General features: G+C 34.5%; 1 protein-coding gene across 1 annotated transcript; it reads right to left on the bottom strand.

Annotated features, from left to right (window-relative positions):
• Positions 1 to 18,783: 18,783 nt before the first annotated feature.
• On the bottom strand, positions 18,784 to 70,148 carry LOC110996569 (LIM domain only protein 3). Its single transcript, XM_022264308.2, has 7 exons — positions 69,950 to 70,148; positions 36,177 to 36,257; positions 23,979 to 24,216; positions 22,857 to 22,982; positions 22,073 to 22,214; positions 19,337 to 19,519; positions 18,784 to 18,838 (listed from the first exon to the last, which is right to left on the bottom strand). Exons 2-6 carry the CDS (start codon positions 36,220 to 36,222, stop codon positions 19,367 to 19,369), a joined length of 705 nt encoding a protein of 234 aa, XP_022120000.1. The 5' UTR covers positions 36,223 to 36,257; positions 69,950 to 70,148; the 3' UTR covers positions 18,784 to 18,838; positions 19,337 to 19,366.
• Positions 70,149 to 72,089: the final 1,941 nt, after the last annotated feature.

Below are 72,089 nucleotides of genomic sequence, written 5' to 3'. Positions count from 1 at the left end.
TATGTAAATCTATGTATCAATGACATACATATAAGACTGGCGTAGTCAAATAAATTTAGAAATAAAAGATATATGGACTGGCAAGAAACTCTCCGCCACTCTTTTCAATCGCCATGTTTTCTGGAAGATCATTTAAATAATCGTCAAATTTATAAAAAAGCTTTTCTCGATTGAAAAATGCCTCAACAAAAGAATCAGCTTAGAAAGTTTAACACAAACTTAATTTAAAGTCGGCTTCAGAGCTTTAGATTAAGTATTTTATTTAAGTTTCCTAATCGAAAAAATTACTGGTCGTCCGATGGCGTCCATTCATCTCCCTCGCATTTATACATTACTCACGGCTCAAGTACACGATTATATAACACGCAAAATTTCAATTACAACTTGTAATTAGTTTTTGAGAGTTTTTCTTTCGAGGGTGAGGCGTGGAGGTACTGGTGTGCGAGAGGGAGATGAGATGAGCGCCTCCTTTTTTCACACGCCGCACGACTTATTTGATTATTTTTATGCAATCTGCACGAAAATGATTCACTGCAACCGAAGTTAATTAATTTCGGAATGTATTACGTAGTTATTTTAAAGGTATAACGCAACATCAAAGTTGGCTAACAACAAAAATCGTTTAGTTTTAGGGTAAAATTCAGAACGAGATTGGCAGACTTCAAAATATGTATATTTTGACATAGCCTTATAGTCTGTGCGGAAAAACCGAACTATTAAGGAAACTATTTTTTTATAGAAAAAGCAGTGTTGGCCTAGTGGCTCCAGCGTGCGACTCTCATACCGTAGGTTCGATCCCCGTCTGTGCACCAATGGACTTTCTTTCTATGTGCGCATTTAACATTTGCTCGAACGGTGAAGGAAAACATCGTGAGGAAACCGACATCTCTTAGACCCAAAAAGTCGACGACGTGTGTCTGGCACTGGAGGCTGATCACCTACTTGCTTATTAGATTAAAAAATTGATCATGAAACAGATTCAGAAATCTGAGGTCAAGACCTAAAGAGGTTGTAGTGCCACTGATAGATATGGAAAATACTCAATGCAAGAGGGCCTGTCGCCTTTTGAGAATTGGTATGCTCTTCTTGATGGACCCTTAAACGAATTAAAATTAAATAATTTAGACTAGTTACGTGGCGTATAAGTGATAACGCTTCTAGACACTGCCAGAAACTCGCAAGTGCGTTGCCAGCTTTTTTAAAATTGGTACGCTCTTTTCTTGAAGGACCCTAAATAAAATTGGTGTAAGTGTTGTAATCATGACGGAAAAATATCTTGCTTAGTTACATGTAGTATATTATAATACTACAAAGATTGGACTGTATGTGATATTGAAGATCAGATTCCAAAGCTTCCATCAGTGTAATATACGTATGTGAGATACCGAGATCCAGTATTTTCTAAGGTAGTGAACCGTCCAATTTCCGTAAAATTTGATTTATTAGTCTTCGATATATAAATACAACGCATTTCCGTAGATTTTTATTATGTATTTTTTGTAGCAATGAGCCTAAAAGAACAAGAGCAAAATGAACACCCATTTTAGGTGCCAGGCTCGTTCAAAGCAACTAGGGAACACCCTGGGACGCGTTTCCAGTTCTCCAGTTCCCTAGAAGACCACAGAAGCCATCAATGACAACCATGAGCATGCATTTATTTAATGATCGTTAATAGTTAAACGTAAAAATCTGGCACGAAAAATACTTATGATGATGTATTAGATGTTATTTATTCAGAGTGTGGTATTGTTCGTGACCCCTTAGATTGGCAGACTTGCCCGCTAATGCACGGAAGCCGGGCCATGCGAATTAATGGCAAGAATAATGGCGATCCCATTATGGATTGCCGCCAACATACTTTAGCCATGAAAAGAACCGAAAGTTACATTTGCGATACTCTGAATACTGAGAGCTTGGACGTCTCCCTTCCATGCGGGTGGCACAGGAATTGTTATGGAGTCGCGTTCATATTAAAATATATTTTATGTTATCGCAGTACTCTACGAAATAACAATATGGTTTAATTATACAACTGTTGTGCAATTGTTTTATAAAAGCTAAGCATTTATGTAATACTAATCAATCGATTTACGTGATTTCGCAAATAAATATCAATGCATCTCCACATCATCTCTGTCCATTGTCACAACATTCCATGTAGAAGTTTTAGAATAGGAAACTCTTTTGAAACAGCTTTTAAGAAAATTATAGCATTAATAGCTTGCTACAATGATTGTATACTTTACGAAAGGACGTAAACAGCAAAATAATTCCCTTCCTTTTAGAGGCGAGAGTTGTTTTAGGATGTTTTGTAGACGTAACGTGATGCTGTATCTCGCTGTATATATGTCGTAGATTATTTTTATTTATGACAAAAATACATACATTATCCTTACAGACTATGCATATACGATAATGCCGAGAAACATTTAATATAATATAATGGATTGTATATATATATCCTTCAAGAAAAGAGCTTACCGCAGGCCGGCAACGCACTCGCGAGCCCTCTGGCATTGACAGTGTCCATGGGCGTATCACTTAACATCACGTGAGCCTTCTGCCCGTTTGCCCCCTGTTCATTAAAAAAAATATTAAACACATAATATACACAATATAGATACTGTGAATTCACTCTGCGTACATACAAATATCGATAGTGTCGGAGACAGCATTCAGTAGGCGTAACTTTCTGGATAACGGGGATCTTCGCAACAGACTGGTTCTTGCCCTTGATATTGCAAATAACCTAGGCCTTCGCCTAAGAAACTCAGTACTTGGACTTTTAACTAAACAACGCCGTTTAACTAACGGCCTGAAATATTTTTAGCCAGTTGATAAAAAAGCTAGGCAGATGCCTCGTATTGATGACATTTCATAACTTTGCTAGCCTGTTGACTGTTAATTTAAATTTAGTGCCACTTACTTGGCTAGGCGTCGAAACTCTTTAAACTGGCAATATGGCGTCGGCAAACCACAACTTTATGGTGTTTTCCAAAGTTCAATAAAAATACAAGTACAATGGAAGATTGTAGTGACAATTATGTGAATTTAGCTGTGACTGACTTGAACAATTTTATTTTAAAAGAAATTATGTCAGATGTTTCATCTTGTTTTGTGTTTCGCCAAAATAGCCTTAGCCAGCCAGTTTATTAAATACAAACACTATGGTAAAATATCTTTCAGGCCAAGGAAAAAATGATTCAAAAGTAAAAGGGTATATGTATATGTCTATACCAAGTCCATTAGCGTATCTCTGCAAAGTTTTTGTAAGTCGAAGCAAGTTGTAAGTGCGCACTATATCCCTATGTATTATTTAGTTATTACATTACATTATCCTTTCAGACTATGCCAACACGATAATGTCGAGAAAAAATGAAATAGAATATAATAATGTATAAAACATCATACACAATATCGCTACTGTGAATTCAATCTGCGAACATATATGTCGATAGCGTCGGAGACAGCATTCACTTATATATTTAGGCCTTCGCTATATATCCCATAGGTCCAAAAAAACCTAGTACTTGGAGCACAGTTTGGTTCTGTACAAGAATTTCATGGTAGACCACCTGTAAGTCTCATCTGGTTTTCAATATACAAACAGATAATATATGATAAATACTAATATTTATTTATTTACTGTCACATAATTATTCTACAGGTGCTACTAATGCGATAATAACTACAAAAGGATACATCAATAGTCCTAAAATAAAATAAAAATATACCTACTTAAATATAGCTACACCTAGAATCTATACCTAACTAATATTATTGTAAGGAACTTTTGTGAACTCAGGCAGCGTACAAACAAATATTCGAATAGAAATTCTGCGAGGGTATCTTAATACCAGAAGACTGTATCCGCTTGTTCTAACGTCATATAGATACCAGTAAAGGAAAATTATTAAAACATTGCCTTTCCCTTTCCAGTTAATAACAAAGTTAAACCGATCATAACCTTATTTACAATGTAAATTCTGTATAAAAAATTTCTCCATTATACATTAGAACATCTGTTCTGAGAAAGGTTGGCACGCACTACAATTTATTTACACTACATCTACAGATATTACTGCTTACAAAATTATCTCTTTCAATATCACGGCCTCCTATGATTTGGAAGGACCACGGCACAGCAAGGACCATACTGATATCGTCCGATTCACCCTAGTTTGTAAAGCAGTGGGAGGTTAGCTGCAATGCTTGCATAAATGTGATGTCCCTTTTTTGGACGCATGAACCCTGTTTGTGCAAAGGATTACACAAAACTTTGCACGGTGGAAGGGTGACGCTGTGCTCTTCTACTGCGACGTAGATAGGCTGCGGGGTCCATCGTTGGCCCTCTCCGCCTGACGCGTGACCACATGAGGGCCTCGCAGAATCTCTTGGAGATTTCCCAAATGCCGTCACGGTCCGTGCTTGTAATTGCTACCCTCATAATACCCTTATTTCTGCTAGCCAGACCCAAACCTAACCTTAGGAGGAGTAGTTTCCAAAGTAGAGTGGAGGACAGGATACATTTTGGGTGACAGAACCAACAGTGTCTGAGTGAGTGTAAGGTCGTCAAGTCAATGTCAAGGGTCCTTCATGAAAAGAGCGGCTCTTAAAAAGCCGGCTACGCGAGCCCTCTAGCTTAACATCAGATAAGATACCTACCCTTACAATGGTTACTGTTTATTTAAAAAAAAATCTCTGAAATATGTCGGTTAAAAGACGTAACAGTTTACCCACAGTGCGGCTATATCATAAACAAAAATGTCCAGTGCGTAAACATTTTTTTCGCAATACCTTTCATTAATAACGCAGCAAGTCCGTGTTAATTGTGTTCTTTAATAAATGAAGTGTTCCATTAATTAATTTCGCAAGAGCAAAAATTATACTTTTAATGACAGCCATAATGTTTTTTACCTCTTTAAAATAATTACGTTGCGTGCGTTCGTACAGTTGAATATTAATATTAAATCTATTTTAAATAATTATCAGCCCGAGAGAATGTATATACATTCATATATTTTTAGTATATCTATAATAATAATAATTTATTGCAAGAATATGGGTACAAAAATGTGTAAGGTGGTACAATGACTCATATTCTGGCACATAAAGGCGCGCAAATTTGTCACTAAAGGAATTTTACATTTTACATTATTAGTCAAATGAATTGGTCAATTGTTTGTATCGTATATAAGACATAGACATAGACATATTATTTATTACAAACAAAACACACACACATAAATACACAACACAGCAGTAATCAAAGAGAAAAAATTAAATAAAAGATATAAAGAGAGGTATATTATTTGTTCCTTTTCCCCTTCGGTTCGTCTCAAGCATATATTGCGTGTGTGCTGTGGCTGTAAATGGCCCTGGCTCAGCATTATGCTGAGGAGCAGAGTGTTCCACAGCGCTGGTCATTCTGCCAGAGACCACATCAGCTAGTTTGCGCCTCAATCGCAAAAAAAAAAGATAATATTAATACTCAGTAGGAAATGATAATAATAGTATTATTGAGACTTAGCAATATCGGTAACAAAGTCTTGTGTAATATGGTGTGAAGTATATAGGTAAGGTATAACATATCATTATTAAATTTATATCAACAACAGTGCCTCACGCAAATAATCATTTATTGAATAATAAATTTTTTTCCAAGAATACACCAAGTCGATTTTTTAAAGATCCTAGTCGAAAGATCTTTTTGTAAAATTTTGTACACCCTTATTGCCATATAAAAGGTGTTTTTCCTTAACAGTTCCAGATTGATTTTTGGCACAGCCAATTTCTCCCCATGTCTACTTCTTACTTTGATCTATATCACGTATAGCTTGCGTATAGAAGTAAGGATGGTGGCAGTTGGGTCTAGGGAAGCCGGACATTGGCATCCCGGCTTCTAATAGTTTTGGACGCTGCCGTTTTGGACGGCACATCGAACTGCCATTAGTCTTCGCGTATGAGTGCCCATTTGTACTCCCCGTAGGCGTCCCTTTGGCCCTGAAGCTACGCGTTGGACACCATAACCTACAAAAAAATTCAGGTTTTTTTCGCCTTTCGTTTTTTTCTGAATTTTTTATTTATGCATATTATAATTTTCGTTTATGTTATTTTTACTATGTGTAGGTGATTTGAAATTGCGACAAAGAAGTGATTGAAAATACTATATTTGTGTGTTTAAATACTTTAACAAAAAAAAATAATGATATATTTACATTTATATACAATTATAAATGAAAATATATAAAATAATAATGATAAATATAAACGTATTATATTAAAATCTTCTTTATGCTAAATTGTTGTATGTGAGATATACAAACATATGATTAAAAAAGAACGATAAATAAAAAAAAACCCTATCAATTTACTTGAAACTGACATTTAATTGAAGGTCAATGCGATTGTAGGAATGGCGCCAAAAACGCAGCCACAGATCACTAAAACAATTAAATGGAAATATTAACTATAAAAACGGTTCCGTTTTATTTTCAGCTCAATAATAAAGAAATAAAAACTTCGTGGAAGTGACATATGACATTTGCAATAAAAAAATATTCAATAAATTAATTATTGAATTTATAATATGAAATCTTAATATATATGAATCTCCTGTCACGATGTTTGTCCGCCATGCACTCCTAAACTACTTAACCGATTTTAAATTAAATTTGCACACCGTGAGCAGTCTGGTCCAACTTAAGAGATAGGATAGCTTAGATCTTTAATTATAGTCGCAATTTTATTTGATTGCAAATAATTTGTTTATTATTTGATACAATTCTAACAGATGGCGCTGTGTTTCACATAAGTTCTCCTACCGTTTCCCTTGAATAGTTTACTACTATTTAATATAACAAAAACCTTAGCCACAGCAACGCTTCGCCGAGTCTGCTAGTATTTTAATATAATTAAACTAATCTTATAATCTTATTTGATGATTTTATTTTCATCTTAATTAACGTCCCATTGCAATACACATACATATTTTCTTTAAGAAACGAGGTAGGTCAAGGATCCAGTTGGTCGTTATAAAATGTCAAAGTGAATGAGTAACATGTCTTCCCGACAATTCTCCAGGCACCATCGAGACTCGAAGGCCAGCGCCTAATTGCCAATTTGCTCGAACCTTAGATCTGACATAATGATGCGAGTTCGTTTATTTAAATGATTCGACGAAAAGTTCTTTGCGACTTTATAATACGCTCTTTAGAATTCTGAAGGGTTGTTATTTCATCGTTATACCACCTTGATATATCTTTACGCTTCTTTTATGATGATGGCCTGGGTTCGAATAGATATTAGCAATTGTTTATTCTATTTATTAGCGGATATTTGTTTAGCGGTTTATTTTTAGTGATTAATTGTAATTGTAATAAAGTTGCTGATTATATTTTTAGTTTCCGTGTTTATGGGTTACCAAACTACAGTCCTGTATAAGCAATATTATATTATTATTATTTATATTTGTTATAAAAGTTAGCACACAAAAGGCCGGCAACGCACTAGCGAGCCATCTGCCACTGTAAGTGCCCATGCTATCACATATTAGGTGAGCCCCCTGCCCGTCTAAGTTCTATAAAAACATGTGGTAAGGTTTTTGCAGAATTCAAATCCAAATCGGCATATTTTTTATGTGGTTTAAATCTGGACTAGTTGGACTATCTCAGAATCTGTTGATCGAGAGGTTTTGTTAGAAAGGATATTTTAACGTTAAAGTAACATTTTATTTATGCGTGGATCGCCTTTTTTCTTCCGCCGTCTATTAGAAATAAAAATAAAATACGTTTATTTTGGAACTTAAAATCATCAAGGTATTCCACGTGATTAAATTTGAACCTGCAGACATCCCTACTCATCGGCAAAGAAGACAGAGGGTGTAGGCCGAGAGAAAAATCCGGCGTAAAGTACTCTCGGTACTCTATTAAAAAGCAAATCATCAAACAATAATTCAATATTTAAAACAGATATAGTAAAATCATTAGAAGTACCTGCCGAGCACTACTCCTAGGCCCTTTTATCAACTAGATAATCGTTAACTTTATATTTTTTTTATAGAACATGGGGCAAACGGGCTCACCTAATCTTAAGTGATACCGCCGCCCATGGACACTCTCGATGCTAGAGGGCACGCGAGTGCGTTGCCGGCCTTTTAAGAATTTGTATGCTGTTTTTTTGAAGGACCCTAAGTGGAATTGGTTCGGAAATACTTCAGTGGGCAGCTGGTTCCACAAAGTGGTGGTGGGCGGCAAATCTGCCTTGAAAAACGCAGTAAGCCTTTTTACACAGCTTTTGAATGATCACAACTCTGACATAATTTGATGTAATAACGAATAATTTTAGTGACACCTATGATAAGTGCATTATTGGCCTAGAAACTTTGCGTGCGACTCTCATTCTTGAAGTTCAATCCCTGGCTGTGCACCAATGGAGTCTTTCTTTGTGCGCATTTGACATTCAAATGGTGAAGGAAAACATCGTAAGGAAACCGGCTTGCCTCAGACCTATAAAATCGACCTGTGTGAATAATTTGTATTTTACCTTCTGCAGCATGCCGAGGCTCGCGGCTACCAGGTGTGCGGACCAGATGCCGCCACCCACTACCCGAGAAACAACACCCACAGGCCGGACATTATCGATTTGGTGGTGCATAACCGGCCTGATCTCTACCTGGCGCAGGAGGTCCTGATGGACGAATACCAGTCGGACCACCAACCAGTGCTGTGCCTTCTCGCGGGGGCACCATCCCCGCCCGCACGCAGCTGGAGGGTCACCGACTGGAACGCCTTCGAATCGATACTCGAAGGCGCCACCGCGCCAGGCCCACCGGACACGACACCAGGCGCCGTTGACGACATGGCGGAGTCCATGACGCGGCAACTCCAGGCAGCTCTGGCGGAAGCAACGACCACGCGTCCGCCGGAGGTAGTACGCGAGGACCTAGCCCCGTTCGTGCTGAGGCTGATCAGCCAGAAGCGCGCGCTCAGGAGGCAGTGGCAGCGCAATCGCTGCCCCGTGCTGAAGACAAAGCTGAACCGCCTCGCCGAACGGGTCAAGAACGAGTTGGCCGCCCACGCCCAGCGCTCCTGGGAGCAAGCGCTGGGGGAGGCGACCACCGAGCCCACACGCCTCCACCAACTCTGCCGCCGCCTCTATAGGACTCCAGAGCCGAAGCGTCCGCTACGCGACGGCAACGGCGCCATCACCTATGACGACAACGATCGGGCCGAAATCTTCGCCGAGCACCTCCAGCGCCAATTCTCACCGAACGCCGCGGCATGCCCAGCGCGCGTGGCCGAGGTCGAGAGCGCTGTCGAGGGCTGGCTAGCTCGCCCGATCCCACCCGATGACGACCCCATTGCCTTTTCGCCTTCACAAGTGCGGAAGGCGATACTCCGGCTGCCACTGAAGAAGGCGCCGGGACCGGACGGCATCACCCACCAGGCGCTGCGCCACCTACCCATGAGGTGGATAGTCGCGCTGGCGCGCCTCTTCACGGGGATCATCCGGTCCCTACACTTCCCCAGTACCTGGAAAGAGGGCAAGGTGATCCTACTGCCGAAGCCCGGAAAGGATTACACCCGACCGGAGAGCTACCGGCCTATCACCTTGCTCTCAACTCAGTCGAAGCTGTTCGAGAGGCTGTTGCTGCAGAGGACCTACAAATACCTGCAGCCGAGGCCCGAGCAGTTCGGCTTCCGCGGCGAGCACAGCACCACGCTGCAGCTGACGAAGGTGCTCTTCACTGCAGCCGCGGCCCTCAACAAGAAGGAAGGGGCCGCCGCCGTGATGCTGGACATGGAGAAGGCCTTCGACCGTGTCTGGCACGATGGCCTCGTGCTGAAGCTCGCCGAGTCTCCACTGCCCCGCCGTATAGTCGCCGTGCTCCGCGCCTTTCTCACCGACCGCACGTTCTACGTTGCGACGGGAGAGGCTGCGTCGAGACCGCGACCCATCACGGCGGGCGTCCCACAGGGCAGCGTACTATCGCCGCTGCTGTACACTACTTACACGGACGACGTCCCCTGCCCGAGCGGGTGTAGCCTGGCCCTCTTCGCCGACGACACGGCGTACGTGGCCACCTCGCTCAACACCAAGGCAGCAGCGGCGAAGCTCCAACGCGCTCTGGACCTCCTGCCAGAGTGGCTGAACAAGTGGAGACTAGCCGCCAACCCTACCAAGACACAGGCGATCGCCTTCGGCCGGAGTTGGTTGCCGCCGCCCCTGCGATTCCTGGACCAGGACGTGCCGTGGAAGACGCCGGTCACCTACTTAGGGGTCACCATCGACCGGAATCTGACCATGCGGCACCACGTCAAGAGGATCGTAGGAAGAGCGAAGGGGGTGTCGAGCAAACTCCGCCCCCTATTCACCGGCAACATACCCATCCGTACTAAGCTCGCGCTGTACAAGCAGTACGTGCGCCCACATCTCACGTACGCGGCGCCGGCGTGGTACTCCTACACTAAGGAGGCCCACCGGCAGAGACTGCGCGCCGTGCAGAACACCTGCCTGAGGCGCGCAGTGGGGGCCCCCCGCTACGTGAGAAACGCCACCATAGCGCGAGACCTGCGGATGGAGTCCATCGACGAGTTCGTCGCGCGACTCGCGAAGGGGATGTTCGATCGAGCGGATGGCTCTCAGCATCCCCATCTCCAAAACATCGCGCCATGGCACTCCAGGCCGCCAGATCGCCTGCGGTATCCGCGTGAGCTACTCTCCGCGGATGCCGATACCACCGGACATGACACCAGGGCAGCAGCCGCGGCTTCGACCGCTGGTCGCCTCGCTGGGCCTCCCCCGGGGCTACCGGGGGTCTCACCCGGCGGAGCTTGACCGCGAGCCGCGCAGCGCGCTGCCCGATACCACCGACCACGACACCAGGGTCAAGTCGAGATTACTCCTTGACCCCACACTACCACCGGATTGACACCCCGGACAAGACCCCATCGGCCGCGCGCAGCGAGTCGAGCCATTGTTCCTCGCGCGCAGCAGCCCCCACCAAGGGCTATTAGCCCGCCCTCGTACCGCCCTGTATCAGCAGGGCGCGAATAAACAAGTCACCCGAAAGAGCCTCATGCTCGAACGGGCTTAAGCATCCCCCTTGCGAGGGAGGATGTAACAATTACAAGTCGGAATTTGTATTTTACGAGCATAAAATATTAATTTAATAGCTATGACATTAAGCAAATAAACTCTTTTCACAAGATCTAATCAAGTGAGAAAAGCAAAATTTCAAACAAAAACTTAACTAAAAAACTTACATTCTAAGCAATTAAATATTTTACTAAAATGATCGTCACGCGTTATACAGGCTGTTTCAAAACGCTTCCTATAAATGTTTAACAAATTATGAAATACGTGTATTTAAATTTTTTAACACAATGTACATCAGGGTTTGATATTTTTACAAACACATGGTGGACTGCTTGCCAGTTGTTATCTGTGTAGTATATGCAGAACAGATGTCGCAGGAAAGTTGTTAAATCAGAGGGTTGATTGAATCTCTAGACTTCATTGAATAGCGATCTTTAATTAACTGTCTAGAGATTCAATTAACTCTCTAATTTAGCTAATTTACTGCGACATATGTATTAGCAAGCTTCACCAGATAACTAAATAGATGAGAGGGTGGGAACTAAGAACCATCGAGTCGCGCCACCTAAAGCCGGGTCCACATTTGTATCATGTTGACGTATCACGATCAGTCGTATCGTATCAACTATTTGTATCATAAATATTTTAACGCTCATTTTGTCCATGTCGTATCTTTAAGGCGTATCTTGTAAAAAACACGTCCATACTTAGCATAAGCTGTATCATGTCAGTGTATACAGTGTATACAATAAGTATATCACTGAAGTATTTCCGACCCAATTCGACTTAGGTTATTGGTAGGCTCTTTTCTTGGAGATTCACCAAGAAAAGAGAATTCTTGAAAGGCCGGCAACGCACTTGCGGGCCTTCTGTGGGCCTGCCCGTTTGCCTCCTATTATACAAAAAAAAGATAGTATGGAGCTTTCCACAACACCTATGGATACAAGGCGTTTTCTTTCTATGATTTGACATTCAGTCGTATGGTGAAAGAAAACATGACTTGCCTAAGATTGAAAATTCAATGGCGTGGTGATAATAATGATTAAGAATCACATACAGAAGTCACACGCTTAGATCCAGGGTGGCAGTACTGGCTGGTTTTTTTTTAAATATTTATGTTGTCTTTGGTCTATGCGAGTAAATTTTATAGTCACGATCCCTCTCTTTTTTTTCGCAAGCGAGTCCGCAGGACAACCATGGTTGCCAATTTTAGTCAGTGCGTTGCCTTTGAGGTACCATTACATGCCACAGTTCATAGAAAGATACTTAAACATGTATGGTTATGCACTTCTTGCACTTTGCTCATCATTTTTCTTATTTTAATTTTCACTTACATTTGGAAGAGATCGCTTGTCAGCGATAAGACCGCCTACTGATCGGAACGCAATACGAAAACCTATAATTTTTATGTTTCGTGTTGTGTTTATTTTCATGTAACAAAGTTTGAATAAATAAATATTAAATCTTTGGACAGTTATTTTTCTATAACTCAGTGTTAGACCTCACCAGTCAAAGAAATGCAAGAAACGAAGATACAAACAGCAACTTATTTCTTGTGTCTTTGTTATCCTTGTGTGTCATTTCTTGTCTTTAAGAAAAGACCGTACCAATTGTTAAAGGGCCGGTAACGCACTCGCGAGCCCTCTGGCAGTGTCCATGGGCGGCGGTATCACTAAACATCAGGTAAGCCTCCTGCCCGTTTGCTTAAAAAAAAATTTTGTTTAGCTTAAAACCTCACCTAGAACTTAACCGCCACATAAAAAACCACTCAAGATACAGAAGCCATTCGTCGTAATTAATAGCACGGATTCAATACTGCTTCTGGATAAGATCCCAGATAGCAAAAATTCAGAAATTTAATTAAAAAGTTTTAGTGAGTTTTCCCATCCCGCCTTCTAATAACTCAGCCGCATTCTATTTTCACGCGTTATTAACGGGTTTCGAGTATCGACTGAGAGTAAGTAGGTATTCATTCATTAAACTATTAATAATACTAAATAAATGCAAAGCCCTCGTTAAAAGTAAATTAATCAATAAAAGCTTTTTATAAATGTCACGAATACTTAAATGATCCTAATCCTTGGGATTGATTTGCTTCAGTTTATCAATTTGTATTAAAAACTTGACGATTGAAAAGAGTGGCGGAAAGTTTCTTACCAGTTCTTCTTGCCCGCTCTACGCCGTTGACTTGCGAACTGGTAGTAATTGTAAATTTACAATTAATTTAATTTATTTTGACGTTCATAAGTGTACTTGTTTACCTAGATGAATATTGAACTGTGTGATGAATATGAATATATTTTGTTTTTATTGTTGTGGTAATAAAAATTCAAAAAAATGCTACAGTATTAAACAAATACGATAATTTTGAAACAAAAAAGGATATAATTTTAAATACATATACACAATATCGCTACTGTAAACTCATTCTGCGAACACAACTGGTTCTGGTATCACAAACATCGCCATCGTACGATAGATTCAAAAAACCCGAGGTCTTAGAGAATACTTGGTCAAAGTGATGCAAAAGGGAGATTATTATTTATTTATTTATATATTACAGCCATATTGTCAACTAATGATATAAAATTCTAGTATCTAAATATTATTTTGTAGAAGCACCCTGTATTCTCAGGAATATGCACACATTTTTGAGAACTCATTAAAATTACATTACTGCTCTTATTTAAACAGCAAACAACTAAACGACGCTCGTTAATGCGTTTCGTCGTCGAGTATTTTATGGACATTCCCAACATATACTGAGTAATAAAAACACGCCGACCAAATTATAAAGGAGCACACATGTTTTGAGCAGACATCTAAGTTCTTTTGTTTTCATGGACGGTTTTGAAATTCGAACACATACGTTGGTAGCTCATGTCTAAACGCCGTGGTCAACTAGAAAACTTCTCGAGCGAATTATGCTTCCAACAGAAACTGTCCATCGCCTCTGTTCTAACAGTACTTCATTTTGAGGACGACGAGGCTTTATTTATCGTTCCTTCTGGTTCATGAACTTTTGCCTTCTGTGTTATCAGGACAACAGCGTATCTATATTAAAAGGCCGGAAATGCACTCGCAAGCCCTTGGGCATTAATAGTGTCTATGGGCGGCAGTATCCCTTATCAGGCGAACATCCTGGCTGTTTGTTATATAAAAGAAACAAAAGAGAAATTTAAAAGCACTTTGATGTTTGTTAGTTAAATGTTTTCGGATTTAGAGAAAAGTGTATGCGAAAATATCGTTTTGTTTTTTGAATTTCGAACGAATGCACAGTGGCTATGATTAACCATGTTTGTTAGTTTTATGACTGGCTATTACTGGACTACCTACAGATATATGTTCCAATCCGTGGAAGTATACATTTAAATTTTCATATATTAATACTAAATATTTAGTCTCAAAGAGACTCGTTATATCAACTTGTTTCTTTAACGGTTCATCTGCTTTTGTTTGACAACTTGATGTATTTTTAAGTGATTGTTAAGATTACCCTAACAGCCAATTAGCACAAAAAGCTTTCAATGCGTTAAAAATTTTGCTATAGCTAAGAGAAACTGGTTATCTAAATTTTTGACATTGAACTTGACGGTTTAGCCTATTTCTATCATTTTGACGTGTATTTTTCTACTTACCAATTATTGCTTTTTTATATATCATAATAATATTTATATAATCATAATTGATACTCTTTTCTTAAAAGATCGTAAGTTGAATTTATAAGGAAGCAGTTTAGTGGGCAGCTGAAGTATTATTAGTCGCCTCCACACTCACGCTTTATTTATTTGCTCGGTATATCTACGACTACGCTACTTTGGCCATATTGCCAGGAGAGAACCGAATAGACTCGACACACTGGTAGGGAGAAGTGTGTAGCAGAAGTTGGGTTGAATCTCCTACTGGTTAGTCTAACCAGAAGACAATTTATCAACAGCATCCCTTATGCACTCAGACAAGCTGAGGCAACAAGTCGATGTATCGGTTAGAGTTATTCAAGACAGGCTCGAATCAGTATGAACATTACGAAGAAGATGAAGACATTACGATAGGATGGATGTGATTGGGACGACTGCATTAGCTGTACCTACCAATATAACTGTGCCACCAATGCAATTTAAAAAATATATCGTGACTAAAATATAATTTTACCTTTTTCTTTCTTAAGTTATCTATATAAAGCATACACAAATCATTATGCCATTCTAATATGATAAAGAAGCGCGTCTTTACAGTCGTTTACAACAAAGTGAACGAGTGCGAGTGTAGTTGATGCACTCGCCTCGCCTGCGTCCTTGACTCGCGCCCTAAAATAAAAAAGCGGAAAACAAAGTTGAGTTGTGGCAAAGCGAGGCAACACAATGTCACCGTCCACAGTCCACACTCTCGGGCTCGCGTTCTCTTGTGTCCCCTTGTCGAGAGTGTGGATGGCTTATAATATTAAAAGGTGCTGGTTGGAATGAATGGTTGGGCTGGTGGATTTAGACAAGAACCGTTGCATTTCACTATTATTTCATCTTTAAGCCCACATAGAAACTCCAACAAATAGAATGGCACCCCTTGTAACAGTGAGCTAAGGGATATCTGAGTTATACTACTGTTTTCTTGTTCCAGGTCTCCTGGTCTCGTAGTGTATGAGAATTTGTATTAAAACACAATTAAGTTTAAATAAATATATTTATTTACACAATAACTTTTAAATGAATGTATCTGTCGATGTTTCAGAATGTATTACCCCTATATGATAGACAATAAACCTAGACAGAACATATTAATTGTAGCGACGGCATTTACATAAATACAATTTTAGTATAGTACATTGAGATTTCCCAAAATTAATGATTGTATGAATTGAGAACGCCCGATTCAATTTATTATAAATAGACAATTCTTGAATTGATGGGAATATAAACTTAAATTTAAACTAGATGTCGCTTTTCCCCGTTATAGGTCGAGTGTATCGCATATATGTGATTGTTGACCAATCACAAGTAAACCCCCTTCTCGACAAAAAGACCGTAGGAGTTCCCGAGATGTTCCAACGGATCTGAATGATCAACTCACCGTATCCAAGGACAAATTATTAGGGTAAAATTGATCTAGATTCTAATTTCGCTAACTCCAGTGAGCTTATATCCTGCCCTTTAGGCGATTGACCACCCAGCGACGGCGCAAGCTAAGGGGCCGGGACGCAGTTGCCGCTAGCCACTGGAAAGGCCCATTTTGGCCGGACAATGCTCGCCAAAACAGCTCCGTAAGGCCAACAGGGAGATTATATTTTAAAAAATCGTCCTATTGATTCAATTTTAGAGCTCCACAGCCTTTGTTTACAATCTTCTTTTCAATTCTTTCACCATAATTCAAGAATTGCAAATCATCCTAATATATTGTTCCTTTTAAAGTCTTCTCAATTCACATAACCACGCCCTAGTCCTCATTTGTATTTAAATCTTCAAAAGTGCACTTTATGTCAATTGCCAACAACAGCCCTATTTATTTTAACGTACGAATTGCAGTTTTAAAGATTTAAATTCATTATTACCTATAATACATGACATAGCTGTCAGTTATAACATTTTACATCACACGTACGCTGAATAGAGGCTGATAATTAATTAAATCAAATGTCAAAATGTGAGAAGTCAATTGTCAAACTTGCAATGAAACTGTATTAACGTGTAATGATCTTCTGAATTGTTTAAACCAGTCCGAAGCAACCAAAGATTTTTAGAGTTTCGTCTCATGTTTTTTGATTGTTTCTGGTCTCCACGAGGAAAGCGTAGTATGCTTAACATAATTAAATCATCTCTCAATAATTGTTGTACGTACGTAACATACATTTTTAATTTTAAAAATGTATGTAATTACGTATGTAATTGTAAGATGTCAATGTGCGTGTATATGTCATTATAATTAAACTCTAAATTCAGCTCACTATTCAGAGGGCGTATGGACGCATTACTAAAGCGATGGCGTAAACAAAACGTAATCTTATTTATAATATTGTACATTCTAAATTTATATTATACAACTACGACCATTGCACCACGTTAACCTATTCAGGTTACAAAATAATCTTTAATCAAGATAAAACTCCTCGCAAGGATCATCTTTGGCAAAAACAACAAATCTACAAACCAATTCATATCGAAACAAAATAATCAAAAGTTCATACCTTGTATGATAACAACGATGTGTGCTTTTCAAAGTCAATGGTATTAACCACGTGCACTGTGCCGAATTCTATTAATTTCAAAATTCGAACTTGTTTTAAAATTCGAACATCATAGTCCATTGATTTCGAAAAAAATAGTCGGTTGTATTCACCGGAAAAAGTATTTATTTGAATTTCGAATTTTTACCGCGCTACCATTAACTTTGAACAGAACATAATAATTTCATAACAATGAGATCGATTTTATCAATTACATGTGGACCTGACTCGTTGTATGAAACTTATATAAAACCTATTATATAAAACAAAACAAAAGACAATCTATGACAGTGGAGTCTGTGGACACGGGCCTAAAATACAATTAGCACTAGGCCGTCCCACACGAAGCTTCTTGGACTCAAATCGTATACATAATGGAAATATCGTGTTCTGACAACGTTATCGCGTCTCATCCCGGACACTTTGTAAAGTGGCCGCCATTCATGTCCCGTTGTACTATCAGCAAAGGCATTCTTATGTAACCTTTTTGTTATTAAAACTTTTTTGTAACGTGGAATAACGACACTGTTTTTAAAGACTCGTTGCTATGGTTACAAATTTTGTGTAATGAATATTTCAAAGATATATTAAATTTAGACATTTCGCGCGGAACAATGGCTTTTAAATATCAAAATAGAATACATTTTTTACGTACTGATTGGCTCCCAGAAATAACCCTCGGTTCAGAATCCTTTAGTTAATCCACGTTGTAAATCAACATTATGATTCCATTTCTGTATGATGCATTTTTAAATAGATTGCAACGTATACAAATATATATGATACAACCAAATATGTGATTAGCATATATATCTTTTGACCCGCTCATAAGATATTTTTGGTAGAAAAATAATTAATTTTTAATCTCATAATGCCGTTGCTGACAGTAGCTCAGCGATGCTTTTAATGCATGTTGGTACACTAAGCTTTTTGCAAGCCGGTTCTTACCGTGTTCATCTTCATCATATCAGTTCTACTTTGAAATGTCAATATCTAAATATCTAAATTAAAAACAGTTTAATTACATAGATAACTTCAGCCGTAAAAACAATCCTGCATATTTGCCTTTTACATTGTCTGAATTGGAATTACGTACTCACTATTAAAATAATCATTCGATTCCATCGCAATATTTTCATTGGGTAGGAATCAGCCCCGGAATCTTTCCAATTCAAATAAAGTATTTTCAATAGGTCGGAATCAACCCCGGAATCACTCCGTTACTACTGTAACGGAGTGATTCCGGGATGAAAATACTTTTTCAATAGGTTGGAATCAGTCCGATTATAGTGCAGTATTTTCAATAGGTTGGAATCAGCCCCGGAATAATTCCGATTCCGACGCAGAATTATTCAATGAAATAGCTGAGCAGGTTTGAGCGTGAAGAGGAACTGTTTTTAATTTAAATAAAAACTACTAAATAAATGTAAAGCTGTGAGATATTTAATAAATTAATTATAATTGTAGTGATTTCCTTTGAATATCGTTCATGCGCCGCCCTGCTACCTCTCAGTGCGGTTTTACCTGTAAATAAATATATATTTAGTTTCTGAAGCCAGCGACTGTCCCTTATCGCCTTAACCCAATAATTAATCCACATATATATAAGATACATTATTGTGTTCGGGCGTTAGTGTTACCAAAACAGATTACATAGATTAACAATATATATGAAACCGATAACAAGTAAGTACATTAATAGACAAGGATATATAAAAAAAACTAAAGAAATCAGAAATTTAACATTTGAAACAACAAATAATACTTAAAATTTCAAATAACTACTTAAATAAAAGCCAGCTTCCAGCTTCTTCAAGTAATTCCTCGCATGATTTTTTTGAAGTGGAAAAGATCAATACCCTAATAATTGTGTAATAGTTCGATAAAACCCGAAACAAAATAAATATTTTAATTTTTTGTACCAATTATGCTTTCTATAATTGTCATATATTTTAGAATAGATAGCTTGTACCTACTATAGATACATATGATGTGGTGATCTTTTTCAAATAAATGTCTCACCGAGGCAAGATGTCGGCGCGGCATTGTCGGTCATCGTGCCGCGTCACACACATCGGGGTCTGGCGGGCTTCCGTATCCGCTCGACGCGTCGTCTGCGCCCGCGCAGCCTCCGTTATCCTTTTCCACCAACGCCGCGGGATTTCCTGCGCACGCCGCGCCACCTACGTATCCTCCACTCGGTGACTAAAAAAAATATTTAAATAAATTCTAATATCAAAACAAATGAAACATTTCAAAATAATAAAATTCTGGTCGAACTGTTAAGTCATTCGGGCTATAAAGTTGTTTAAAAAATGTGTTATGTATATCTTGTTTATAAAATCACATTTACATAATTTTAGCTATCATTTAATGAGTCTTCAAGTGTAAGATTCTGCAGCCACTGTTGATCTAATAACAATAATTGCAAAGTCGAAATTTATTAAATTCCTCATTTCATAATCTAGTTTGTCTTTTACTTTTAATGTTAAAGTCATTTTCATCAATATAATAAATGTTGTGAACACTTGTCACAACATTTATTATATTGATGCACATGCATGTATTGTGTTTTTTTGTATGTGTTCTCTGTTTCTTTAGTAGGTTTTTTTAAAATAAAAAAAAATATATATTGAGACTAGTATGTCTTCGGCTCATTGCTGAAATCGTAGGTTCGTATCAACAGTGCGATAAACTATGTACCCATTTAACATTCGTTCGTAGAATAACATCGTGTGAAAACTCAGTGAGACCCAAAAAATCGACGGTATAAAGCCTTTTAGAAAAAACAAATGCAAAAAAAAATTAAATCGAGTTTAGTCCGGTAACGTGTATTCCTAAAATTCCTATTCTTTTAAAGCAAGATACCTGAAAACAGAAATACAATAGACTACTAACTGTCAATAATAATAAAAATAATCCCCAGAAGAGGTGTTTGTTACATTGTTTTAGTTGATGATTTTTACCCGACATTTTTTGTAACTTAATGCAATATTATAAGGCAGTATAACTAACTATACTGACTATATATTGCTTAGTGAATTATTGAACAATGATAAAAGAAAACATATAGTACCTCAAATACAATATCAGGACAATATTGCACAATTGTATTTGTGGATGGTGACCGCAATCAAAAAGTCGATTAGAAGTGTCATGCGGCTGAATGAGCCCCCTCAAGCTCATAAAACGAAATAGATTCCCCCACATTCGCATTCCGACAAGCGTTCGTACGAGAAAGATTAATGATCACAAAAGAAACATAATAAAGTAGATAGAATCACCCACTGTCCTTGCGGGAGTTATTTACTTCCCGAACCTACTTCCCTTTATTTGCGAAGATAAACTAATACGTAATATTTGCGTATTAAATCGATAATGTGGTTAAATAGATAATATGTTAAATCACAGAACAGATTTTATTTTATTTTTACTTATGTAACCTAAATGACGTTGTGGTTTATGACATTTTCTTTTGAATTATTGTATGTAAAGGGAGGTTAACACTTTTAGTTTCTTGCCCGTTCTTCTCAGAACATGACCTCCTAGTCTTGCGAACGGATGGCGTAGTTTTGCTCGCATCTAAACTGTATAAATAAATCGTATCACTTAACATCAGGTGAGCCTCCTGCCCGTTTGCCCCCTGTACTATAAAAAAAATTTGATTTGATAAATATGAATATATTCACGGCTCACTCTGTTAATACAGTTAGTTATTGGCTATTAAATTTGCAATATTAATCTTTAACGCACAAAGAACATTGGTACACGTCAGGGAAACTAATTGTTCGGAAAATAACAGGTGCTCGATGGGAAACCACACGATGTTAGGTGAATAATATACTTCTTTAAGTTTTGATCGAATGGAGCCCTTTTTGGGTTACCGATTCAAATAAACAATAAAAGGATCTTCATACTCTGTATACACATTAATTCAATACTTATCGAGACTAATAAATGAATAATATTAGAGATAATAGCCGTCTCTCTATTCGCTCGACTCAGATTTCTCTGTCACAATCACATCAATTTAAAAAATCATTGGCGTTACAACCTTTTTAAGTCTAGGCCTCAGATTTCTATATCTGTTTTATAATCATTTGTCGATGTAGTAGGTAGTATTTTCTATGCTTGACACACAATTTTTTGTGTCTAAAGCAAGCCGGTTTCCTGACGATGTTTTTCTTCACCGTTCGAGTGAATGTTAAATGCATCTAAAGTCAATTGGTCGAGCCGGGGTCGAACCTACGATCTCAGAGATGAGAGTTGCATGCTGAAGCCATTGCTCACTGCTCTACACCACTTAAATCTATACTAATATGTACTATAAAGAGGTAAGATTTGTATGTTAGTATGTTTGTCACGAATTGGCTAAAAAAGTACTGGAGCGATTTTAAAAACTCTTTATCACTGATAAATATATATGCTATTTTAGATATATATTATATTAGATAATATATAGGCTATTTTAATGGCAAGAAAAAATAAGAATCCCTACTAAAACTACAATAATGTTACCCAAGGTGTAAAAAATGCCTATAACATATCTTTCATCGCATGCGCTGTGAAAAATATTGATGATTGAAAAAGAAAATGTTCCCCAATATAAAGAACATATGAATATCTACAAAAAATATTTAAAAACACCCGAGCTAATAAAAATGACTAGTTAATGACTCTACAGAATAAATTATAATCTGACAAGAAAATCTCCCACTGTTTGCTGCTATTAATTTAATTTATGGTAGGATGTGTTACCTGTAGGCCGCTGACTTGCCTCCGGATGTGAGCTAAGCCGGTGGGATTAGCCGCCATACTGGCAAAAACCAGTCTCTCTTCGTAATCATACTCGCAGAGTATTTTGTTGTCGCATAAGTAAAATCTGTCACCCACGCAGAACCTGGATAACATTAGAGTTATTTGAGATGGAAAACTAGGTTCGCTATAATACTTGAATTACGTAATAACATAATATGTAACATATATAATTTTTTTTAAATGATATGCGATAAATGTACTCTTTTACAGAAAATGTTATGTAGAGAATTCACAATATCAGAAGATATGAATAAAATAAGTAAAAATACAACAAAATTACTGGTGCAGCAAAAGACGTCAGACAAAAGTAACAGACTATACGAAATAGTGTTCAAATAAGTTTGTTTTTGTGTACATAACTACTAAGACTAGTGAAATATATTTTTTCTTTTTCTAATTCTGATTTTTCTTCTCTCCATTTAACGACACCTCTCTATAACGCCATGAAATGCATAGCCCATAGTTTACACTGTACTTGTAATCGTGTAAATTACTTTATTTTTATATTATTTAGAAACAGTTGCACTATTATAAGTATACAGTCTACATAAATTTTATTTTATTAATTAAAACCACAAAGAACATAAATTTCCTTATATGAGTTTATTATAAGTATAAGAGTTAAATATAAATTATTATTAATTACTTGCAATACACACAACACTGCTTTGAGACACAGCAATTCACACACAAGAGAATTGTAACGAGTTTTAAAAAGACATACCTGTGATTGCACTGTTGACAGGCGAAACACTCCAAATGGTAAACGAAACTCTTTGCTCGCATAACCATTTCAAAGGCGGGAATAACTTTATTGCACGCCACACAATTGCCCGTGGCACCAAATAACCTGTAATAAAAATATGTGGTAAGGCACCAGACCCGGATTTATACAGTAGACGCCATGAGATGCTGCTGATGATGAGACTGAGGCTAGGATTATGACTCTGAGTCACACTTAGAGTCGGGAATGTAAGGTTGTCGAATTCGAGTTGAAACAAGCGTATTCAGATTGTAACAGTGGTTGCCTGGACGAAATCGCTCGAAAGCGATAAGGCCGATAAAGCCCTACTTTTCATTTAATTATGTTCAAATTTTATATTGTAGTACGAAGTGTTAATAAATGAATAACAATTAATAATAAATAAATAAATAATAACAACTTTTTATGCAAATACAGAAATGCTTCGTCAAGAGATGACACCACATGCTGTTTGCATTCGCAACTTTAATTAATTGATAGTTATTAATAACTTATCCGATATTTTGCTTATTCTGCTATTCGGTGTAATGGTGAATGTGGTGAATCACAGAACAGGTTTTATTTTTTACTTATGTAACTTTAATGACGTTGTGGTATATGACATTTTCCTTTGAATAATTGTAGAGGGAGGGTAAAAATTGCTGAGTTTCTTGCCTGTTCTTCTCAGACAACGCCTCCTGGTAGTTTTCGCGAATTTTGTAAACGTTTTTGACATTTATAAGTGTGCGCTAAGGCGCATCTAAACTGATTCAAACGTATTTTGGTTTTGATTTTGGAGAAGCTTCAACCAAAAGAAAGAAAAAGCTTTACTATACAGGATATTTATGTAAAGTCTTTTCCTTTTCACATGTGAACAGTATTATACTTAATGACTTCTACATAACACTATTTTTCCTGATAATAAATAATTCATTAACGGATCAGCTTATATACGGCAAGAGGTAGACGGAAGATGTCGTGGTTGCTGAACAGCACCAGATGTGGTGCTGTTCAGTGGATGCACCGAGGAGCTTTTCAGATAAGCACAAGATTAAGTGACAACTAAAGAAGAATCTTGCTGGAAGATTTATGTCTATTACATACCTAAGATAATCTCTTTTGCACAGCATGAGATCAGCTTTATAATACAACTTGGAGCCCACTTCGCCGAGGCGACAATCGCAGCATCCACATTTGAGACAGTCTTCGTGCCAAAACCTCTCCATGGCTTTTAAAAGGAATCGTTCAGTGATGACCTTCCCGCATTGGGCACAGAGTCTGGCACCGCCAGTGTTGCCCACAACACTGCTATTGAGGCCATATTTATTTTCGTCTTGTTGACCTGTAAAAAATTATCACATTATCGGCTTTGTTGAAAGAAAGTTTAATGTATTTATAGAATTATCTATATTGTTTTCAAATATATAAATAAATTTGTTTTTTTGTTTTAAATGTAGATATTCTTTTCTTAAATCTAGTTTCTAGCATCTGTGGTGTGCTCTTCAGACACAAAACCCCTTAGTAGCTCTTAGGTTGATTACAATTTTAAAAAAATTAAGAAAATAATTAGTCACCAATACAATTGCAAAGAAGAAAATACATTAAATTCTTAAATTTGATATTTGCTTAATATTTGTCTTAAGTTTTATTAAAAAAATTCTCTTTAAATGTTGTGTACACTTGTTAATGATGCATGCGTGTTGTGTGTATGTGTTTCGTTAGTGTCTTTGAAAATTAATAAATAATCATATCTGTATAATATCAGATACCTACTATTATTAGCCGCCTATTTAATAGCTTACAAATTCTACGACGGAATAAGGCAGAATAACAGACATATATTACAACTGTAGATTACTTTTAATAGATAGTTAAAATTGATACTCTTGTCTTTCTCCGCCATAAAACATGTTAATGACGTCATCGTGTCATGACCGCGTCCGCTCGAATTAATTGTAGCAATTATCCAACATAAAACATTTGTGCTCACATAAATGCAATAATGAGATATTATGAGCAATTATAGTCTCACTGTGTGTAGCGAAATAGAATGCACATCGTAGACAGTTAAATTAATAAGAAACTTGCAATTAGATAAGAATTATGATGTGCAATTTCTTCATTATTTTAAATAGCTTGCGTCTTGTTGCGAATATAACGAACATATATATTTATTAACATAAGCGATAAATTAGTAGGGATTTCACTATAGAATAATGAAAATGTAAAACAGCCTTTTATAGCCTACGATTTACTTATAATTGGACGTCACATTTCAAGGATAACTAACAAAATAAACGCACATACTATAACACACATACTACAACGCACTAACTTATAAATATTAAAGTAGTTTATACAACTAAAAATATCTATAATTAGAATTGAATTAAATAATTCATAAGATTTAAATGTGACAAATATAAATATTGATTGGCGCTAAAATTTATACAGCCAAATATTTGCACAGATTAGAACACGTCATTGACACACGAAATAATTCGCTTCCTAGTAAAAACTATACAAACTCGTTGGTTATAATTTGTTTTTTTTTTGTATTATATATCGCCAGCACTCGATTTAACATTTAGAAATCGAATTAGACATTCAAAATTACATATAATTTCTTGTATAAGGAATATTTAAAATTTCCACCGTTCTTTATATAATTCGAATCTGATTTAAGCAATGTTTTATCCAGCCTATAACTACCAACTCTCTATTCCATAACCGTACGTATAACGTGCGTAGAATAATGTACAAAATAAATACGCCGCTAGTAAACAATCAGTTCCAATTTATCGACTATCCTCATAATAATGGTGTGCACGTCAAACCAATCAAGGATCCAATTGAAGGGGTAACTAAGTGGACATAACTCATCGATCACTTGTGCGGTACCCGCAGTTATTGAAACCGACGTCGCGACAATAAAATTAATTGGACTATATTAATGACGGATCGTTAATGGTGTATATGTTCGGTTTCGTGCATGGTATATAGAAAATATAAAAGTTTAGTATCTGTTGTTGTCCGATCGACGATATCAACTAATCAGAAATAATACGAATTGTCAATTTTAGAATTGGAAATAATTATCAAGATGCATTAATAGTACTGTATGTAGAAAGTCGAAAACTAAATTATGTATGAAAATTTGTCCACACCAAATGTCATTATCATACATAGATGATGCAGCCTGACCTTCAATGTCATTATTAAAAATCATTGTGATACGTCAGATCTCAAATATGACCACAAGCTTTTCGTTTTCGTCTTTTGAAAAATATACGTAACCTGATATTATTAATCATATGTCATTATTAAATATTAATGTCACAAGTCAGATGTCAAATATTGAGACAACAAGATCTGTGGGGTTTTTGTCGTATGCAAAATTAACGACAAAAGATGGCGGGAAGTTTAAGATTCAACCCATACATCATGGGTTGGTATTGTATAAATACTACACGTGATAATTCCACAGTGGTGTGGAAGCAAAGATTTTTCTTACAATTTATACCCTGTCAACCATGGTAAAGCCACGGTCCGTAAAATAAAGACGACAGAGCCTCGCGACTCGCAATAATTAGTAAGCCACGGGGAGCGAACAAACGACCGCCCACGCTAACTGGCTTTTCATGGGTTCATAATTTATTTTTTTAATTAGCTATAGTATATTATTTATTTATTTATTAACAGTTCTTTGCATTACATGAAAGAAAAGAAAATTAAACATAATTTAATGAAAAGCAACTGGCGGCCTTCGTTTGGAGCGATTTCTTCCAGACAACCACTGTGAGTAAAGGAAAAAAAACATGGATTAAATTACATAAGGTAGGCAAGAAGTGCAAAAATACATATTACAAATACAATTAGAAGGAAAAAATATACTTAACAAAAAAAAAAACTAAACTGATGTAGGATACATAAAAAAACAAAAAGTAAAAAGTGCACATGAAATCATGACAATCTAATTAAAGATCAGCCTCACGTCAGTTAGTAGTTAGTACGCAAGTTAGGGATATGACGTGGAAAGGTAATGTTTATACAGCAGAAATTTAAAGGAAGATAGAGAAGGCTAATAGGCTAAGCGAAAAGTGACGGGTAGTGAATTCCATAGCCTAACTGCCGAAACCTTAAAGGAATCGCCAAGAAAAGAGGAGTTATGAGATGGGATTTCAAGGCTATTAGTGACTTTCGTATCATTATCAATATTAATAAAATCTTTGGCCTATTTTCGCAACTGTATTTTATTTTAATTATTTACTAAGGAAACTAAATAGATACAGTGAAAAAAAGGCATAAATAAAAAATTAAAAAAAACTGTAGGATCTTTTCCCTTAACACGATCTCAATGGTTATAGTACACCACAGATACAGAATTAATACGCGTTTCACTCGGCGTGTTATCTCATATATTTTAATGATTTTTTCAAAGAAACAAGTCTTCGTTAAATGCACTGGTTGGCGTGCTATGCCCATTTCGGTATGAAACTGCAATTATGGATCGGCACGTTATTCTAACGACTATGATTATAAGAGAATCATTCACGCATGTGACTCACATCCTTACATAGCAAAAAGGGCAATTAAGTTGTTTACTTGGAAATATTTTTAAGTGGGAAAATAAGTAGTGTAATTTTAGTGTTAAAGGAATAGTTCCTTTAAAGCGGTTAAACGCGAAACCGCTCGAGACACGCTACAATTGTAACCGCAAAACGCGTGTCTGTTTTATTTACTCACAGAGAAAATATTTTCTTCAATTATAAGTGTGCACGATATATATCACAAATCAGAAGAGAATCAGAGAAAAAAAAACAAAAAAAAAACATGTGTGTACGTATGAACACGCATTAGAAGTTATACTTCTTTGGCGTAAAATTATAGGAATCTTTTCAAAAATTGTATTCTACTATTGTAGAAAAACGACAGTTACAATAGAAAAAAGGTGTGTAAAAACGCTCAAACTTTTTATTATAACGCATTAAAAATCGAAAACGTTGACTGTATCTAACATCAGGGTGTCGGTTTTTTTCTGACGGTGTGCATGCGCATCATAAAAGTTTACTTCCATATTTTTAAAAAGAAGTATAACTTCAAAAAATAATGATGTAAAACCACTCTATTTTCATACTCAAAAGAGTAGTACAACAAATCTATTTAAAAGATGGCAAAAGGCCGGATGCCCTGGAAGATAGGACGGGCTTTGGTATGGGATACTTGTGTGGACATGTTAGCCTCGAATCTGGCGCGGCCGCAGAGTAGGCGGAAAAAATTAAACAGCTTTAATATAGGTTCCTGCAACTTTGATTTCAAACCCTTTGGAGTACTCTTGGGGCGTTCGGCTCAAGTGCACAGCCCCTAATTAAAGATAAGCGTCTGTTATCTGTGTCTGTAAAGAATGAATATCGCACAGGCACCAATCATTTAAAATCATTTATTTATCTATTGTTAATTATTATTACAACAGATACCTAATTCGCAATCATATAACAAAAACCGCAATACCTAAAAGAATTGTTTAACCGCACTGTTTAAACGCATACAGTAAGTGATCTATCAAACCGAACGCACTCGGCAACATTCTTGGATTCAATTAAATGCCAGGTTATTGTAATGAACCCGCACTACTACTGCAATCATTCCATGCAATTTACAATCATTTATTGCGTTTCGTAATTAACATCGCCTTCCCATACGTGATAAATGTATAACGGAGATGTTTTCCACGAATGAAATGTTTTAAGCCAGAAAAGGCTATTATACTACAATCGTTTTTACGTGCTCGACCGTTGAAGGGAAACATCGTGAGGAAACTTTAGACCCAAAAAATCGACAGCGAGTGTTTATGCTGATCACCTACTTGCCTATTAGATCATGTATTATTTTATTGTATCATGAAACAGATACATAAATCTGTGGGTCAAACCTAAAAAGGCGCCACTTAATAATTTTAACGGTTTTTATACGGTTAATTAACGCAAATATGTTGTCATTCTTAATTTAGTTTCATCCCTTTTGGACATTTCTTTCTATTTAATGCTTTCCGAGTTCACGGACAGTAGTATTTTATTAAACCAGTTACATATCAAGAAACAATATAACGTTTCATTCCCAATTAGGTAAACAATGTTAATTAAAATAATTCGATACGCCCGACTCGTTCAACATGTATGTCAGCTAACCAAACGCAATTATGAGCTGTCACATAAAATTATCTAAAACTAAATTGAGAGAATTAATAATGCGGTTAAAATACATTATTAAGTATCTGTTTTATTTTTAATTGTTTCTGACTAGCCAGTATTGTTTATAATGTTTTGTTTTAGTGACTGGCTGATTTTTTTTATTACTTATATAAAAACTCTTTTAAAATAGTTTTTGTAACTCATAGATATTTCAATATTTATATTTTTTTAATATTTATTTTTATTGTAACTGGCTGACTTTTTTATCATATAAAAACTCTTTTAAAGATACTTTTTCTAAAACTTGCCGTTTATAAATAAATGACAGAACGTTCCGCGTTTCATGATTGAATGAACGAAACGCTTAAATTGGTCTTAAAACCTTTGGTATTTTAATGTTACTATTATGTTCCTAGAGTCAATTAATGCCTCATTAAATTGTGTAAAGGCCAACCTAATTATACTGCATCAGTATACATACACTCTTTTAACGATAGTAATTTTTCGTCTCTTTCTGCCAAATTGTATTCACACTGTGATGAAAAGAGATGAATGCTTGAGTAATGGTGCAAAACTATTTTACATAAAGTTCTATGCATTTTTAACTTTTTGCTATGACATTTATCTGTCAAAACCAGCTTCATATTTCATATCAATCAATCAATCAAATATTTATTATCAAACAGAAGTGTTGGCTTCATCGCGTAAGTCCCATCCCTGAGTTCGTAGGTTCGAACCCCGGCTGTGCAAATTTCATTAATTTCTATGTACGCCTTTAACATTAGCTCGAACCGTGAAGGAAAACATCGCGAGGTGTTTACGTATTAGATTGACAAATGCTCAAAGAACAGATACAGATATTTTTGACCCAAACCTAAAAATGTTGTAGTTCCAATAATTTATTTTATTATTATTATTCAAAATGTAGGCTAAGGGCCTGTTTCACAATATCCGGATAAGTTCCAAATAAGCTATTTGTTACTTATTTGTAGGATAAACAGTATTTTTGCTTTTCACGACTGTCAGATAGCGCTATTTGTCATGAAATGCCAAGTATCTTATTCGGAACTTTTATCTTTCGAATAATTTATGTGTTGCATAGCTATTTGGCACTTTATCCATACATTGTATAACAGGCCCTTAGTAAAGTAAATATTAATTAGACACTTAGTATTTTTGGTCAAATTTTTTTTAGAGACTTATTCCTAATGGGAATCATAAGCCGTAGACGTAAATGTTAATGGCCCACCTTTTATATTAATTATGTACATTAAGTAATAATGTTAATTGCTACTGCAATGACGGCTGTAATTAGATTGAACCAAATGCGGGCTTTGCATGTATAATCAATTACAAATACAATGTTATTACTTTATAAAGATTTCAGTAAACGCATTCAAACAATTTGTATTAAAAACTTGGCGATTGAAAAGAGTGGCGGAAAGTTTCTTGCCAGTTCTTCTTACCCGCTCTACGCCCTTGACTTGCGAACTGGTTGTAAATGTAAATTTACAATTAATTTAATTTGATTTTCTTGACGTTCATAAGTGTACATGTTTACCTATATGAATAAAGATATTTTGATTTGATTTGATTTGAAAAAACATCATTTCATTAATTCACAATCTCAGTTTGTTTTCAATCTGAGATCGTGATAGTCGATCGATCTCCTATCTGCATCCCAATAACTAAACCCTACAAAGACAATCCATTTTTGGCGACATAAAAAAAATTAAGATATTTTTTATAATTGAACTGTCATTTTCATACAAAAGTATCCATAGATACTGATCCGAACTACCATTGATAGTTTGCATCGACTATCCATGGAGGATCGGTGTATGTGGATAGACCTTTGTATGAAAATGACAGTTCAGCTATGCCAATATCCTATCTGATGATTTTACTTTAAAATAATTAAAAAGCTATTTGATAAGTCTGACAATCCACAATCTCGAATTATCAAGAAAGAGCATACCAATTATTTAAACGCCGAGAACGCAATGGCGAACCTACTAGCCGTTTTCCTGCTATTACATAAAATAGCATCTTATACCTTAGTTGTTCTTCTCAATTATGTATTTTTTATATAATATATTCTTTTCTTCCCGATCATCACGTCATCCATATTTGACACACATATAGGTTTGTATGCGCTTAAGAGGGTTCCCAAGTTAGAGATCTATATGTTAGTATAGGTATATATTGAAAACTAATAATTTTTTTAAGATGATTAAAAAGAGCAGCGGAGAGTTTATTGCCAGTTCTTCTCTTCCGTTCTACGCCCTTGATTTGAGGACTGGCGATTAAAATTAGAAGCATTTAATATGTAATAATTTTTTGACGTTCATAAGTGTACATTGTGATACCTGAGATAAATGATTTTGAATTACCATGCTCGTTTTCTTATTTTTAACCCAAAAAAAAGACATTAGACAAGGCTAAATTAAAATTATGAAATTGATATTGCCCTCCAAAGCTCGCTTCTCGGAGAAAGCTTATGAAAGTTTAAATTAATTTTTGAATTAAGTCTAATGATTTTTAAGAAGTTTAACTCAGATTTACAATTTTTGTGCTAATTTAAACTCATCTCTTAGCACGGGTTGCCTGGTACACTATGCTTATCAGGCTTTTTAATCATAGACAGACATATTATTTCTTACAGACAAAACACATACACATAAACACACAAAATACCAATAATCAAAGAGAAAAGATTAAAAAAAAAGATATAATAAGCTTACTGGTGGAGGACAGGAGAGACTGTATGCTCTCAAACATAGCACATGTTAAAATGAGAAATTAAGATGTCGCCTTAACCAGATCCATGCAACTTCCTGACAATCGAGTAGCCCGCGATATCGCAGCGCACAATTCCCGAAGGGACTCTTTCGATGGTCTCCTATGAAAGTGCAAGGGTCAAGCATCCGCGAATACAATATAATGTAAATATATAAAATAAAACAAAACAATAATAATAATTGGAACACGTCTACTCCATAGCAGGTCTAGCGACAACAACAACTCACACACTTACAATGTACCTTTTTCCTTTTTTTTAATTATTAATGTTGGGTATTTTTGAATGTGTGTTTCGTTTGTAATAAATGTTATGTCTGGTCTCTATTAATAAAGGATAAAACGACTCGGCGTAAAGTCTATGGAGTTGCTGAAAATGTCAGTTTTATTGTAAACCCGACCTTATCTATTAAAGGACCAACGATGATTTTAGGTAAAGGATGTCGGAAACGCGAACATAGCTAGCGCAAATGTAATTTAAATAATGTGAACGACGTATAATATCAGTACTAAGAAAACATAATTTCAATCAAATGTTTAGTATGTCGGGACAATCAGGGCCATACATTATTTTCCGAGAGAAAAGCTCCGGGCGCAACTTAAGCCTGACATAAGTGGGCAATAAACTTCAGCCAATTTGGAGATTCGCATCTGGAGGCTCTTATTAAAGCCCGAAAGTTAGTCCTTTTCATCCATCACTCGTAATACGTGTGAGTTATTGTATGAAAAATTGAAGAATAAATTGAGTCGCTGCAGCGGCGAGACATAAATCCCAACTGAGCCCTCAATATTGTTTTAAAGGGGAAGTGGCCATAAATTTTATCAGGGCAAGCCGGAGCCGGGAGCACGGGCTGGCAACTCCGCAATTTTCCGGTTGCATCGCGCTTGCATTGTAGCTATTACGGCTATAGCAGTCAACGAAAATCTGCTGAACTGTGATCTAAGGAATTTTTTTGTTATTATACCCATATTCAAAGAGTATGGTTATTGATATGATTATTTTTGACATTCAGAAGCATGCCCTAAGACGCATCTGAATTGAATAAATGAATTTTGATTTAGATTTTTTGATTAATACCGATTATTTGTTATTTAAACAACATACCAGCTTAAAAATACAAGAAAATATCACACACAACTCAAATCATTTATTTCCTTTAGACCTATAAAAGGGCGGCTTCGAAAGTCAAAATGACAAGTTTAAAATATTAAAAAAATACTCTTTAAAATATTAAAAAACCCAAATGAAACAAAAAATTTCATTTAAGGGTCAACAATAAAAAAATACAACAACTATTAAGCTTGTTGTGAAATATATCAATATTATCCAAAATGTTACTAATTAAATTGTAAGAGAAGCCTGTAAATAGGCTACAAAGTAAAAATAGGACACAAAGTGCCAGATAGGCATCAGATTTAGATATATCTGTTTCATAATCATTTGTTTTTCCTAATTTCCTATCAGCCTTTTGTTCCTGACATGCCATTTCAAATATGTCTTTCCTCCAACTTTGGTTCTGTTTTCTTTGGAGTGAGAGGTGTTCGAGGGCACAGGCACCTACTAAAGATTTAAGCTGCTTGGAAGACAGTACTGGTGACACCAGAACTGGTGCTTTTCTCGCTTAACGAATAAGTATCGCAAAGGTAAAGATTAAAGGTCCAGGGATCAAACTTTATAAATTTGTTCTAGGTAAGTTAAAAAATACGCCGGTGTTAAAATTATCTCTAAACAATTTTGTTTCCAAACTGCAATAAAATGTTTATAATATTAAGTATTATCTAATCAAAACTATCGCCACGTTACATCTTAATGACCTATTGCCCAATATTTGCTTCACGAAAATTTTCTACAATCTCTTGTCCAATCAATAAACTCCATAAACTTAAGAATTTAATGGCAAAAATAATTCGTTATGATTTTCGATTTTCCATCTCGTCGAATAGCTTAATAGCAGTAATAACGCAAAACACGATTTTGATTACGATAAGGTAGCCATAAAGTACACTGAATCGAAGCGGGGGAGATTTTTACGTGAACCATATTTTAAAGGCAATTGTCTTGCAAGTTTTTGAAATGATGAACACTGCTAGCCTTATGTTTAATTTTTAGCGATATCGTGCGCTGTGCTCTGTTGAAAATGTTTCTTTTCCTAGACTAAATTTCACAAAAGATAAAAGATATATATTGGCTTAATATCTACAATACTAGTAAATAAAGTAAGGTAATGTCGAAGTCTTAGGGCCTGTTTCACAATGTATGGATAAAGTGTCAAAAAGCTATGCAACACATAAATTATTCGAAAGATAAAAGTTCCAAATAAGATACTTCGAATTTCATGACGTATAGCACTATCTGACAGTCGTGAAACGCAAAAATACTGTTTATCATATCAATAAGTAACAAATAGCTTATTTGGAACTCATCCGGACATTGTGGCAGTCCCTTACTGTTCTATAATGTTTTAAGTAATTGTAAGTGTAATAAGAATATGTGACAGCAATGGTTTTACTTAGAGCCAAAAATCGACAATTTAAAAATATACCAAAATCTTACGCTTGATTAGCGGACAAACACTACATACACATAGGTATATTATGTGTATTTGAAGAAAACACAAAAAAACCCGTTTGTTTTCGTGTATGTCAGAGGTACGATGACGCAATATTTCCCTAGGAGTTAGCTAGTTATTCAAATTGTAAATGTTTAATTGTCATCTGGAAGCCATAACAGATTTGAAACGCATACTAACATTTTCACACACATTATACATCCCCAAACACATTTCAACCAACAAATTAAAAGTACATTGTCTTTCTCGATTAGTACATAATTATCTTCGTATAGTTTTTTTTAAAGCTCAATCGTCAATTGTCAAAACTTTTGAATTACTAAATAAAAAAAAATGTATAGATTTTATAGTCATTAAATTAAATAATCTGTAAGTAATGTGTGTTTTTTATTTTTATTATTGGGTGAAGGTCTTTTTTTTATTTATTTTTTTATTAATATTCTTTTTATTTACTTATCTTTTCAAAAAACAATTACGCCGTATGACAATCCAGAAAATGTTGCACTCATTATTTATAATTTTTTAATAAGTCAACAACGAAGCCCTTCGTTATTCATATCAAGAAAGTGATTAAGTATCGGGACCACAATAAAATTTCGCTTATTTTTATCAAAACGATCGGACATTTCGCATAAATGTGATATTGCAATATCGTTGGAACCCTTTTTAATATCGCGACGGACATTCTGGGTTTACGACACAACCCTTTTATTCACGACCTGTTTGTTTTATTATAAATTACGTCAGCGAAATTGGAATACTTAAAACTAGCTGCCCCTGACTTACCGTTTTAGTAGCTACCCACTAACATATGGAACATTTTTCTATGCTAGCCCTTAGATACCGTTCGCTTTTCCGGAACATCCTTATATTAAATTTTTACATTCTTATTTACATTTTTCCAAATTTTCTTACCACAAAAACTTTCATACGCAAAACATACGCACCCTCACGTACTCAGGTACCCTCACTTATATACCTATATAATAATAATATCTATTAAGATAAAAAAAAACACATACATTTGTATTTAATTGGCTTCTCGTCGCTTTAGAATAACTTCGTATGGCCAGAGATACCAAACATTACAGGAAACTAAAAAAATGTTTAATGTCGTCAATGTTCGTTAAAATATTATAATGTGCTTTTATCTATAAATAAGTCCTTTTTACCATCTAAACGTATGGACTTCTACCTTATAAGATTATACCAGTTAAATGACATATGAATAAAAAACTTAATTTTTGAAGTGAAACTTCTTTAGAATCGATGTGATTTCAAACTGGATGCAACGGAAAAAGCGACAGTAAAAAGAGAGAGAAATATATATTCATAAGATTTAACGTGGGAGATAATGAGAACTTCTTCATCTTTCATTTAAGTAATCGAATTTGAAACTTACGTTGTTTTAGTTTTTGTCAAATTAAAGATTTATATTAAACCTATAAATTAAAAATTATCATTAAAAAATACTGTTTTTAATGAAAAGTTTAATACATTTAGATAGTGAAAAATGTTTAATTGAAATATGATAAATTATAAAAACTTTGTTTTTGAAGGTTTCACTTCTATTACGTGTGAATTGCACATATATTGTTTTTGACTTAAGAGATTATGACTACAGTCACGTTATATTTCCTATTTCGTTTATTTTGTTAATCAATATAATCTGTGTTGGCTTTGTATATTGTCTTAGTATTTGCTTTTATAATATACTTAAGTGTAGCTGTTCCTTTACTTACTTGGAGTATTATCAGTTTTGTGCATGGCAGGCGGATCACGGATCATCGTACAAATGTCACTCGGACATCACACAGGGAGATCTGAAAACAAACATTTTTTTTTAATAGTGTACGGTATATATAAAAAAAAAACATACTAATGTAAAATACTGTTCGTTTGTTACGCTAAAACTCGAGAATGGCCCGGATTGGCCAATTTTGATTTTAAAATATTTATGGAAGTTCTGGAAAGTTTTAAATGAGAATCGTTATACGAATATGTATAGAATATTAAAAAAAAATCAAATAAAAATAATGTTTTTCTGTCAAATATATTAAATAAAAATTTAATTGGAAATTTATTAATATAAAAACATTTTTTTATTTGTTTATTTATCAACACTTCGTTACATTACATTATAAAAAATGAACATAATTAAATGAAAAGGACAACTGGCGGCCTTATCGCTTTCGGGCGATTTCTTCCAGGCAACCACTACATAAACATTATTTCTGATCATTCAACAGCGTGAAACAAGCTATACCATAGGTATGTTTTTAAAGGTAAGGGAAACGAGCAGGAGGCTCATCTGGTGTTTGTGATACCGCCGCCCTTGGATCCTCTCCATACCATTTCTCGCAAGTGTGTTGCCGGCCTTTCAATTCGTACGATCTTTTTTAACCCCAAGTTTAATTGGTTCAGAAAAACCTCAGCGGTTCTGAGTTGAACCTCACTGGTTCCACATAGTGGTGGTGCGTGACAAATATCAAAAGTTAAATAAAATTTCACAGGTAGACTTAGTGTGAATACTCAAAAGGGAGTCGTATATTGCCAGCGGACAAGAACACACGTCTGAAACCTCATTAGAATAAACGATATCCTCTCCTTACGTCCACTTGGAGACCTTATTACTCCGACAAAATGCCGTCAAACGACATCTGCCTTCTGCAGTTCAAAAGTGAGTTCTATTGCTACACAATAAGGTAGGTGTTCGCATACACTAGTGTTACATGCAGATTCATTGTTCTGTATATCCAAGCTACAGGGTTCAGTTTCATTTGATATGTGGATAACAAGGCCCTTAAAGGTTCGTGCTGTAAATTGAAACTCGAAGGAGGCACTAATAATTCTGAGAGTTGATAGTTCAGTTTAAGGTTAACTTCAATATTCGTTTTATTATATTTGTGTGTTATTTACATTTGAGTGTTTATTTTACTGGTAGCGTGTAAATTGTCTTTGACCAAAGCCGACAATTCGACATCGATATGTGGTCCCCACTATTAATATTTCTATTTACCTAATTACTATTTCTTTACCTTGTATAAGTTAACCATTTGTTTACGTAGTGATAAGTTATGATTAATTAGTTTGTTCCCTTAATGTATCCCTACTACTGGGTAAGAACCCAAACCTTTAAGAATCAAGTCCCGATCCTTTGAAAGACACTTCTATTCCATATTCCCACTTGAACGCTAGTTTTTGTAAACATAATTTTAAATAAAGTTTTTGTAAGTTTTAAAAATAAGTTTTTGTCACTGCCTCATAACAACATCAATATGGATTAATGGCGTCTAAATGCCAGTGGCACAACAGGCTTTTTAGGTTTGGGCTTCAGATTTCTCTATCTGTTTCGTGATCATTTCTTCTAATAGTAGGTGTTCAGTCTTCTTGGCACGCCTCTCTGGTGTCATGACATTCCTCACGATGTTTTCTTTACCGTTAAATATGCAAATATAAAAACCATTGGTGCACAGCTGGGAATCGAATCTAAAGAGATGAGATTCGCACACAAAATACCACTGATGGCCGTTTAAATAGGATTAAATGCTCAAAAATCACGAATTTTCATTTTAAATTCTGTTTACACCATAGTGTTATACTGTATCGTATGAGGTGTCAACTGTTTTCGCAATTATTTATTACTTACACATATTTAATTTTTTAATAAAATCTTTCAATAATAAATGCAAAATTATAATCAATAACAGTATTTGTACCCCTTGAGTGACCTTGCGAAACACCACAACCACAAAGCTGTTAATAAATATGTAATACGTTTCATCAATTCTATGATACAACAAAATTATATTCACAATAAGGATTCGAACTCCTTAACTGCTGATTATAATAACTTTCTATCATACAAGCAAAGATATATTCACGAAGAGAATCTGTACCCCGAACGTAACCTTGCGAAACACCACAACCACAAAGCTGTTAATAAATATGTAATTATTTTATCCAAATCCTTATCACCTGTTACAAAAGCTATCAAATTACCCGCGACATATCGAATCGCGCTCAAACCATAAATATGATATTCGTTATGCATTTCTCATATTCATGAATCCGTTTTATTGGCCTCAATAAAATATGAACATCTCAGAATGGATTTCAGAGAGCGAGAAAAATCTAATATGGATTGCTGTGCGCCCGATTCTGTCCAATAGGTATCGGCAGCTGCGCTGTGGCGACTTTTTTATTACCATCATTACGGACCTATTTCGAGCGAAACGTTTCTTATTAGTGTATTATATTTACCATTCAATATTGTACGATAATACGCACGTGATTGTAATCACAATTACAATTGCGAAATGCACGCACAGTAAATTATTAAATGAAAACGTGTGTGTACTTATGTACACGCGTTAGAAGTTACACTTGTTTGGCGTAATAAGAATAAAATCGTTTTAAAAATTTCATTCTACGTTTGTAGAAAAAAACGACACTAACTATTAACTAACTAGTATTTAAAATATTGAAAGTTTTAATTACTTTTATAACGCATTATACGGTAAATAAATATTAATCAAATATCACAAAAAACTAAAATGTTGCCTATAACTAACTTCAGGGTGTCGGTTTTTTGTGACGTTGTGGTGCACATCGTAAAAATGTACGCTCATAATTTTTCCCTAACGCGCAAAAATAAGTATAACTTAAAACTCGACTGAATATAATTTTTCTGAAAATTTTTTTGGAAATAATTTGGGCCCCATATTCATTCCTTTCTTGCCCCGAGGCCTCCAGACCTCTAAATGTCTTAAGAAGGTGCAGCGCTAGCAATAAATACTATTTTCTTATGTACACTAAACTATGGATGCGTATATTAATATATCTAACAAAAGATACGATCACAATCCCTCCATTCTCTGATCTAGTCTAATCCAATAATGCGAAGTTACGTTAAAAAGTCTTTCGTGTCAAAAATCCAACAGAGTGGGATAAGTGGAATGGATGGCGTCGTCCCAAGCTCGAATAAAATATTCTGTGTCAAATCGTACATCACACTCGCGCGTGTTTCCCGCCGAAAGTGCTTCGCGGAAGTCTTTTATTTATTCGCTTTTGTGTCAGTTACACAGTCCTTTGGCAAAATTTAGCACTTTTTATAGTAGGATTAGGATGAAACGTATTATAAATTTCGTCAGTTATCCATATGTAAGTAATATATAGCGATACCATAACGGAAGTAATGTCATTAGTAGGATAGGGGGCAGGAGGCATATGATGTGAAATGGGGATGCGCTCCTTTATTTTTATTTGTTTTCCTAATTAATAGGTTCTAAAAAATCACATTCTATGTGCATTAGCGACAGCGCTGTAAGTTTACGCTAGCCGAGTGTGGAGCGCAAAATTTTTTAGGGCTGAAAAATACCCTTGCAGCTCATCTATTTTGGTATCCATACTTTGATTGTTTTTTTAGCTTTTGACAGTTTATCGGATCTTCATCTAATAATTTTGGATAAGTACCAAATAAAATCTCCCATCTGCTTGTAGATCCAGTTCACAGTTCTTTTTGTGTTTTGTCTTGTTCTAGTTGAAAAATGCAGGGGATCATCCCCTAGCATAAGATCTAGCGAAGATGCGATTTCAGCGCGCCCTAGGCTGCAACCTTATTAACCTAAGGGTTAATCAGGCCCTGGTGATACCGAAAGACACTCAATGTCGGACGTTTAAGAAATGGTACGCTGTTTTATTAAACTGAAGGGAACTGTTAGACTACTGACGATCTCAATCCTCAAAGCAGGCTTTAGACGCTACAAATGGCCTATTGGCGAGCAACACAAGATTTATTTAGGGTCTCCATGTGGAGTGTCTTTGCTTTGATTTGTCTTTATGTTTATTTTGTTTACCCAAAACCTGCTCACTTTTTTTTAAAATTACATTTGTACTTATGATGATTTGAAACTTGATCATTGCAATTTTTTACTTTAATCAAGTAATTACGTCATATTTTTTTGTTAGAGATTACGTGTAATAAAGATTTATATGTTTTTATATATATGCATTTGTGATTTTATTAAAAAAATGGCAATGTTATTAATGATCGCCACTTATTAAGTAAAAAATATAAAACACAATCAAATAAAATTAGTGTTCTTTTAGAAAATAGGAAAAAATAGTTTAATTCCGTTATTATATCCATTAAAAGCAATTACTCTTGAAATTTGGATCGAACAGCGGCCATTTTGTGGTAACACCTGCAGTACCTAGACCATTACAAATTATCAACGTGATCAATTTAGCAAATGCTCTAAACCATAAATTGAACGCCATTAGCCGAAAACCGTAAGTAAAACGTGTTGTTATTAACCAATGTCTTAGTTTAGCACAATATTGTTTAAAGATTATAGTTTTTAATTCTATGGATAGAATTAAAAATTAAAAACATTTATTCTATAACAAAATCTTAATTTTTAACTCAAATCGATCTTTATCTGTGAAATATTTGACATATATATAGTATAGTTGTTTATGGATCAACAGAATTGCACAGAACAAGACAAAGATTTATTCTAATTCTAAAAAAAGACTATTCAAATTGAAAAAAAAAAACAAATTTAAAGAAACCTAAAATATCAATAACAGAGTTATATTTATTATGTTATGGGGTTCGATAAACTATGATAGCAATTATAAAGCTATTGATATTTTCCACCTCACAAAAATAGATTCGAGAAAGTACTTGAAGAGGCTAGGCGGGAAGATTATTAAATATTAAATATTATTTTTGTTTTAAATACTAAATTTCAGTTTTTATAAGTTTTTTTTATGTGTCTTTGTCAATCAATGTATTCACTTGTTTCTTTTTCATAGATATTGTTTATCTATGTAATCTGTTTTGACTTTTTGGCTTTCTTGAAAATATCAATAAATAAATCAATATTTGGTGTTTATTTTTGCTCTATGTAAGGTCTCCTTTTATTATGGGTTGCCTGACTACCACACCACATACGTCGTACCCTTCTTTAGATTGACTAAGTTTGTAATTTATTGCTTTCAAGTATAAAAAAAATAATTAAAACAAATGCCTTACTAAATTGGACGAAACCTCCAAAACTTCGTTTTCTAAACAATCAGTTTTAAGCCCAAAGTTGTTGATACTATAGAAAAAATATAATTCACCTCCCACCCCTATACAACAATCAAAACACATCACGGAAACATAAAATTACGACAATGTTAAGTAAAACTAATTTGGCGCCCTTCCGACTTCGATCGAATTCATTATTCAACGGTAGCGAGCAATTAAACCTCCACTAATCAATCTCAAACTTCACAACTCTAATCAAGAAAAGTCCATGAAAGGTTTTTGAACAAAATTTAACTTAATTAAAAATGTAAATTAAATTCCTAGACGCTTCCCGCACGTCGGGCCCCGTCTCGTCGGGCTTTGATTGCAGCTAAAAGGTTTGGGATTAGTGCGCGAAAGAGCTTTCAGTGCATTTGTAGAGCTTTTAAGTGGGAAGCTTTCGCTAAGATACTTACATACAATGTAAATTTTATGTACCACTTTGTATTGATTTTAAAGCACTCTCGTGCAAGAGTAGGTCAACGTTTAGTTTACGTGCCATACTAGATCTAACAGACATACTGCGTAATATTTCAAGGATATTAAACGAAATATTAACTGCAGCGCCATCTGCCGAGCAGATATGTATATCTAAACCATCCTTACAAAAAAAATCGTTTAAGACGAGTTCAGTACCATACACACGTACAGTAGAATTATTTACATGTGTAAGCTATCATATCTTTTAAGTTAGATGACACTGCACAAGGTTTGTAAATTTGATTGAAATCGGTTAAGTAATTTAGGAGTCCATATCGGACTAACAACGTGACGAGTTTTTTATAAACTATTTAAGAGAGTTCAAATGCGAGTTATATAGGGCGTATTCAGAGAAATCCTCGGAGCAATGAGGTCGCTCTATGGCATGGTCGGCCTGTGAAGTGCCCAGGAGATTTCAGAGCTGGGAAGGCTGGCTTAGTGGCCAAATGAGTGACTAAGTGGGGAAATTGTCCACAAGTACATATAAAGAGCGTGTTAAGGCGTAAAAAACAAATGAAAAGATGCAAAGATGTTTTCAATCCTTACAATTAGTTTCTAAGATATAAGGCATAATAAACAAATGAAAAGATGTAATGATGTTATTCCAACAATTAGTTTCTAAAAGCACACAAACCCTGGCTTTAGCGAATCACCCCTCGGTACGGCCTTGAACCTTGAAAAATACTTAAAACCTTCCCATAAATCAATCTAGACTCTGGTAAATAGCTTTTGAGATTATCGCAAGCAAACAACTTTTGTTGACAAGACGCGACGGAGTTGGTTTTTATAAAATACTAGTTGCCCTCACGAACTTCGTTTCGCCTTAATGTAATTTATTAAGTCTACCTTATCAATAGCTACAGATGACTTTATTTTATTATTAACATATGGAACGATTTGCTATGCTACCCCAACATTGGCATAGCTTTTCCGGTACAAAAACCTAAATAAATAAATAAAACTAAATTTTACTTTTTTTTATTTTCGCAATTATTCTCCATTTTTCCAATTCAGAAGACGATTATGTTCCTGTGTTATGTACCAACGACTACGTAAATATAACAGAAATGAGATTATGAAACTATACGTAATCAATCGATTTTAATTTTTAATTTTACCAATTATTTCTCTAAGACAAATATATTATTTAAGTATTGGGTATTCGGTCGACAATAGGCCGAATACCGAATAGTAACTGAATGTTCGTTGCAAGTCTAATACTCATACGTATTTGATTGTTCTTGTAATATGGTTGAGGGCATTAATAAAAATAAATCAAATTTATTTGATTTAATTGATTTATTTTTATATTACTTTTATATAATGTAACTCAAAACGTGGTGGTTAAAAATCATTAGAAATTAATTAAATTTTTATTTTCCGAGATATTTGTTAAAAAAAATTCACGAAATTTACGAGGAAGCACACTACTTGGAAGTCTTAATATTATTTACTCTGAAATATATAAGTATATTATTATTTATGTCATTACATAAATAAATTAAACACATTTCTATCGCAAGGTTAACTCATTAAAACGCATTCAATTAACCGTGAGGATAATCTTTCGGATATGACGTAGGTTTAATTATAAATTTTATAATTAATTTATTAAACCAAGGTAATATTTTTAATTAACATACTAAACTCCACCATTCGCAACAATCCGATTAATATGAGTCATTTTCGGCCTGATCTGCAAAGCTATATAAATGAAGACACAAGACAAGACCCTTGGTCCGTGAGTTCTAGCGCTATAAGGCTTTTTAGAGAAATATCAAAAAGGTTAGTCTAGTCGACATCACAGGAGACCGAAGAGCTGGCAGCTACCTCAGACAAAGAAGTTGCCAGTATCTTCGGAACCTTGCCTAAAGGGACTCCTTTTAATAATATATTTTAGTTATTAAATTTTGAGGTTAGTTATTATATTAATAACATTTTTTATGTACACTTATGACGTTATCAAAATAAATCAATGAAGACACATGACAATAATATTCACAGCCATCTAAAATTGGACAACAAAACGCTTACAATATAATAACAGGAAATAAAAAACGGATACGGAAGTGTTATTATACTGCATACAGAACAACTAAATACTGTATAACAGTGATTGTTTTGGCGTCCGCCCAGCTTTGCGTATTCGCTGACACTTGTTTTATCTCATTTAGAACGTTGTATAAGTGTCTTTGGAGTGTTTGAGGTGCAATGGGTAAAACGGCTCATAATTTTAACCATTTTTCAAAATGTTACAATAGCTTTCAATACAATATGTATGTATGTCACATAAAGTATGCCGACGTTGTCACACCCGTTAAAACAAACAAATTATTTTATATAACAGAGGGCACATGGGCAGGGCTCATCTGACATTTACATTTTCAGAAGGCTCATAAGTACCTGTACCTGAGTTTAATAATCGGACGTCAAGACAGAATCCAAAACACCAATGTGTGATACATTATACTCTACGCTTGTCGTTCCACAACTGAGCGTATTTTAACGCAGTTTTTGCCGCACGTGGCGACATGTGGAAGTAGCTGCCCACTGAAGAGAGCTTGCGAGCCTTCTGGCAATGTAAGTGGACCATGGGTGATCTTGCCCGTCTGCCCATATTACATAAAAAAGTACGTGTCGCCTTTTAAAAGTACGCTCCCTTTATATATAGGTAGTTATAAATATGTAAAAATGTTTTGAATGCCTGTAAACATAGGTCTAAACGTTTGATTCACATGGTGTCATTGTGCAAATAAGGAAACTTAGTCCTTTTAATCCCTATTCTCCCTTCCCCTTGGTACATTTTGTCAGAGCATAATATATGTCCCCTGATTGCCACTTCTATTTCAGTGTAAGATAATTTTGTTTTTCGTCTTATATGTTAATTGTCAAAGTATCCAATCAATTTCAATTTCAAAAATTCTTTATTCAATGTTCAATAACAATTAAAAGTACTACATGTCCAGTGTACATTATTAAAGTAATCAATCACTTTCACACGAAGTTACATAGTTTAATATTATTTTAATATTTCCACAGCATTTAATATTCTTAATTCATAAGTTTTTTTTTCTCACTAAGTATACGTAATTATTTAAATAATAAAGTATCTTTGAACGGAATTGATAAAAACATCAATTTATTTTCATAATTATTAAGTTATTAATTAAAAACACCCCTCGTACTGACCCGTCTAACCCTCGCGTTTTGAACTGGGATCATCGCGACGCTCATCCGTGAAATTGATTCTCGAAAGAAAAGACGAAAAGATAAATAAAAAGGAAATAGGAAAACACAAGCCAAGATTTGGCGTGAAATTGTTTTTCAGCGCCCGCCCACCGACTACGGCGCCCGCCCTGAGAATTTCCCAATTACACAGTAAATGTATTAACTTTACGTTCACTTATCTATTACACAAATGAGTTCTATTGTAATTAAGATTCTGCGGATATAATAAACAAAAAGGGGGTGTGTTTGACGAGAATATTTTTTATCACAATAAATACAGGGAAAAAAGGATTTAATAATATCCAGTGTATTGACTGACATTTATACGTCTGTTTAATGGAGTTTTATTATCTGTGACTAAGACGTGCCCTTTGTCATTAAGGCAATGAATTTTCCATAATATTAGTTATAACTACACGATAGTAGTATACTTCATACTTTACTCACAAAACGTCAAGTATTCCATACAAGGAATTGATGTTACAGACAAACCCTTATACTCTCCGCGTCACTTTAAAAAGTTGCCTCCACATACCGCCACTTGCTGGCTTTCAGCTACAGCATATTATTATGCTTACATTCATAAAAGTATGATGATATGATAAATAAAATAAATTAGTACCGATGCAACAATTTGTAGGCCTGGGCCTCTTGATGATCATTTGTCAATCTAATAGGCAAGGAGGTAATCATTCTGTGCCAGACACCCGCTGTCGACTTTTTGCATCTGAGGCAATGGACTAAGCAGCCTGGAATGTAAGGATGCTAGATTGTACTGTTGAGAATAGACGCGGCTTCATACCGAGTTCTTGAAGTATCAAGTCGCTTCTACGAAACTCGGTCCACGAAACCCCAGCACCATATTTCCAGATCGGTTATTTTCTGCCTTTCCACATCTCGCAAGGTCCAAATTTCAGCCGCGTGCAGAAATATGGGGAATACACATGTCTTCGCGAGCCTGGTCTTCTTGGGTTTTGTTACAGGTTCTATAACCTAAGTATTTGTACTAATGACGACGTATATCTCACTCGTATATATATACATATTAATATTAAGCATCTCATGTAAATAAAATATTTTTTTTTGTAATGAGAAATAAAGTTCTTTAAATATTAATATTTTCACTTCGGTACCTTACAAATCCGAAACGTCTATTGTGAATACAATATATGACTATAGAACATTGATTAAATCTCAAAATTAAATAATCAATTTATCGACTGTCTATTGAAGATATGGTCTGCAGATTTAGTTTGATCTTAAAACACTGCGACATCTCATCCACTACGTGATCCATTTGCCAAAGTAAGAAGCAATCTCATTCAATACCAACCTCTTTCCCCACCCTCGGCTATTAGGGCTGCCTACGCAGTTTATTTTGTTGTCGGACGATATTGACAATTGACATTTTGACAGTTAATCTGTCAACTGTTAAAACTTATCTACGGCAATTAAATAAAAAAAACAGTCATATACACGAATATAAAGTATTTACTATACTCTTAACTTATATAGTAAAAATATATAACAAAACCAAATAAAAAAGGTCCCTATATATACCTTTCATACATCAATCGCTGTCTTATAATACTTATTCGTTTGAATTAATATCCTTTAAAAGTAGATATTTAATATACATTTACATATATATGCATATATACAATCATCAATTTTGACAGAAGTTTCAATTCTCCTAAAACAGAATATTTCAAGCTTTAAATCAAACACATTGATTATCAGGATATTTATGAATATTTTTTTTAATAAACAACAATTACTTACCTGGTAGATAGTACTGGTCACCCCAGGGCTTTCCTCGCTCAACGAGTATAATATATCAAGATACAGCGAGGAAATGCTTAAATGTATTAAAGGTACCAGTCACAGGGACTGATAGGTTTAAATTCGTCTTAATGTTCTATTTATTAATTTTCATTTAGTACTAATACTAACAAGGTTAATAATATTGTAAATACTGTATATCTGGAAAATATGTTACAACATCTCGTGACACGAACTATAAACTATACAATCATTTTGACAACCCTAGCCACCCTGCCGTTGCCTGTATCGCTTTCCTCGATTGTATTAGATTCAGCTGCCCTTTTCATCTACATGTCGTTTTGTAAATTGTAACAATCTAGACGATCGTCAATAGCCGACAGGGGATATTATACATTAGGGAAATCGATTTTTAAGTATATTACAAATTTACAAGCTCAGTAGTTTTTGACACTGGTCATTTGCACAGATCATAATAAGTTAATAATCTGATGATTTTTTATAGGACATGGACAACAGATGGACACCTGAACATGCCAGAGGGCTCTTTTCTTGAAGGACCCTAAATCGAATTGGTTCGGAAATACAGTGACTCTATAGATAACTATTTATTTAAGAGTCCTATACTGATAAAATATAATATTTAACTGTGCGACTTCCCACCTCAATGTTCCTGTGTTGTTTGCGCAGCGGTAATTTCTCGTTAGAATTCGAAATATACTATTATACATTTTTATTATTTTTATTAGCAAATAATTACTTAAATCGAAAAAAAGTGGAAAGAAGAAATAGAAGCGGTATCAGAGTATGGAGAAAGAAAGCCGTAGGCAGAGTCAGTTTGAAAAATATATAGCAGGCTTTTACCCGTGAAGGGGTTGCGATCGACGGTACCATAATATATACATAGACATATATAATATTTAAATATGTAGGATAACAAAATCTTTTTTTTTTTCACGATTGGAAATTAAAGGGGCAACAAATAATTACTCGTAAAACCGAAAACTGGACGTATATTGAATTTCTGTTTAATATAATTGTAATATATTTTAGAATAGATAGCTTGTGTCATATACCGTAGATATAGCATTTATGTGGCCTCAATAAATAAAATAAAACAATTTTCATACAAAAAGAGCAATGTGATCTATGAATATGATTATCAATACTATTCGAGAGGCTATCATCCAATAAAGCAGGTACCAAAGGTTTCGAATCTTCGCTATCGAAATTGAATATTTATCCGAGTAGATCCCAGAACAATTTTTATGTGGGGGAGATGTTGGGAGGACCACTCCACGATATTGGCAACCTTTATTGCTTTGAGGTCGCGTGATTTGATGTTATCATTCAATGTAGGACGCATTATTCTATCTTTTTATTAACCATACACGAAGCTCGGAGTATGTATTGCCAAATTATCAGACAATTTAGCTAACATAAACTATGCTATTACGTAAAAAAACATGTCTCGCGTTATGTATATATATTGTTAGCTATATCGTTACTTATGGATAGATAGATTTAGGAATATAAGTTTAATTTTTTAATGTTTTTATCTAGAATAGTTGGTGTGGGATTTTGGAATTCTATCGTATTAGTAATTACTGTTAAGATAGAAAAATGTAGTGAAATAAAATAAATAAATAAATGTTACCTAACATTTGTTAATAATTAAAAGCGTAAACCAAATGTAAGCAATCAACACTTGAAGCGTAACGTCAGGCCGGCAAAGCACCCACTAATAATGGGTGTCTATGGGCTGCGACGACTGTCTTTTTGAGAGACCCGCAGGCTCGTTTGACCCCCTATAAAATATCTCTACCTCTTCGGGGAAAAACCATGAATATAAACCGCGTTATCTTTTACAATTCAATAATTCAATAATTTTTAATTTTATATGACAATTGAGACAGGTGCAAAGGTACGCTAATTATGGACTTGTCAAATTACTATAAAATTAACACTACAGAAATATAACTTAAGAAATCTCCGCGTTATATAAGGAACGGTACGCGTTATAGGGGTTACTGTATATGTCAGCAGTAGTTGGTAGTCGGTCGATATATATATATATATATATATGTTATATACTAATAACAAATCATTGTTAATGTAAATCGTTAAATGTAATTTATACTTTGTTGTTTTATTAACGAGTAATTGAACTACTACAATACGGAATTTATTGCTCAATCTGGCATATTTACAAGTTATGGGTGTGGTTGTGTTTCTGTAATTAACTTAATGATTTGTGTTTAAAGTTCACCAATTGGATATTAAAAATTATTTTAAACGACACATAACCAACTTAATTGCAATTTCTCTGCCAATTTTTACGTAAGAGGCTAAGGCTCTTAATTCTTTTCTTTATGGTAGGGTGACAACCATGTATACATATGTGTATATATGATGTTATTAATTCGCATGTTTTGTTATGATTATTAATTTATACTAATATTTATAAATAATAACTATGATATATTAAGATTATGTATAACATTGCGAGCCTACTAATGTGTGCGCATGGGCCGAATCACCTTACAACAGATAACGCAAAAACTACAAGCAAGAAACATAAATATAGGCAAAATAAAAATAAAATTGAAATTGTAAATATCTCTATTTCTTTTACAATTACTAGTATATTACAAAATGCTAAGTGTTACCGCCGCCCATGGACACTTAATACCAGAGTGCTTGCGTGCCTTTTAAAAATCGGTATGCTCTTTTCTGAAGGACCGTAAGTCGAATTGGTTAGGAACTACTTCAGTGGGCAGCTGGTTCCACATAGTGGTGGTACGCGGCAAAAACTGTCTACAAACGCACAGTTTTGAAAATTTTCATTTCATAACTTACAAAGAAAGTTTTCGAACAAATAGCTTCATCAACGTGCAGTCCCAAAAATGAATATTTATGCGCCGAGATAAAAATTCGATTACTTCGTTGCGAATACCGAATAAAGGTATATGTATGACATACAACACAATTAATTATTTAATAAAACTAGAGGCGATATAGTTTTTTTCTTAGATCGTTCTTTGTTGCGTACGTCATTTTTTGGGTATAAGGTAAGTTTGTCTCATTTTATCGTTCGAACAAATGTAAAATTCGCACATTTTTTTTATAGAATAGGGGCAAACGGGCAGGAGGCTCACCTGATGTTAAGTGATACCGCCACCCATGGACACTCAATCCCAGACGGCTCGCGAGTGCGTTGCCGGCCTTTTAAGAATTGGTACGCTCTTTTCTTGAAGGACCCTAAGTCGAATTGGTTCGGAAATACTTCAGTGGGCAGCTGGTTCCACAAAGTGGTGGTGCGCGGTGAAACGGTGAACGGTGTACGTCGAGGTGATACGGAAAAAGATATAGACAGATAGTCTTATGGTTCACAACCTGGGGTCGAACCCGACGACCTCAAGGTTATGAGTCGTATGCTAAAGCCTAGACCTAACTGCTCTTGGGAAGGGAAGAATATAACTAAATAATTAATGAACCTATTAATAATAAGTATATAAATAAATATTTAAGTGTATTTTTCATATAATCACATTGTGACAGAAAGAGACAAAATTCAGTTAAGAGTGAAATCAGACTTATATTATTAAACGTTAACTGGATAAAATATTGACTTAATGAACGACTGTGAGTGGTATTTTAATAAGATGAAACGAGGATTTATTACTTTAATTGGTTTCCTGTGTACTTAATCCGATGAAGTTTTTTTGTCAAATCCGGTTTTCATAATACTGATTGATGTGACATGTCGCAATTTAGGTTCATTAATATTTTTACTTATGGTTCTTATTAGCAGTTATATGGAAAGAATTTTAATAGCTTGATTAGTGCTAGGCAATTAGATGAAATTTATAGACAGTAATTTGTTGTTTTCGGAGTGGTCAGCGTGGAGGGCGCATAAATTGCCAGCGCTCGGTTGACACCTGTGATTGCATTTACAATGCTAATTCACGGCACAATATCACGTCATCAGTCGACGCCGACATCGCGCCACACTCGTTTTCACACTGGCAATACTCGTTAAGTCTATGGCCGCAACGAAAAAATTCAAAGATAATTCGATATTTGAAAATAAAAATTTAAATTTGGAATGATATCTAAAATGTTAACTTTAAAGACAAGAACAAAATTAAATTTGAATTTCGAATGTGCAACGAAAGACCAAACATTAAGTCTGAATTTTAATATCGAATGATTGCTACATTTCATCATTCATAGATAGCCGATAGAGAAGAAAATATTCACGAACACAATCTCCTTTAACGGTTTCGTTATTAATATTATAACCAAAGTAAATTTTGTTATCTATGATATTTTTGTATATATTATGTATTTATTCCGACGATAGCGCCGATGAACACTCAATGCCAGAGGGTTCGCGATTACGTTGCGGTCTATTAGGAATTGGTACGCTTTTTTCTTAAAAGACCCGAATTCGAATTGGTTCGAAAATACTTCTTCTTCTACTTGGGCAGCTGATTCCATATAGTGGTGCGCGGCAAAACTGCCAGTAGTTAACATATAATTTATGTTAGTTTTAGGATTACGAAATAAATAAAGTGTTCGCTGAATCTAGCTTGCGTTGCTTAAGAGCGGGTTAGCTACTTTACAGACTATATTAATTACAATCTATAGGCTGAATATTTTTAAAATCAACAAAATATTATTTGTAAGAAATCGGATTAAAATGCCCATAAACAAAGATAATCCAATCCGTTAATTGAAAATTACTTTCTTCAATTACCGAACGAAAAAATAATTCATCAGAATCACTTAGCACAATGGACTGGTTGTTCAATTAAAAAGCTTTGTTGAATGTCGACTCCACAAACGGAATCGGCTCTGACTCAATATATAAGGTACAAAGTTTTAATTAAATATTCACCAGTTTTGTAATTAAGATGTGATTCAATTGGACCCGAGTTTCGTGGCTTTCGTAGGGAATGTTTTTAAATTATTATACTGGATAATTACTTTCTGGAGGAGTGATGCATAGTGGTAATTTTTAGTATAGTATTTTTCCATAGCGTTAGCAATTTCAAAAAAGGAACTAATTTAAGTATTGAGCCTATGGTCACAAGAAAAGTCAATCATAAATATTCAAATTTAAATATCGAATGATAACTAAAAGTTAACTTCAAAGACAAGATCTAGATTCATTTTGAATTTCGAAAGCGCAAAAGACCTAAGATCAAGTCAGAATTTAAATATGGAATGAGCCTAAGCCTCGATAGAGAAAATATTCACTAATTTTCATAATTTTGTGATTCTCTACTAATTATTAAAGTAGAGATTATAGTCTATAAAATTTCTTTTCTCATTAGAGAATATTTTATAGTCTCGTCTGTTACGTCACAAACACATTCTAATTCTTTACCGGATTTGTTATTAACATTATATATTTTTTTAATTTTAGATAATTTCGTTATAAATATTAACATTAAGTGAATATTATTTTTTTGTAAAGTCATCCCCCTATCCCCAAGAATATTCGCGTAAAACCGTAATTCTTTAAACCTAGTTTAATTTTTGAGTCACTTGACAAATCATTATAAATTTTAGACTACAGAAATATAACTTGAAAAATCTTCGCGTTATAGGGAGAAATATCCCGCGTTATATGAAGGACGGATCGAGTTATAGTGTAATTTATTTGCTATTAATTGACCATGGAGCCTTTACAACTCTCTAGGTTCAGATTTTCGTGATCTTTTGCTGTTACTAATAGAGTAGCTGAGCCTTCTATGCCTGACCCACGGTGTCAACTTTTTGTGTCTGAGACATGCCAGCAATATTCTTTCCAATGTTAAAAGCGCACACAGTCCAACAGGGAATATCTCTAAAAACCAGTAAGCGATACATAACTTTGCCATGCGTTTAAACGCTGAAGCAATTCAATATACGTCTTAGTTATCTCTAAGTAATCCCAACGGACCGGCCGTAATCTCCTAGACATTTAATTCCGCCGTTTTAAATGAATTGCTGAGCTCATATCCCGAAATCCTCGCCACGATTGACCCGCCTTATTACTATAACAGTAGTCGCTAATCGTACAATTTAATCACGTTTATCGTGAATATATTCGGAAGTTATATATGTACCGATCTATTGTTAAATGAGGTATTTAGTATATAAATATAAGGACAACATAAATTAATATAAGAGCACCGTAATGCGTAAAAACCTTGCTAAATAAAAAAGTTTAGCTTGCCAAAAAATTACTTTACGAAACAATGGCTATAATTAAATTGATTCTTAGTCGAGTATTTTTTTCTATAAAAAAAATACAGGAGGCTCACCTTATGTTAAGTAATTCAGAAGCATATTTGTGTACTGTCTATATTTAAGCATCGAGTATGTCTGCCTATAGTAGAACTGTAAATCCACCTTGCTAAAAAAATCTATCTATCTAGCTAAAAATAGTCTCTTAAAGAAACTGCTTTGCCTTACAAAAATAATTGCCAAGTAATTAATTTTGTACAAATTTATTTATTTTAACATAAAACCTATTTAAAAGGTCCCTTAATGTATCAAGTTCGTTTAGTTTCAAAATCAATGTAATCTGTGTTATGAAGTTTAATTTCAAGTCTGATACTGTCAAACGCGATCCCAATAAACGTCCTGATTTTAATAACACAGAACTTTCCCCATTGAACGCAAGCTGCTTTTAAATAGAACTGGGGATGTCGTCGTCGGTCAGACAGTGCGGGCTGACTTCGCCAGACGCAATATGGAGGCAGACTATTTATTTACAATGAATTAATTGCTCGTCCATATAAAACCGCTGTACCCTTACAATTAAAAAAAAATAGCGTGCGTTCAGAGTACACATGTCATAACTTCTTTGTAAATTAATTATTACTAAGGTGAAAGCTCCAATAGATGATTATGTACCATCATATTCACATTGTTTACAGACTGTATACGTGCTAATGATTATATAAATAAATAAAAAATCTGCGTTTACTGCACAAGGCGTTATGCGACAGAATTGGTATCTAAAGTTTTAAGATGTAACTACTAAGCGAATATATCAACCAATAGTGTATTTATTCTCGATCTCCCTTTCCCACTCTCTCTCAATCGGTCTCAATAGCCCTCTCACTTTTCATCGACAAAAACGTTGCACGTTCGTGACGTTTCATCTGTAAATCTTTTTTACCCATGCCTTAAGAAAATTCACTTTGAAATTAAATATACGAACAGACTACTGAAGACATCTTACAGCGAGGTAGAGATGTTACCGAGACCTAGACCCAACAAATAATTCCCAATTCCCACTCACGCACACACACAAATACACGCGCACACACAAACATTTGGTAAAGGGAACCGATTTTTAGTACTAATCACGTTTGTTATATTATTTATGTATCAATTATGTGATAATTTTTCACTTAGCGATTTAGCCATTTCCCTTAGCGGTAATGCGCACCCGTTGCATAAATCCTGAAGGAAAATCATCCGCAGAATTCCAATAGCGGAATGCTGATGTCCAAACTCGTGATATATCGACGGGGGTCGTCTGTTTATGAGATATCTCAATAATTTCACAGTCATACATCATGCCTCCATATGGTACGGACGCGTTAAGAATCTTTAAAATATTAAATAAATAATATAACGTGAATAATTTAGCTTACATTTGTCAGATTGGTGTCGTTTTGCTAGGAAATATGTGTTGAATTACCCTCAAAAGAAAATCTCTCTTTCTAGTTGAATCAAAAGAAATGAAAATGTAGAAATTTTGTACCCTACTTAAAATAACCAATCGATGGATTGTAATAGCCATCTGTCGATACAAGCTATACATGGTAGGTCGGATCGGTGTATATGGATAGACTTTTGTATGAAAATTACAAGTACAGTTTCACTGTGCCAATATCTTAACTTATACCAGTTTTTTTAATAATTAAAAAGACATTTGATGTGTTTTAAACATAGTATATTGCATTCTATCCGTTGCCGAAAATGAATTGTCTTTGTAGGGTTTGGTTATTGGGATGCAGATAGAAGATTGATCGACTTTCACGGTCTGATTGAAAACAATCTGAGGTTGTGGATTAATTATTGGGTTCGGGCGTAAATGGACGTTACTTAAAATGTGCGAACAATGTTTTTTAAATCTTAATACATATAAATCTCGTGTCACAATGTTTGTCCTCAATGGACTCCTAAACCACTTAACCGATTATAATAAAATTCGCTCACCATGTGCAGTTCGATCCAACTTGAGAGATAGGATAGGTAAGATCTTTAATTATAGTCGCAATTTTATTTTATTGCAAATTATTTGTTTATTATTTGATACAATTCTAACAGATGGCGCTGAGTTAAAGGTAGTTTAGTTTAGGTCCGTGTCGTGGTACCAACGTTTCACATAAGTTCTCCTACGGTTTCCCTTGATTAATTTACTACTATGTAATATAACAAAAACCTTAGCCACAGCAACGCTTGGCCGAGTCTGCTAGTATTTAATAAATTCATTACGTCACTTCAAGTGTATCTAAAACATTCTCATCACTTAACATGTTACACAATTGGTATCCATTAAATTATTAAAACTCGTAAAAGTAACAATTCACACTTGAGAAAGACAATTAACACCAAAATGCTAATACTGTACGATGTCGCTAATAAATAGAATATTTAACAGCATCACGAATATTTTCAACCAATTTTTGAATATTAATTTATTTGAAATAAATAAAGAAATCAGTGGCCCTACAGCCCCTTTAGGTGTAGGACTCAAATATTCTCTGGTTCAGACTCGACGTCATCATCATGTTTGTATATCAAAGCTAAATATACTTAATATCATTTTTTTTTATAGAACATGGGCAAACGGGCAGGAGGCTCACCTGATGATAAGTGATACCGCAGCCCATGGACACTCTCAATGCCAGAGGGCTCGCGAGTGCGTTGCCGGCCTTTTAATAATTGGTACGCTCTTTTATTGAAGGACCTTAAGTCGAATTTTTATTGAAAATTAAAAAAAAAATTGTCGAAGACGAAAATTTATCAGCCGTTCTATTAACAGTCTAGCTTTTTAACTAAACGGCGCCATTTAACTAGCGGCCTGAAAGATGTTCCAATTCGACTTCAGGTGCTTTATGAAAAGAGGGTACCAATTTTTGAAAAACCGACAACGCACTCGCGATCCTTCTGACAATGTGAATGATTCTGTATTTGAATATAATCCGTTTATTAAGCAAACAAATCAGTTTAGAAATGTAGGCGGCTAAAGTTAACTCGTCATACTAAGTCAAACTACCCTCCTTTTAAACAAAAACACAATCGACACTTACAAAAACATTATTCTAAACGAACCGAGCAAGTTACGCTCACCGGAAGCGCGCTTACTCCATAAACAGCCTTCCGTATTTTTCAATCAGAGAGCTGTCAAAGCGTTCTGACACCCTCATCCTATTGGCTCGCATTCGCCGAGCACCGAAATTGGTTTTCTACATTCAATCCATACAAAGTTTAATGTTATTCGTTTGCGATATCACCGGGACGCCGCCGATGTTTACCGACGCGCCAAATCATATTGGATTTGCAAACTTTTGTTTGCCGACTTTATTTCATTTCAATGTTAGTTCAGGCCAAAGAATTTTGATATTGTCCTCTTCGGACATTTCATATGCAAGACTATTTTGCATACATGTCAAGTTGTTAATAATAATAACCATTAACATAGTATCTATAGTTCATATCAAGTTACACGAATATATGTATGAATCTAATTAATTTGCTATATTGGCTTTAAAATATACGTTGTTTGACGATTTGCTTTTTTAAACCGAGAGTTTTTACGCCGCCTTTTTCTCTCGGTCTACACCCTCTGTCTTCTTTGCCGATGAGTAGGGATGCCTACAGGTTTCATTTTAATGACGTGGAAATGTAACAAATTGTTAGACGTTCCGAAATTAGTCACATTAAATACGACAAGAATAACCTACAAATCCACAAAAACTGTGTTCACTTGGCTTCGTATGTGTGTGATCCTGAGCTTACTAGTAAACAGTTACCAAATATATAAAGCCTTATTTCAAATGTTACTAGTATTTTAAGCTAGTATCTTAGTTGCCTGTAGATATGTAATCTTCTCGGATGAAGGCCAAGCCTTTCAAATTATCTTCTCGATCAATCTATTTCTCTTTCTCACTCTTTGGCATTAGACATAGGAAAAATCTCACGAAATTTTAATCCGCCCAAAATACTTATTTATTTAATTCTAAACTATACTTATTTTTAATATCTATATTTATTTTTTTACTATACACTTTTTATTAAAACTTACAATGCTTCTAAGTATTAGTATACATAAAAATTATTTTTCTTTTTACGACTGAGGCGCCAACTAACTGCTGTGGTCTCTGGCAAACTGATCAGCGCTGTTGAACAGTCTGATCCTCATAATGCTGAGCCAGGGCCAGTTAAAACCAAAGCACACACACATTACACATTTAAAACGTACATTGGTCTTCTCATTATCGTAAAATATTTTTGTTTTCGATCATCAATAGTTTTCGCAGCGAATGCGATGAAAGATATTTTATAGGCATTTTTTTACACTTTGGGTAACATTATCGTAGTTTTTACAATGGGATAATTAATTTATTTTGCAATAAAGCCTATTATTCAGTGAAAAAGTAGCATTCAAATGGTAAAATAATTTTTAAAAACGGTCCAGTAGGTACTTTTTGAGCCATTTACTTACAAACATACATATAAATCTACACTCTTTATAATATTAGTATAGATTGTTAATGTTAACTTCAGCCACCATTTATACCTAAATATTATTATTAACCATTTTAATTTCACTACCATTAATTTCATCATCTTAAATAGATTTATTGTCGTGTTTACCTTAAACGTAAGATTCTCGACTATGGAGCTTGACTCTGATAACCACTGACCGACTGACTGATCAAGACCAGGATGCAATCACCTTAAACCAACGTAAAAGTTTTGACAGCTCTGGGCGTATCTGAGAGCTATACTAGGTGTGGATTACAAATTAACTGCACCGGATATCAGGTGGGAGATGGAGCAGCAACAGTGCTTGTGATAGAGTGTGGCTAGGAGCGTTTATAAATTGAAGGGCTGCTACCTGCGGCTTAATACACCACTGTTTCCGGTTCATTTCCGGGCGCCGCGCGCTTTGCCGGATATTGCTTTTAAGGTTGCGCCGCACGCCAGTGCTTTGCAAATGGCTATACTCCCAGATTCACAGAACCCGACATTATTACACTATTTGCACTGGAATTTCACAAAATATTCTCACACATTTTTCGTAAAAAAACGATTTGTCTTGTCATCCGCAAGTCACACATGAAGTCCTCATACGCCACGCATAGAAAATCTTACAAGTATAATTTGAACCTCTGTCATGTCGATTTCCTCGTTCGACGTTGTTCACAAAACAAGAAAAATCAATTGGTGGATGCAGCTGGCCAAGTTCAGGGATAGGAGATAATCATTTAACAATAACTTACCCTTATTTCTTTTTATACATCATAAGAGAATGTACGCTGTGAGCCAGTGGTTTGAGCGACTATCATCCTTGTGGTATTTCGATCGAATGGTTCACCCATTGGAATTTCTTTCTATGTGCGCAAATAACACATGCTACCTTTATCGGTATGTCATTTTTTAAGTATCATGATATGAATCATTATATAAGTATATCACAAAAATCTTCCTATTTACAGTGATTCAGTTTAATACGCTCTTAATGAGCTTTAAGTTTCTATTTAGTTTTACGATGCCTACTTTCCGTGTAATTAACACGTACTAACATAATTGATGTGTGTGTGTGAGTAAAATTTGTGGCGTAATATGTTTAGGCACGTATGTTGTTATGGACCTATTAATAAAAGGATACACTGTTGGATACAAGGCTGATCAACTTACTTGTCTATAAAAAATATCGAAGAAACGGCTGCAATCTGAATATACAGGATTGTAAAGCCACTGGATTATTATTGAGAGAAATTACAGTCTACAAAAAAATTGTATTTACATATATCAAAATTTTAAACCATTGATGCGTTAATATATTTACTATTATTGATTGCGTTATTATTGATGGTATCTTAGTGTATTTTTGGGTTTTATAAGAAACACCATATTATGGTAATCGAGTAGAACTTTCTAAGCAAAACAAAAATAAAAGTATTTAGAATATCCATAGCGCTCGAAAACCAGCATCAAGAGCACACAAATACACCCCGCGTACTACTCACACACACCATCACACAACACAGCCGAATTATTACCTCGTTAAATGTATTAAAAAATTTTTTTTAGATTTTTTTCTTTCGTAAACATTTGAAGCTTATGTATTCCATTGGCTGTATCTTAAGTATAATTGACTTTTGTGATAATTTATTAGCTGCATAATTACGAAATAAATAAATATTGCTTTGACTATTATTATATGAATATTTAATATATTCCAATCAACTTGTGTATAACGACTTCGCCATATGGCATTTATTATTATAATGAGCAAAGATGACGAATTAATTGACCATTAATTAAAGCATGCGGAGTCAATGTGTGTTTTAACCTGGGAACCAAACCGTTAATATATATTATTAGAACATATAGTCCGTACCAACAAACCAAGCAGCCTTGATAGTGTAAATAATATCCTAGGCAAAAAAGGGCAGTGATCGCAGCCCATAGACACCGATTTTATTGTGTGCGTTGCGGGCTTTTGAGGGAGGACGCTCGAATTTTGAACAGTTGGAGGTCGTATTCTCAGGGATGACCCCCAACGGGAGTCGATTCTACAGTTCGCTAGTTCAAAAAAGAAAATGCCTTGTGTACCGGACTGTGGAAGACGTCCAGCCATCAAGGTGATGTTGGTGAAATTTAGAATTCATACGGCTCGTACGATGCTGAAACGAGGCAGGAGGGATCATCCCAAACAATTCTTCAGAACACTTAGCGTAGTATACATTATAGAAAACGGAAAGAGATATTATATATAATATCGTAGTTGCCTGTAGTTTAATTGCTACAACCTAGCTATACATTCGTTACGGATAATTCGTTCATTAAGGTAGAATACATTAGCTTACGCAAACGCGATAAGCCTCTTAACATTTATAACTTTGATACTTGATAATTTAATAAACAGAATAAAAAATATCTTCCACCATATTATATCATCTATATGTCATAGATGAGATGTATGTTTTGTAAAGTTTCTACAAATTAATAAAGCTCAATATATAAACATTACGGAAAACATTTCGTAATACAAGTTTATAAAATTTGTGTCCAACATTTTCGTTTCAACGAAGATTTTGTTCACTGTGTTAACACATAATAACAAACAAACAAAAACCATTTATTCATATATAGGTAACATAAAAAATAAAATAATAACATAATGTACACTTCTTCCAAAAGAAAAAGAAATATACTATAAATGATTCTAATTTTACATTTACTGCCAGTTCTCAAATCCAGGGCGTAGAACGGAAGAGAAGAATTGGCAATAAACTCTCCGCTACTCTTCTTTAATAAATAGTTTGTACTAATAAACACCAAGAAATAACTTTTAAATGTCTAATTCCTATAAGCTGGAAATGCAGTTCCAGTCTTATCGCGTACATTATATCAATTCCATTACGTAAAGTAGATTTCGATGTTATGTCAAACACAGGAGCGATAATCTACCAATTTATTAATACTTTCAAACTAATAGCATAGCTTGAATTGATAATGACGGGGATTTGAGGGCCATTATTGATACGATGTCAGCTCAATTAAGTGCATAACGCGATTTTTTTTTTTTTTTTGTAATTTTAAAAGGGTTCAACTCAAACTCAAACTCAAATTCAAAAATATCTTTATTCATATAGGTAAACATACACTTATAAACGTCAAAAAAACAAATTAAATTAATTGTAAATGTACATTTATGGTTTGTGGTTTTACAAGATCTGCTCTTTCAATTGTCAAATGACATTACTCGCCAGATTTTGATCTATTGTTAAGTGATACCTACGGAACCTGCGGAATCTCAATGCCTAATAGAAAATACACCAGTTTGTATGGTAATTAGAAAAATCAATTTACTTTATTATATTTGACATTATTTCTTAAGTTTAAAGTGAATTTTCTTTAGGCACATGAGGGTTTAATTTTTGCGTAACGTCACGAAGATGTGCAGCGTTTTTGTCGAAGAAAAGGGAGAGAGCGATGTAGACCGATTAAGAGAGAGGGAGATCGAGAAAAAATACACGGTTGATATATTCGTTTAGTAGTAACATATTAGAAGTTTAAATGGCAATTCTGTCGCATAACGTCTTCTGCAGTAAACGCAGAATTTAATTTATTTATATTATCATTAGCACGTATACAGTGTAATACGTGTGAATATATTTTAATTATTAAATTTTAAGGTTCGTTATTAGGTATATGAGAATTATTTTATGTACAATTTGTTAAAAAAATGTACCATATGTACTTAATTTAATAAACTTTACTTCACACAAAATCAAATATTCGATATACATTGAATGTTTTTTTTTGGTTTGGGAGGCGCCCTGAATAGTTAAGATTTTCCAAATCAGTTCGACAGACGGACATTGAATATTCTCATACTTTGTTTAATATACTAATCACTTGAAATATCATGCAGGACAACGTCTGTCGGTTCCGCTTGTAAACAATAGATATAAAAGCCTTATATTAATTAAAAAACTCATACACGCAATACACCACTTAAACTTTAAATAGGCGTTATTATATTAGAGTCATAAACCCACCCTTTTAATACGATTAGCTATCTCTCGTCTGCAGTCACATACGACCCTCGCGCTAATTGAATTTAAGGAATAAAATCCAATCGCTCCGATTCTTTATTATTCAAGATTCAATTTGGATAAGGCCTGATCGGCCCGGGGGGGGGGGGGGGGGGGGGGGGGGGCACCCGAGGATGAAATTGGATTTGTCACTCAAAACATAAGATTACCTTTTGCATTTGTAGTGGACAGTGGATTTGTATCATATTCAATCTTGCAAGATTTATCGTAAGTTTAAATAATTTTGTATCGAGCAGTATTGGTCTGGTGGATACAGCGTGTGACTTTTATCACTGAGGTCGTTGGTAACCAATAGACTATTGGTATATAGCCGGGATGCTTTATATGTCAGTATTTAACATTCGCTAGAACGGTACAGGAAAATATTGTGTGGAAACTGGCTTGCCTATATATAACTAAAAAAACTAGTAGATATAACGTGGTCATTATTAATTGAGCCATAAATAAAAAAACGCGGGCTAAATTTTTACAAAAAAAAATTGTTTATAAGAAACATTTAAGTAAATTGTGGGTAGTAACAAAAAATTATAATTCAAAAATCGAACTCCCTTCCTCTCTTTGATATGACTAGAGCCAACTATAGTGTCCATGGGCTTGTCCACTTAATATCTGGATACCCTAATGTTCTATATAAACTATTGAAGAATATTGATAAGTTGTTTTTCCGTTATATGAAAGGAAATTAAACGGCCGCTCATATCCGTTATATGAAGTTCTGACGCGTACCGATCAATTTAACTCCGCCGCTACTTGCTTCAAAAGGAGTTCAAACTAAAACAAAAATATCTTAATTAAAAAAAAATAAATTAATTGTGAATTTACATTTACTGCCAGTTCTCAAATCAAGGGCGTAGAACGGTAGAGAAGAACTGGCAATAAACTCTCCGCCACTCTTTTTAAACGCGAAGTTTTTTTACACAACGTTTGTAAGGAGCTGCAACCATTACACCATGTACCATATGACATCTTGCGTAATCAAGACAATGAAACCTTTGAGTTTTAAAGTCAAAAATATCAAGACGACATAGAAACTTGATAGTATAAGAAAAGTAACATATTAAACTTTTAATAATGTATGTTAAAGGCGTATTCAAAACATTTATTTTAATATAGAACAGGGGGCAAACGGGCAGGAAGCTCACCTAATTGTAAGTGATACCGCCTCCCATGGACACTCTTAATGCCAGAGGGCTCGTGAGTGCGCTGCCAACCTTTTAAGAATTGGCTCTTTCCTTGAGGGACCCTAAGTCGAATTGGTTCGGAAATACTTCAGTGGGCAGCTGGTTCCACATAACGGTGGTACGTGGCAAAAACTGTCTTGAAAAATGCTGAGCTGTGGAAAAAACATGTCGAATTCATTTGAATAATTGTTCATTACATCAAATACTATTTATATTTTAATTGCCCGTATTGATGGCTGTCAAAGCTGTAAAGTTTTACTACTGACAAACATAGAGACTGTACCATGGATGAATGTATTTTTTTTTTTCCGTAATAATTATCTATTTAAACATTTTGCAAAAATTCTAGACAGACCCAAAGCTCGGTCATATTTGCCTATGATAATAAATTATCACGAACATTGAGGGCAAGATCTCAAAAGGTAACGACACTAGTATTCGTAAATGCAATTTTAAAAACACATGTATGTGAAGCGTGCCAAACGCGAACTTAGTTTCGCCATAATATGATTTTTTACTTATCCTACATTTTTAGTTACATACCAACACATGGAACATTTTATAATGCTTGGTACTGGTTCTCAGAGTTCAAGGAAACATTAAAAAATACTCCAATTGGAATAAACATCTTCAAACTTTGCGTTTTTTATATAGATGACATATCTTTACTCTTTTTATCGTCATCGTTGTTGACTTTTAATCGTCAGATCCATGGAACTACTGCTACTGCATTTAATATTTATTTATTTATTCAGAAGATTCACAGCACAATACAGAAATAGATGTATATATATAACAATGTGGCCCAATTACAAACCATCACAAATAGTTCATTTTTTTATATACCTATATAACAAGAAGGTAAACATTTTTAGTGTTAAACAAAAAAAGAAAAAGAAAAACAGAATTTAATTTGTTCACAGTGAAAGGTTGTCAATACATTTCATTCATTCATCTGCCGTAAGTAACTGTTAAAAAAAGAAATGGAGCAAGAAAATTCTAATCTGTTGCTTAGAGCAATAAACGAAAAAGAGAAGTACAACTTAGAGGGTGGATAAACCAAACTATGGAAAAAATCGCAGACAAGAATGTTGTGATTTGTAAAATTTGCCAAAAACCACACAGCAGCCAAAAGGGATGAGCTAGGAATTTACATCTTTATGTGTAAAAGTATCTGAAAAAAGGCTTATTATTACAGTCAAAACCGTTTCCCGGTGATTATAGCTATATAGATGATTTGACTGAATTCTATTGAGTAACTGTTATAATGAACACAGTTGACTAAAACTAAGACGGCTAATGGCGACGTGTATCTCGCTCGTATACATACATATCAATATTAAGTTTCTCATATATTTTTTTTTGTAATGCGAAATAAAGTTCTTTAAACATTTAACTGCAACAGGGTATAACTTGTGTACAGTTACACGAATGAGGCTCCGAGCAGGTGTCGCCGAGAATTGGATCCCTATTATAACTAATGACGATGAGTAAACATTTTAGAGAAAAGCTCTCCAGTTAGTGTTATCGAGCCAATTAGATGTGTTAGGGAGGCACGGGATGCTCTCGCTTCCCCAATTAAAGCTACACCCATGACGTCATGCTTTGACAAAACACACCTCCGAGTAATTGTGTAAACCTCTTCACATTCCTTGCGTAACAACGGACGTCAGCCACAAGAACACTTACGCATCGTACTCAATTAAATACACGCAATTTAAAAAAAACAAAGCCAGATTTCGCGTCGATACGCTACGCTAGTTTAATTACAACAATAGTGCTCTAATGAGAGTTTGCTAATAAGCGAAACAGAATGTAATCAACATGCCTCGTCGCTCTAATGAGCCGAGTTCCTGGCAAAAACACGCGGCCGGCGTCGACATTTTACTGGAGATTAATTAGGCGTTCTGCCTATACGGGGAGCCGGCACTGCCTTCGCCGGAAGCCTCGACGTCTAACTCGTTACTGCCTCGTTACTTATTCACATATTCCTTAAGCGGTGTTAGTGCTAAATTCTCATAACAATTAATATTGCCATATAAATCCTTCGCGAGTTCTTTCTTCGTCATTTAATGAAGCGTCTAGTTAGCGAAGACAAAGACGTAACTATACCAGTTCTCTATTGACAACAAAGTAAACCTGTAAATGTCGTTAAGTTAAATAAGCACGTTTGATTACGTCGTAGCTAGCTACCCCATTAAAACTTAACGAGGGGCAACCCGGGGAAAATAACTAACCCAATTTCCCTTTGCCGGGAAATCATTAAAAGTCTTAAAGGGTCTTTTCATATATTTTTTAGCCGGGAGCATACGTGCAAATAAACACATTTTAACATAGAACAAACAGTTCGTAACGAAGGCTGTAACAAGCGCAGAGAGGGTATGTCCGAGGGCTGACTGTCGTCGCGTGGGCGGCAATTTGCCCGCCCGCCCAGGAAACTGAAACCTTCTGTAAACTCAAGTAATTAGTATAATTAATATATTTCGTGTAGTGGTAATAAACACTTAATTTTAATTGTACTACGTTTCTTAGTTATTAGTATTGTTGCAGTATCTTACAGACACACAATTTCAAATGTGACCACATTTGAAATTCTGGTCACCCACAACATAATCTTACAACCAAAAACATTTTAGTTCTGGGCTTCAGATTGCTGTATCTGTCATTATCATTTGTCAATCTTATAACCTGTGCCTGACACAAGTCGTCGACTTTTTGGGTGTAAGACAAGCCGGTTTCCTCGCGATGTTCTCTTTCACCGTTCGAGCGAATGTTAAATGCGCACATAGAATGAAAGTCCATTGGTGCACAGCCGGGAATAGAACCTACGATCTCAGGGATGAGTCGCACGCTGAAGCCACTAGGCCAACACTGCTGCCCGAATGTCTTAGAATAGTTTTCATTTGAAACTTGTTAAGCCTATGCTTAACAAGTTTATAATGAAAACTATATTTTATTTTTAATAATATTACTAGTTGTTAGTATAATTAATAGACTTGCCATTTTGTCAATCATTTTTATCATATATCATCATGTCATTCATTAACTAAATTAACTTTTTGATAGTAATACATGCTTAAAAAATATAAGTTTTATCCGGCTAATAAATAAATTAAAAAAAAAACAAGTTTTCTTTTTTTAAACCTTTACTATCTGTTGTTCTAAATATAAAAAAATATATAAACAAATTGTGCCCTGTTAGGCACAGCTTTAATTGGAAGGGTATCACCGGTATAGCGTCTCGTTACATGCGCCTTCCCACTGACATCGCTTCTGATTTATAACTCGCACACCTACAATATAATATTCATAGTTCCACAGATTAACAACAGATTTAAATTAGCTGTGAATGTGTGGAACTCGTCGTTCTAATTTTAAAATTATTTTTGTTCTATCTATGGAATCTCCCTTACGACTCTTTAAATATTCATTATTTTATAATAAAGTTCGTCAGAGATAATGTAGGGCTTTAATGATGAAAGAATATCGTTAAATAGCTTTGGTTATTCAAGTATTATTAAGGGCCTGTTTCACAATGTATGGATAAAGTGCCAAATAGCTATGCAACACATGAATTATTCGAAAGATAAAAGTTCCAAATAAGATACTTCGCATTTCATGACGTATAGCGCTATCTGACAGTCGTGAAAAATTTATCCTACCAATAAGTAATAGTTGTTATTTGGAACTTATCCGGACATTGTGAAACAGGCCCTAATTCAATTATTATTCAGCCAGTCAAAACATCAGATCTATTTTATTTATGCCCTCAAACATCACACATGTTAAATGAGGACAATCAACTTATGAAAATATGTCATAAAAAGGATATACACGTGTGAAAATGACATGAGAACTCAAGATGTCGCAGCGCTAAACAGATATCCTTGCAATAGAGGACAGCGTGAGTCATTTCTGCGAAAACCCTTCATCTTGTAGTCGATATCAACTCCGGTGAAATAAATACAGATAATATAATTTTTCTACAGCTGTGATACTCTTTGACATTCAAGAGATTTTGTCTTCAGTCACCGTGACCATGCACGCTGTAAACGTCGGATTTTTTTAAATTATATAAAATATAATTAAAAAAAAATATTATTTACAATATAATACTATTTTATTATTTGTAATATGTATTTTTGCACTTCTTGCCTACCTTATGTAATATACTCAAAGTGGTTTTTTCCTCTACTCACAGTGGTTGTCTGGAAGAAATCGCTCTAAAGCGATAAGGCCGCCAGTTGCTTTTCATTTAGTTATGTTTATAATTTTCCTTTTATGTAATGCAACGAAGTGTTAATAAATAAATACAAGTTTAAAATAATACATAGCTTCAATCCGTTAAAAAAGTATTTTCTTTAGATTATTGCAACTTCCTCACAATCGAGTAGCCCGCGACATCGCAGCACACAACTCCCGATGGGCTCTTTCTATCGACGTGCAAGCATCCGCAAATATATATTGTAAATACATATATATATATTTATATATATATATACCTAATATATATATATATATATATATATATATATATATATTAGGTATATGATAAAACAATAATAGTAATTAATTAACAATGAAAGGTTAATTAAATCTTTTCTTTTAAATTTATAAAACTAAATAAGTCTGTTTCTGTTAATTATGTTTAGTCTGTGATGAAAATATACAGATAGTAGCTAAGTTGTTGCAATTATTATTAATTATATATAAATAAGGACTAATAATTTTAACGCTTAGAACGTTTGTTATATGACAAACGTTAAGACGTATCGACTATTTGTGATTGGTCTAAGCGATCCACCAATCAAAGTCATAGTCAAGACTCGTATCTCGATTTTTCAACATAAGACCGTCCGCTACTAATAAAATCTCGTATTTTATATAATAGCAAACTGGAAGGAGGCTCATCTCATTTTAAGCTATACTGCCGCTCATGGACACTCATTGTCTTCGCTCACAAGTGCGTTGCCGGCCTTTTAAGAATTGGTAGGCTATTTTCTTACTATCATATTATTAGTAACTGTTACGAATGAATTATATGGGAATGAAAGAAAAATATAAATATTTATTAAATGTATCTAAATTAATTATAACATTTTCCAATTAGATCGTTGTTTGCGTTCACATTTAATTAATGTGTGCTGTATTAGTGTCGGTACAATCTGATTCGAGACTCGGCAATTACCGACTACAAAATACATCGAATTCGCGTAATTGCTGAGAATATTACGCTGAACTTAATTGTTCTCGACTTAATTAATTAAGCTTTTGTTTCAAACTAACAGCAAAGTTGGCAATTCAAAATTGGATCTTGTAATTACCTCTATTGTATAGTACTTTCTATTATATCTGGAGCTCAGTTGATTAAGTTAATTACACCTGGTTCCCTAAGGCTCGGAAGGGGAGACAAGGAAAACGAGCAAAAATGTTGCACAGACTAAAATACTGCGTGGTACATTTTTGTTTTTACAATTAAAGAAAATAATAACACTATTATATTATACTAGACTATTAAAAAACTCAACTCAAATATTAAAAAAACATTCCTGTCAAGTGTAAGAACTTTCTTGTTCTATTGTCTATCAACTATTTTTATTTTTATTTTTAAGTAAATATAAGGAAACTAATCACGGAAATGTCATTTCTACCCTCTCTCTTACGTCTGGGCCTCAGAGTAGGTATATTTGTTGTTACCTTGTATTTAGTATCGTCAAGATATTTTTCTACGTACGAGCGAGTGATATGCTCTTCAAAATCCACTTTTTCACATACTATTACCAAATTACCTATAACAAAAGCGTCAAAAATATAAACAAATAATTTATATTTAATTACTTACGCAATATTTCGGTTCCAATGATATATAATTATTAAATATACGATATTTAATACGATAAACGTGTTATCTATATTTTTCTAATTATCATAACAGCGTCAACTAATTAGAAATATGATATATATACACTATCTCCCCCGGTTTTGCCCGCATATGTATTACTAACTACAAGAAACACATTCCACTTCGGATGCATTAATTATGATGTAAAATTTTTTTTGCTTTTGTAAATAACCGACAGAAATACCTAACAAGAATATTTTTAAATAATTTTCGTTAGTTTATATATTTTTTTATACCTTCGTGTTTATGTTTACCTAAGTACTTGCCATAATGCATATTGTATGTACCAGGGGGTTGGCAAGCATTTATAAACAAAAAATATATACATTTGACATTAATTATGGAACCTTGTTTTCTGATAATAAATGAATATATATATATATATATATATATTAATAAGATATCACTATTACGCTGAATTATAACAATTGTTCACTATTCATAGTCAAAATTTAGAGCTATATATGATATTATGCTATTTGCATGCAAACTATTTGTGTATCAGCTATATTATGTAAAATCTATTATTTTTCACATACAAGAGTCACAGTTCGCGCTCGAATCTACCAATGACTACCAAACATCCTAGTATACCGTGAATCCTTTTACTTATTAACTTTGAATTTTTAATCTTCCGCATTTACCAAATTATTAATATAATAAAAATATGACGTAAATAAACATTACGTCAATAATTAATACCGATAATATTCCGCACGTTGGTTTGAATTAAATTGTATTGTTAATTACCGCGCTCAGAACTGTCTATTTTAGAAATTATTGTCGAAATTATATCATGAAAACGGAGCTTTTCACCTAACAAATAATTAAAACAGTGAAGCAAGATACATTTTAAAGATCAGATTGCACTAAAAAGCAAAAGTTATCGCTAATACTTAAAAAAACAAAAATACGCTAAGCTTTCTGTCAAATGTGTCAAACTGTTAACAGAAAAACGGTTTGTCTAACGCTGCATATACAATAATATTCTTACCTTATTTAGTTTTCCTTCGTGTAAACACAAGGGTTATAAAATCCAATAGAGTCCAACACACAATCACGGAATTTACACTGTAGAGTCAAATTGACACGCGAATAAGGTTAAATATGAAATACATTAATGTTTACACCGTACACTCGAGGAAAGTTTTCGTATCAGAACGTACACAGATAACGTCCTCACACCACGAAACTCGGAACGGAATGAGCCGAGAACGCTCAACGCGAAGGCAATCCGCGATTAAGCGAATGCAGGCGAAATAGTGAAGCAGCGCTACTGATTAAAATTTCTGTAGTTTCCAAAAAAAAACAGAAGATTTTTAAATCATACGTAGCATTGTCACGACGAATGTATATAACAAACTTACGAAAACTTGTAACAACAAATTTGTAATTTTTTTTGTTTTCTGCTATATTTTAAAATAATTTTACCATAAATATATCGTTTTCTGTAGTATATTTTATTAATCCACTGAGATTTGTGTTTTTCTAACCACATTTACCAACAAACTCAAAACAGCTGTAAATATGTTTTTTAAAGAAAAAATAAACGAAAAAGCAATATAGGCTGCTTAATAAAGCTATGATTACACAAAATTGTAGTTTTTCTGCGTAAACATTTCAAGTGATAATAAGTATTTACAATATTAAGTATATTCTAATAATATGTAACATGGCCAGGCCACAAAACGGTCATGTAATTATTACTTCTACTACAACTTAAAACAAAATAACATATTAACATTTACACATAATTAATTTACTTGCGCCGATTATTAACAGTTATTTATCATGTAAAACTAAATGTCTCCCAGTGGACAAACCAAAACCTGCTAAGCAAATCATGTTTCCTAAATGTTATTTTACTAAATGTTAAGAAATATTTTTTTCAATTCAAAATCACTGAAACTTCTTAACTCACAATTAAGGTTTGGAAATAAAAGTTATTAATATTACTAACAGTTATACATCTGTAAAAAAATACCAAAGAATGAAGAAGTGTAGCAATTTAATACGACAGTTAAAATCAGTAAACCTACTGATATAACAGTGAATCTGGAAGCACTGGCCCGGAGTAGCATAGTGGAGTGGGCCGGGCGGGCGAAGGGTGGAATGGAACAACACTCTAATATAATGACGGGGTCGAAACACTTTAATGCTTTAATTTGAAAAGTACACTAACAATGCCTTTCAAGTGCCTATAATGTGCTTTTGTAATTAATCTATGAAACGTCTGCCTTTATTTCGATATTGTAACGGTATTGTTAAAGACTTTATATACTATTAATATATGTAATTAACGTATATAACGTTATAGCTAACATAAATCAATATACTTATCGAATTAAAAAAAATATGTGTGTGTACCAGAGTACACAGGTAAGAAGTGAAACTTCTTTACGACATCTCATTTTTCTACTTGTATTTGCAACTACACGAAAATGGGGTAGATAAGGCTTAAGCCTTAAGAAAAACAATTTTTTCAGTCATATTTATTAATACTTGCTAGTTTTAACAGATTTATATACATTCACTGATACTAACAATCATAAAGTGAGGTTAACCTCAAATAAATATTAAAATCATGCTCATACGTGTTGAATTTATAAAACAAAATGTATAATCACTCTCAATTTTCTTGTAAATTCACTTAAATTTGAACAAGTATTTTTATTTTATAATTTTCAGATTAATATATTGTTATTCTTATTTCAAACCAAACTTCAAAACTAATACATTGTTGTTATTATTATCATATATTACATTATATTTACGTCACTATACTAAACTTAGATAAAAAAAGCAACATGGCGCGTAACCGAAAAACGTGACGTTTTCAACCCCCACGAACTTCGTTTCACCTTAATATTATGATTTAAATAAAATATTTGTAATGAGAAATAAAGTTCTTTAAACATTATTTAGTCTAACTATTTAGTAGCTATTGCAACATATGTAAAGTTTTGTTATGCATAGAGAATGTTCGCTTTTCCAGAAATGAAACTCTTTGTTTGAAGCTGTAAGTCAACTGTATTTAATCATTTAAAACATGATCTTATAACAGTAAGTATTCTTACACTTAAATGATACTTACATTATCTATAAAGAATATCGTAGCCGACCTATTTGGCCAT

This window comes from Pieris rapae, chromosome 22 (genome assembly GCF_905147795.1).
Source record: "Pieris rapae chromosome 22, ilPieRapa1.1, whole genome shotgun sequence".
NCBI classification, from domain to species: domain Eukaryota; kingdom Metazoa; phylum Arthropoda; class Insecta; order Lepidoptera; family Pieridae; genus Pieris; species Pieris rapae.
This window is presented reverse-complemented; position numbering and strand designations above follow the sequence as displayed.

Coding starts and splice junctions, on each gene's coding strand:
- LOC110996569 (XM_022264308.2), bottom strand. CDS start 36,222: ATGATCCGTGATCCGCCTGCCATGCACAAAACTGATAATACTCCAA. Junction 22,215..22,856: donor TGTCAACAGTGCAATCACAG/GTATGTCTTTTT, acceptor AATGTTATCCAG/GTTCTGCGTGGGTGACAGAT. Junction 19,520..22,072: donor GGCAAGTCAGCGGCCTACAG/GTAACACATCCT, acceptor TATTTTTTTTAG/TCACCGAGTGGAGGATACGT.